This window comes from Saccostrea echinata, unplaced genomic scaffold (assembly GCF_033153115.1).
Source record: "Saccostrea echinata isolate AGI-Se365-2 ecotype Australia unplaced genomic scaffold, CSIRO_AGI_Sech_v1 ptg000001l, whole genome shotgun sequence".
In the NCBI taxonomy this organism is placed as follows: Eukaryota; Metazoa; Mollusca; class Bivalvia; order Ostreida; family Ostreidae; genus Saccostrea; species Saccostrea echinata.
Genome location: NW_026889750.1, coordinates 27,394,136 through 27,466,224, shown reverse-complemented (window position 1 = coordinate 27,466,224; position 72,089 = coordinate 27,394,136). Strand labels below are relative to the sequence as shown.

Here is a 72,089-nt window from a genome sequence, read left to right as displayed (position 1 = left end):
CATAATTCACCGAGTAGTTTCACGGACAAGGATTGTCCTGTTGTTTTCCTATGGAATATTGATTTGGTCCAATCTTAACAATTTACAATAGCTGTAAAAACTATTCCAGCTCGAAGATAATCTCATGTCAGTCTGGAAATTCTAGAAACTGTAGCAGAACATTTCATTAATGAGAGGTCCTTGAATTTTTTTTACAATGGGAAAAAACAGATACTGTAATTGAAGAGACGCTAAAACTTTTCTCAAGAAAAAAAAATGATCATGTCGTTTTATAACAGTTGTATAATATGAGTAATGATGTTAGAATGACGTCTAATTTTAGAATCTTTCGATGAAAAATTACAGCATTAAACTATTAGACAGTGCAAAGTTAACTCCTCGGTCTTTACAAATCCTATAGGTAAAACTTGGTGCAAAAGACATTTTTACAATTACGAAATGCATATTTACTTAAGTAATGCGTGACAACTGACTTTATTTAAATTGGTAAGACAAAAACAAATTTTCATTCTGCTTTTATTATGATCTACATGTATTACCTTACCTTGTCGAGATCAAAATTTAACTTCTTTCTTCTTCAGGCTACAAACAGAAAGTTGTATCACAAATTACCACCTGGCCAAAGACTGCATGGTAATTTATCTTTTTTATTTTAAAAAGCAATACGTGAATATGTTCTTCGAGAATCACATTTCATTTCCTGTTTGTCTTTCAAAGCATTTAGTTTATGGCACTTTTTGTATGGCAATGGTATAATATTGAAGGTTTTATTTAAAAAAAAAAATGGGTCGACGGAAGGAATAAATATAAAATCGTTGCTGTAGCATAGCGTATGTTGATTGTTCAAAAAAGGCAGAAAAGATTCCATATATTCAAAGAGTATATCTGCTGAAAAACTTTATAAGGCAAAACCTTCTAATTGAAAATTTTGCCGAAAAGCTGCCATTTATTGAATAACAAAAGAAGAGAAAAACCTTAATTTTTTGTAATAAAATTTGAAGATAAAGAACAGTAATCCAGCTCAGAAGTACATTGAAACAATACAAATTAATACTAAAAACATCAGAGGTTGGATCAGATGACATGAAGGAGTAAGCATCCCCTGTGATCGGTAACACCCGCCGTGTGCTCCTTGTCATGATCTGGCAAATGAAAAAAAAAATCCGTAGACAATTTAGTGTGAAAATAATGGCCGAACAATTTGTATGAAAAACGTCAGTCAACATTCGATTTAACAACAGATTGTATTTGCTGACAAGGTCATTGTATCGATCAAAGAATTTGCATAATGTTGACTTTCAACGAGACATTTAATATCCTTGTACCATCAACTTATTTGTCAATAGCTTGTCTCGATTAAGAAACTGTTTGTACGTAGAGTATATTCTTGCGTATCAATTCAACTTGGAGACATAAACTCCATGTACCGGTGATAATGGTATATAGCTACATAAATAAGGGACGTTGAAGTCATCACGTTTATCATCAAGTTTTGTTGTTAGATTACAATTAACGTCTTTTTCCAGTAAAATATCCAAATATGAAACAGATATGTTAGAACTTGTGTTACAAGTTCGATTCAAGAGAAACATTTTTTTTTTATTTTGTTACATTTCATTTTAAGGTCAGACGATACGTTCCTCAAATATCTGTTTTGTATATCTTCGTATTGTGTAGAAAATATCCAAAATTTTAATTACCTTCTGATTTCTAAATGGGTTTATAATTGTCTTTCAAAAATTGAAACACTAAAAAATGTGTTACAGGCTAATTAAGTTTTTTCCAAACGGCTTATATAGGAAACATCATCCTCTGGTAATTTCCACAAATGCCTGGTAAGGTACCTCAATTTTTTGGTGAGTAAACATGTTAAAGTAGCAATACTTCAAAGACAAAATCTTAGAAAAAACTATATATTATTGAGGAACGTATCGTCTGCCCTTAAATCATGACGAGATACATGTATATTTGAACATTTACATTTTGAACAAAAGTCCAATGTAATACATGTAATCATTAAAAAATCATGGCATTTTTAAATGGTTATTATGTTAGACTTTTGTCACTATGCATGTTTTCAAATTTTTATAGCTTTTTAAATAAAAAATTGGAATGTAAGTTTTAAAATCGCCTATAGTTGCATGTCCCAAAACTATGCGTCGAGGTTGTATTTAATGAACTACTAAAGTATATTATTTCAGTTTGGAATTTTTTCCTCCATACTGACAAATAATAATTTGCTCTAGTATGGGAGATCCCTGGTATGCATTTTTGTCTTCCTATTCGCGTTTTTTAATCTCCACCGCGACTTTTGAATGGCAAAAGATGTCGAGACCTTATATTTGTTCAGTGCTAAGAATGGCTTCATACATCGCAGCATGTTTAGGTCAACAGAAGAGGTCAAAAGTAAAATAGGAATTATCACTTCAGGTTTTGCGTTACATTTACACTATATCCTATTTTCTCTTTATCAAGTTCTGTGCATCTTCCTCCTTTCCAGCTACATTAATGTTTTAGATATAACGATTCGGATAATCATAAACTGTTGATTGTTCTCCCTCAGCGTCCGACTGTGCAGTTTGTTTATCACCAAAAGAACCAACATCTTCGTCCCTAGTGCAACTCAGCTGTAAACATGGTAATTTAGAAATATTAAACTTATACAAATGCATATCATGATTTTTTTTCTGGAAATAAGGTAATTTTACAAGCAAACATGACAACACTTACTCTGTCGTCTTGTTTTATTGATATCTTTTAATTTATGCCCAAAAAATGAACAAGATTTCTTCTACACCGCCATTTCAGATTATCATGAGAAGTGCATCGAGGAATGTTTTAAGAAAACAGGAGATAGTCGCTGTCCTAAATGTAGAAGTATCCTCCAGGATGTTTCCTCCCTGAGGTCAAACAGATCTAGATACCTAGCTGTTCTCCCACTACTCTTGGAAATTCGTGACAAAAGGGGTATATTTAATGCCGTCCTCCATATAATGATAGACCTATTATCATGTTGTAAATGTTATCAGGTTGTAAATTTTGTATTTACCTCCCCCTAGTAAATTCAAAATTGACAACATGATACTATAACAAAAGGTTGTGTGATTGTCTGCGCGTGTATCAGGTATAGACATGAAAACTAAATTCAAAACTTTGGATTCTATTATGGCAGTGTAATGTCTCTTTCTACTAAATATAATAGTATAATATAAAGATGCTTCTTTAGTGATAAATATTGATGCTAAATACATGTGGACAAAATATACTAAAGGGTGGTGGGTTTCTCAATTTTCAATTTTTCGCATTTTTATTTTATTTTATTTTTTATTCATTTAAAAGTTCTTTTTTTCCTTTGGAAATTCAAAGAGAATATTTTTTGCACTGATTCTCATTCTTCTTGATGTGGAAAAAATCAGATCTGCAAGCTTGCACTTTGCATTTTCTGAAGCAAAGAGTATCTAAAATTTGATTAAAATTCAGTAAAAATGAGTAATTTGGGGGGAAAAAATTCAAACCATGCATACATGTGTATATCTTTTGATTTTTTTAAATATATGTTTTATCGAAAATAATATCAGTTTCGATGTGAGCATCTTAAAAGATCGTTCATAAGTATAAACCTTTTTGATTCTTTTTAAAATTTAGCTTGGATTTCACACAATTTAAAGGTGCAAAAGAAAAACTTAAATATGTGCTTTATATCGAATTTGAAAGAATTTTTCATATATATATATATATATATATATATATATATATATATATATATATATATATATATATATATATATATATATATATATATATATATATATATATTTATTTATTTATATATATATATATATATATATATATATATATATATATATATATATATATATATATATATATCATAACAGGATTTTGGCCATCATATGTGAAATATAAAATATAATTCTGTGATAAATAAAAACAAAATCCTGGTTCCTGTGATGAAGAAGAGTGGAAAAGGTTACTTCTACAAGTTTTTTTTTTAATTTAATTTGAAGTTTTATTTGGTTGGTTTAGTCATGTTTACACATGTATACTAGTAATGATAAAAAAGCATTTTTTAAAATCTTTTTTTTTAACATTTTATCTCTTTTAAATTTTATTTTTCAGATATGTCTTGGAAAGAATCATTTGTATAGCATAGAGACTAGCTGTTTTTAAATAAAATAATCACACCATTAGAGAAACGACGAGATAGCTGGCTACAGCTTGAATATAGCCAAGTGCCAAGCCTAGATTTGAGTGGTTGTAATGTATACTTGGCTTTGGTTGTGTTGTCTTCACAAACTCTGTAGACTATATGTACATGTATCTTGGACGAAGTGTGGCAGCTTTATTTTGTCATGTTATACAGATGCTCGTAACAACGTGGGACAGAGTGTTACAATGTATTAACTTTCATATATTATTTGCATAGTTGCAGTAATGCGCTTTATTTATTTATTATTTTGTTTTTAATTTAATTTTTTTTTTTGCCCCAAAAGAGGCGTGACTTTTGGTTGTGTTTATGTTATCAGCTGGAAAAAAAACTTTTTTTCTTTTTTAAAAATATTCCTAGTTTTTGCTATAAGTGAATGAAGACAGACCTTTTGTTCTTTAATTTTGTATATCGCTAGGCAATTAATCTGAAGTAAATAACAGTTTTCCATATTTTGACAGAATTTTTCCCATATTTCGATGAGAGAAATATCCCTGATGAATCAGATTCAAACTAACATCAATTTAAAAAAAAAGGCCAGTACTTAAATTTTTGAATTGACAGTGAAGTTATATAATTGCAGTGAACAAGCAATTCCATGGATATGAAGTAAGCTTAGCACACTTGACATTCAATGAATCAATTGTTGCTGCATTAAATACTTACAAGATTGTAAGATAAGCGAATAAGGAAAGGGTTTCTTCATCTCTAAACAAGATAGCTGACAATCAGGATGTGGAATTCAGCAACATTTGATTTAGTAGCCGTAACCTTTACTATAGTCTTACTTTCATCCTTGTGTGTGTGTGTGAGGGTGTGTGTGTGTGTGTCAATTTTCTTCTGAATAAAAATAAATATTAACTGAAAACCAATTTATTGCAATAGTGATCTTTGATCCATGACTCTGAAAATGAATATCAATCTAATTCATCCGTTTAAACATAAAATGTTTGGAATTTATCTTCTCAGTATTTATACAATTTCATTCCGCCCTATGAGCAAGTACTTGTACCTTTTCAACGTAGAAGATTTTGAATGTTTACAATGTCAGTTCAGAAAACTCTAAATTAATGGCTAGAAAGTTTGGGTTTTTTTTTTCCTCAGTCATAATACAGGCATCCCTTAAATACCCATTTGTAACTCACGCCAAAATCAAAAAATAAAAAAAAAAACGATACTGCATGTACGATACCACGTCTATTGAGAATGTAATTCGACGCAGAAAGTTCATAAAGGAAAAAAAACATAATTTTCACATACTGCTACCCTAAAACATTTGGAACCGTACGTAGTTCACTTGGCTTTGCCAAGTCAATTAACTAATTGTGTGCGAATAGTGGAAATTGATACATACAATATGCCTCCACTATTTAAAGTTTCAGATTCATTTCTACATTGCTATGAGCCATATATTACAGGACATATCATAATTTTGAAATTGAAGAACTTGATTTGTGAAACGTACAAAATTGTTTACGAAGCATGTATTTTTGCAATTTTTACTATGTGATTAAAGTTAAAAATAAAATTAATGTTTGTTAAAAAATGACAATCCCAAGAATTTTTTCATTAATTTTGACAGGTACATCGAGATTTCTTACACGAGCATGTTTTTTGTAAACAAATATATTTCGAGAGGTTCAAATTCGTGGGATACCGAATTTTTACTGGTTCGTGGGAACATACATTGCCGGATCAAGAAAATTCTCTACGAGGCCCCTAACTTTACTCCTTATAAAAATATTAACTAATGTAAAGAATTTTTTTAGATGTTATGTGCTACAGCATATTCTAAAAGTAGTGTAAATCAGATGTGGATTCTCAAAAAACTCCAAAGAACTTTCAGAAAATTTAACATCACCATTTTTTTTTTTTCAAAAATTAATAACGACAAAACGTACGACTTTTCTTCACTTTATACAACCATTCCTCACGATGAATTAAAAACTGGGCTTTTGATATCAACTGCTTCTTTAATAAAAAAAGGAACTTGGAAATTTTCATATCTTAAGACTGTCATCAACAAAAAAATCACCCTCATTCTATACACAGGTACTCTGAGGTTGATATAATAAGGATGCTCGATCCTCAATGACAACATTTATGTAGTTTTCGGAAACCGGGTCTTCCATCGATGAGTATTAATTGTGCTCCTTTATTGACCGACCTGTTTTTATATTCATATGAAGCAGAATTTATTCAAAAACTTCTACATTCAGATATATCGACGACGTATTATCGATTAACAATAGCTACTTCCTTTCATATATCGGTATGCCAGTGAACTTGAAATAAAAGACACCACAGAGTCTGCCATATCTGTTTCATATATTTGGATGTTTTACTACCATAGACTATAACTAATAACTAAATTGTGACTTTTGCTTTACCATCGTCAACTTTCCTTATCTATGTAGTAATACTAGTATTCCGCTATATCACCTGCATGTGTGGTGTTTACGACTTGTATTCGATACTCAAGAGCATGCACAGATCGAGTACAATCAATTTTTTTTTGTTTAACGTCCCTCTCGAGAATTTTTCACTCATATGGAGACGCCACCACTTGTTGGTGGAGAGCTGCAAATTTTGACCTATACTCGGCACTTAAGGCCATTGAGCAGTAAGGGATCTTTTTTGTGCCAGCATCTACTGCGACACTGAACCTCGGTTTATACGGTCTTATCCGAAGGACCGGTCTCCACGTCCCACAGTAGGATTCAATCAATTTCTAAACTGCGGCAGGCCACTGACAGATAAGTAGATGTTACATGGATTTCAACCAAAGTTAGCATTTAGTAAATTCTATAGTCATTATAATGATCTTGTTAGTAAATATAACCTATCATTGGGTCGTATTTTGGCTGACATGTTTCTTATTGTTAGGCCTTTGTTTTTATACTTTTGACTACGAAATTTGATCACGGCGGGTGAGACTGCGGTCAGCATGGGATGCTTACTCCTCCTATACACCTGATACTACCTCTGGAATTTCCGGGGATCTTTTTTTATGCCCTGTTCACAGATTTGCATTGTTTCTAGGTTTTTTTTTGTTCGATCACTGTTTGTTATAATTAGCTTCACCTTTTTCATACGGAAGTTTTCAATGAACCGATACGCTGACAAAGACCGTTCTTGGGGATGTAAATTTGTGGGTAAGATTGATCCATGAACATTTGTCCCCCACGAACAACGATGATTCCACAGTATCTATTGTCGAATTTCTAAAACGAGGTAAGTTATTGAAAAACAAGTTAATGAAACAAGAATATCAACAGTCTCGTTTAAAGTCATCATTTCGTTAGTTCTATGATCGATACAATGACCTTGTCAGCAAATACAATCTATCATTAAGTCATATGCTGACTGACGTTTTTCATACTAATTGTTAGCCCATTATTTACACACTGAATTGACGACGGATTTTCCCGTAATTTCCGGTCATGACAAGGAGCGCACGGGGGTGTGACCGGTTGGCAGGGGATGCTCACTCCTCCATGGCACCTGATCCCACCTCTGATGTTTTTGGAGGTCCGTGTTTTCTAGATCTCTGCTCCCGATTTGTATTGTTTTAATGGATTTTGAGCTTGAATACTATTCGTTATCTCCATATTTTATTTTCATACATTGTTTGATGATATATTCCTGACTACAAATAGATGAAAGTTGCTGAGGGAAAACTGTTTACAATTCTATTTATATTACCCAATTTATATCTGTAGACGTCGCCCGCGTGGTTAGAGCGTTCGATCTAGAGTCGCGGTGTAAGGAGTTCATCCTTACGTCGCGGATTCGAATCCCACTATGGGACATCGAGACCATTCTTCGGATGAGACCGTATAAATCGAGGTCCCGTGTCGCAGTAAGTACTGGCACGAAAAAGATCCCTCAATGCTCAATGGCCCTGAGTGCCGAGGATAGATCTAAATTTGCAGCCCTCCACCTGCAAATGGTGACGTCTCGATATGAGTGAAAAATTCTCGAAAAGGACAAACAAACAAAATCTGTAGATCGTGTTCTGTTCTCAACATAAAGTCTCGATTTGAAGATGGTGTATTTTGTGTCTAGTACATTGAATAAAATACCAATCGAAAATCGCTGAAGATAGCATTTTTTTTAAATGTTGTTTTTCTGAGTACATAAAAATGTATAACTAGTATATATATATATATACTGAAACGCAAAAGAAACGCAACAAGCAGTGATCTACAAATATTTGAACCTTTTAACTAATGATTTTCAAAACTGATTACAGTTAAGTTAAACTCGATTTAAAAGCATCAAAGATTTGATAACAATGTTAAATGATTACCTTTTAACTTTAGAAAGTAACACATGACTGTTAAAACACCCCCCTTCTCAGCCATTCAATTATAGCGTGGAAGACTGCCATGCACAACAATTGCAGCTTGATTTCCACGATGCAATAAGTTCACCAGTCTCGGGATCTGAGCGAAAAAAATATTCTTTGCCATTTTTAAATGTCCGTTTTTCAGACAATGAAGTCGAATTTTCTCTAACCTAGCGCAGTGTAGTAACACTTGGACTTCCGGTCCACGGACTATCATCCATGCTAATGATACGTATGAGCCTGTTGAGGCGTGTTGTCGTGCATTTTTGCATCTGCAATTCTCCATCACCTTTATTTTCAGATTTTCCAGCTAGAGCACTTGAAATGCGTACTTAAGTCATTTTCAGGAAGCCCTGGCATCTCTTCCGGAAACGAAAGGAGAATTTATTTTGCGAAATATTGCTGCATTACTTATGATAAACAGATACAAACCCTTAAAACTCCATATTTTTGTCAAATGTTTTGTTAAACATGCAATTTTTGATTTCTGTTCAGCGGGCTCAAACTTAACTTCCGGTTATGGCATGAAAGTCATTCAACCGTTAAATTATCGATACTTACAATGTTGAAGATATCCGTACTTTTAGATACAACATTATGTCCTTTATATGATTTTCCCCTCTAAAATAGGATGTTGCGTTTCTTTTGCGTTTCAGTATATATATATATATATATATATATATATATATATATATATATATATATATATATATATATATATATATATATATATATATATATTGCTGAGGTCGCCATATATATATATATCCTTAATTCAGCGATTGTCGATTTTTTATTTTAATCAAAAAGACATATTGTTGATTTTCATTTAATCAATTTTAAATAGACAGACATGGAAAATCGAAGAATATACAAAATACACCATCCTAATTATAAACCGATCCCCTATGGTTTTCATAGCGTATGGACTTCGTATGTTGCTAGTGTTGCTGAGGTCGCCAAACTACATTTTAATTTTTTCAGGGTAGATTTGATGTGTTAAGATACAAGTACTATAGAAACCTGGCCCAAAGAATGTTCTTTTATCGCCTAAATCTTCGTCTGTTTACTTTCACATTTAAACTACTTCTGTATCATTGCGCAAACTTCAACCAAACTTGCCACAACGCATCCTTGAGTGATGAGGTTTCAGGTTATTTTTCAAATGAAGGGTCACGTCCCTTTTCAAGTGTAGATAATTAAAAAATTGTGAAAATTGGGTCATATGAAAATCTTATTTATATATACCACTGTGCCAGGAAAGATAAGATTCCCCACTGGGTGTAGCTTCAGCTTTGTCAAATCATAGCCCCGGGACATGAGTGGTTCTAAAATGGGGGGGGGGGGGAGTCAAAAGTTCACATAAATAGACCTTAATTTTCAGAATCTCAAGGATTTCAAGGCCATAAGTGCTGAACTTATATGAAAGTAGTTCAAGTAGTGAAGATTTCACTTTTGTTTCAAATTTTGGTCTTTAGAGCTAGGACGAGGACATAATGGGGGATCAACTTTTTTGTAGTGAAGAAGAACAAGAACAGCAGATTCAGAGTTAGTTATACGTTAAAATATAAATGCATGCATTTCCATATAGTGTAGATTCTGTTCTGTTCAAATGTTGTACCTGGGGCTAGGGTGAGGCCATGCACAGTGCTTGCTTGCTTGCTTATGCCTTTTACTCCAGTGAGGAGCATATGCAACTGATATCACCTTTCTACCTCTTCCTGTCTTCCTTTTTCAGCTGTTACTACTTGTAACCTCCCCTCTCCATCTCTGACACAACACACCTTCTCGATGTGTTCTTTGGCCTCCCCCTGGTTTTCCCTGTGGGTTCCACTGAAGTTTCTGCCGAGTAATGGAAATCCTCGGCTTTCTTAATGTGCGGTCAATCCATCGCCATCTCCTTTTTTGTATTTCTATTTCTAATGGGAATTGGTTTGTTCTATCAGGCCTACCGATGTTCAAAATTTGCCTAAGGAAGCTGTTGTTGAAGACACATAGTTGTTTCATGCGCTCTTTGGTTGTACTCGAGGTTTCTGATCCATAGAGCAATAGGTCTATAGTTTTATTGTTTGAATTACAGTCCTCAGACTAACGCTCTTTGCTTTCCATATATCACTCATCATATAAAGTGCTGTTCTGGCTTTTCCTATTCTGATTTTGATGTAGAAACCTACTGTGCTGTTTACTTCACTGCCTAAATATCGGAATGATGTTACTTTCTCCGTGTCTTGATGCTTAATTTTCTGGCTATGTTGTACAATGATTTTTGCTTTAAATACTTTGATCTTCCTTTTGCTGATCCTATAAGCCGTTTCTGACGTCCGACTATGAAACATTTTACACACATATATAGAGAAACCGATCTTTGAAGAATACAGAATGAATCGGTATCACAATACATATGGATTTAAAGCTTCAGTATTTAAAGGTTTCATTTCTGTGACTCGGGTGAGGATTAAGGATCATGGGCCTTTTAATGAATGGAAAACATATCACAAAATCTATAGAAATCTTCTACAGAACAGAAGGTCCATAAAGAGCTGAATTTATATATACAGGCTTTTCTATGTAATTAAGTTCATTCAAATCGAATAGGGTGAGCTAAAAGAGGGAAATATTTTTTTTTATAAGAACAATACTTAAATACATCTTTTCATGAAATGCAGGGCCACAATTATATTTAAAATTATGCAATTATTCACTCATATTTGATTTAATCATGACTCTATAGCAATAGGGTGAGGCCATGATAGATGAGTGATATAGAAATATATTGGGGAGATCTTTTGTCCTCCCCTTCACTGACAAAACAGCAGGGCAACAATGTCCTTCACATCAATATGAAAGCATCAATTCAAATTTTTCGAACGTTTGATTTTCACACCGGTTTACTATAGTAAATGTTCCAGGGGCCAAGCGGAAAACAGACTCCACATCAAAGATTACGCTGTTTGAAATTCTGAAATTAAAACCGTTATGCAGTTCCACTTAATTTAAAAAAAAAAAAAAAAAAAAAAGACTTTCGGTAATAGTTTTGGTACGAGTGGTCCAAACTGGATCGCATTACCTGTATATATTTTAAAATATTTTCCAAAGAAGTTTCAAAAAATACATTTTTTTAGGCACAGAGCTATGATTTATCAAACTAATATACATCAAATTTCTTCAAATCAGGACCTTCAGAACCACCAGAGGGGTTGGGGGGGGGGGGGGCAAAATCTGGTGAAATTTCTGAAACGCCCGATATTTCACCGTCTTTGTATTGTGTGGTACAATGAATTCTTGGATATTTGCTGAGTAAGAACAATAATAAATGTAGAAAAAAGGGTTTCATTCCTAACCCTACCAGCTCTTTCCCTCTGCTGAATTCCTTTCCGTTTTTCAATATTTTGTCCCACATGAATCAGTTGTAGACAGTGGAATACTCAGTGTTTCAGAAGTATCGCTAGTTTTGCAAATTCTTTCATAATAAACGTTTAAAATAGGGTTGTTGTTTTTTTTAAAGAACTCCATTTGAACATAAGCAATTTACCGGAAGTACATGTATACGAAGAAAACGAAAACTGCATAAAGTAGTAAAAATAAATGTCATTTGATAAAAAAAAAAAAAAATGATCTGGAACTATAAATATTTTATTTTTAAAATATTTTGAAGAAACATATCACGGAAAAATTCCAACCTTTGGGAACACTATACCACATATGGGAGCATGCTAATAAATGTTTGACATTCGAAATCTACTGGTAGATGTGACTCAACAAACAAAAGAGTGGGCCAGGAACGAGTTCACGCAACAGTTACATTTTTCACCTCCCTTAGTGATAAAGTCAAGTTTGTGTGGCTTTTTCCACTACAGGATAGTGTGTGGCTTCGCAGGCCAAAAATCATGATTTCTACATCCGTGACCTTGCATGTATACTACTACATGTATAACTGCATGTTATTTTATTTTCAGATAAAAAGATTCTAAAAAAGATTCTAAGACTGTGACGATTTTCTCTGTTTTTATTTTGTTTTCATGAAGAAGCCATCATACATACCAATGAAGTAGTTTGATCTTAAGCTAAAAATCCAATCACTTTGGTACACCAGAAATAACAGTACTAGAACTGAAAACTAAATGGAAAATAACTAAAGAAAATGCAACAGATTTAATTCTCTTGGAATAAAAAAATTCCTGCATAATTGATCAAGTATTACATTTGTCACATAAACAATAGATTTTCTGGTAAAGAAAATTGACAAAATGTGTTGAAATACCACATTCTTAGAATTTCAAAATTTTGTAGATGTCTTTCATGATTTAACAAGATCAAGAAGGACAACTCTTCTGTAACATGATTATTTATAAAGGCAGTGATGAATAAAACATAGCCCTAAAAAAATCTTCTAAAAAATAGAGAATAGGTATTTGGGAAATTCTTTCGAAACACGTATTTGATTTTTATAAATCTGCACTGAAAAATGGGACAATTTTTATGGAATGTAAATTATCTAATTCATGACAGGCTTACATGATTGATAGTGATCATTGCAATATTTTGTTGAATGATTGGTCATAAAAACGTTTATTATAGCACTATGAGGCCAACTTGTTCATTTAATTCTTCAATAAAAAAGAATCTGTACACGATTATAATACAAAAATCTGTGTGCTACAAAATAACTCATATATATACACAACAGGAGTAACAAAGAAGAAGTGGTTGTTATGAATGACACGTCCATTAATGAGATTTTTTTTTGAAACTTTTTCCTTTGAGTAAACCCCAATACAGCAAAAATTTGTTATCCTGTCAAAAAGATAACCCTGTCCTTAAGAAAAGAAAAATAAACAGATCTTGCACAATTAATAAAATATTCAACCAAACAATTTGTATCAATATATACACACAACCAACAAATATTAAGTATGGGTACATAATAGTTCCAATTGTTTATCCAACTCTAAGGCAAGATGGGTTAAATTCTGTGACTTTTTAAATGAACTGGTGAACCTTAATTGTTTCATACAATCAAATAGAAATCTTAAAAAAAGAAAACACACTTTGACAATGCGTAACGAAGGTGTCTTCCTTTATAGCACTACTGAACTTGAATTATCCATCAAAAGTGATTCAAACATATATCACACTTTAACTCTGGACAATATCAAAGGACAAAAGAAACAAGAAAATGTAACAATCTATCATCTACATGTATATCTAACAGTTTAATCTTCGTGATCATTTTCTGATTAATTAACTTTTATCACCTACGACCAAGTCGAACTAAATTTTTTTCCCCCAATTTATCACTATTTGCTACAGTCCACTCCGGATCATTTGGATCTTCACTGGTGTGTGATCCAGCTGAGCTATTTGGAGATTCTGGTACACTGACCTGTGTCTCCACTGCATCAAATGTTGTTCCTTCACTAACACTGGTCTCCTCATCGAGTCCAACAATTGAGTTGCTTGAGATTTTATTCCGGGTAAAGTAGGTACATGTTTCTACTTCAGGTTGGGAGACACTGGTCTTCATTTCTTCATACTCTTCCTCCGAAAGTGGAAAAGACCTGATAGGCCAGGGTTCTACCAACTCTCCATCATCAATGTCCATACTTATATCATCCGTGCCTACACTCACACTGGACCTCCTTAAAGATGCAGAACTACTCCTCCGTCTGAACACTTCCTCCCTCAGTGATGCAGCTAAGTTTGTGTGGCTTCCTCCACTTGAGGACAGTGTTTGGCTTCTACGACGAGTATCATCATCAATTCTTTGGGCACTGTCATTGCCTTCATTGAGGACACACACATCAGTAGATGCAGTGTCTGGAGTCAATGGTCCTGAATCATTTCTTGATCCTCGACTGCGACGACTGGGATACTTTATGAAAGACTGGAAACGCTTCCTTTCTTGGATTTCACATTTATCATGCATTGCAGCAAAGAATTCATCTGATGTGTTCTCAGTCTACAAAACAAAAAAATATAAATGAGTTTTCCTTGCTAAGAGATCACTTCATATTGCAATATAAAAAAGAAAGCATCTACTTTATCCAAGTCTTTAGCAGCAGCAGCAGAAGTGTTTCTGAAGTTTTTACGTAGAACCAAGAATGACAGTTTTTGATCTTTTTAACTTCTATCCATGATTGGCTTAATATAAAGCCTTCACCATGATTAAATATGACATCTCAACCTTGTGCAATTTAAGAAGTTCTGGTACAGTTGTGAAAAAAGAAAGAAAGAGTAATAGGCAGATCAAAAATAAAATATCACCAATCTTTGATATCTTGAGTATGAAAATTTAACAGGTCTACCTCATCTGTTAACTCCTTGTTTGTATCTTCTGGTGTATTGTCTGTTTCTTCAGAATTCTCTGTAATATCTCTCCACCTGAAAAAATCTCTTTATTTAGTATGATAGACTACCTGTCTTAATGCACAGGATCCTAACCTTAAACACCGTTCACAGTAGCTCAGTCGGTAGAGCGCTCGCTCCATGATCGGGAGGTCGTGAGTTCGAATCTCGGCCGCGACAGACCTAAGTCGATTAAAAATAGGTAGCAACTGTTCCTTCGCCATGCGCTCGGCACTTTGAAGTGAAAGTTGCGGGTCCTTCGGATGAGACCTTAAAAACCGAGGCCCCGTGTCACGGCAGGCGTTGGCACGATAAAGTTCCCTCACTGCTCAATGGCCCTGAGTGCCGAGTAAAGGTCAAAATTTGAAGCCCTTCACCGGTATATGGTGATGTCTCTATATGAGTGAAAAATTCTCAAATGGGATGTAAAACAACACACAATCAATCAATCCTAATCTTACATCAGTAATACGCTAACTGCAAATTTTAAAATCCGACAGTTGGACAATGTACATCAGATAGAACATAAGCTAAATTTATCAATAAAAACAGTGCTACTGATAGAATATAAGCTAAATTTATCTTGTAACAAAAACAAGTAATTGCAATGTCACTATCTCCTTTCCATATTTCAAACAATTTAAATGCCAGTATTACCTAGTAAGGAATTAGCAATTAGGCAGAAAACAACATACTTGGGTGTAACAATTTCCTTGTATTCTAATTTGACCACTCGTGTTGCTGAGGCAATGCTATAAGGTATTACAATGTTGTCAATATCATATGCACTCTCCAAGCGTCTTTTCCGCATGGTAGCATCCTTCAGTTCCCTGAAGCCAGTTGAAGCCCCGCTAGAGGACAGGAGAGTATCACGACCACAGTTTGCATATTCATCCTCATCATCATAATCAGAAGGCCCAGACAATTGTCCATCATCCATACTGTCTTGTTTAAGAGCTGTGTATAAATAATAAATATGGTATATCATTGTGTAGTAGCTCAAGATTTCCTATAAAACTCTTCTTGCAAAACTCTGTTGGGCTTAAAAACACTGTTTCAGTATTCAATACTTGGACGTTTTGATGAGTATTTAAGGTACAGGTTACTCGTTGACATCCCTAGTTAAGAATCAACATTGTAAACTGAACTAGACAGAACATATCCACAAGATTCTACACTGTTAACTGAACTAGACAGAGCATATTCATAAGTTCAACACTGTATGTTGAACTTGACAGAGCATACTCACAAGATTCCACACTGTTAACTGAACTAGATAGAGCATATTCACAAGATTCCACACTGTAAACTGAACTAGACAGAGCATATTCACAAGATTCCACACTGTTAACTGAACTAGATAGAGCATATTCACAAGATTCCACAATGTTAACTGAACTAGACAGAGCATATCCACAAGATTCCACACTGTTAACTGAACTAGGTACAGCATTTTCACAAGATTCCACACTGTTAACTGAACTAGACAGAGCATATCCACAAGATACTGTTAGCTGAGCATGACAGAACTTATCCACTTGATTTAACACTGTTAAATGAATTAACTAAACTAGACAGAGCATATTTATACAAAGGATCTAATACTGTACACTAAACAAGAGGTCCATGTTTCACACTGCTCACCTGAGCACTTTGGTTAGAGAAAAGCAGAAATCAGTTCAGTATTGAAAAGTTTAAGTATGTGTGGTCCCATCCTACCTCAGGAGGGACAGGGGAGAGGGTCATGATTTGAACAAACTTGAATCTACAGTAACTGAAGATGCTTCTATATTAATTTTATATGATTAATCATGGCTTTAAAAGATTTTTACAGATTTTTACCTATAAATTCCTATGTAAAGTGTGTCCCGGCCCTACCCCAGGAGTCAAGACATGAAGTAATTTGAATCTACACTTCCTGAGGATGTTTCCATATAAATATGATTAATCATGGCTTTGCTGTTCTTGATAAGAAGATTTTTAAAGATTTTCTTTAATATTCCTTTGTAAAGCTTACATCACCAATTGTGGCCATGCCCAAATCCTGGGGTTCATGATTTGAACAAATTTATAGCTACACTATATAATAGAGCTTTCACATTAGTTTCATCTTTTCTGGCCCAGTGGTTATTGAGAAGAAGATTTTGAAAAGATGCCATAAAATTTTCACTAATTCTTAATTATCTCCCCTTGAAAGAGGGCAAGGCCCTTCATTTGAATAAACTTTAATACCTTTCACCCAAGGATACTTTGTGGCAAGTTTGGTTGAAATTGGCCCCATGGTTCAAGAGAAGTAGAAAATGTGATGAAAAGTTTACAGACGACACATCGCGGACAAATGAAGCATAATGAACGCTCTTTGATCAGAAAAGCTCACTTGAGCCTTCAGCTCAGATGAGTTAACTAGACAGAACATATTGACTTGATTTAAAACTGTTAACTGACCTACACAAAAGTATTGACCAATCTTTAAAATTAGTCTATTACCGATTGAAAGACTCTCAGTCATTCTTCTCTTTCTGAGATCCGAGACTTTCCTGGTTGACTTCAGACTTGGTCTGCCTTTGGTGGGAGTCCTCCTCTCATACTTATTCCGCAGCTCTGAAAATAAATTTTCTCAGATTAAGTTCATACAAATAAAGACTTCTTTTCCTTCAAATTTTCTCCAATCAAACTCAAACAAATGATGATCAGACATCAACTGGAAATAATGATTGACCTTCAGTTGGAACATCACTGATTATGATACTGATTATCAGTACTGATAATTTTATTGCCCAATTTTCTATATTTTTGGGATTTAAGCATAATAAATTACTATAATTAAAAGGCTGTAATATTTACAACAGCAGACTTTCCAAATCGCATTGGACCAACGGACCTGACCAAATGTATAGTGCATCAGGTCCAATTCACCATTTTTTACACCAGACCGGAATGTCCGATGTCTCAGTGTCTGGTTTTGAGTTTTACCATTTTGACAAGGAGTCATAAAAATGTTTGTTTTAAGCTACAAATAAATCAATTTTTCCATTTGTAAAATAATTGCATATAAGCCCCGAACTCTCAACTCCAACTCTTATTTCTATTAGGGCTTATTTGAAATATCCTTAAAATCTATTTTCTAATCTTGTGTATGCCTAATGTCTATCATTATAACCATTTAAGGACATACACAACGTACCTTACCTACTGATAATTTTCCAAGATATTTTTAATTTTAAGATTATAGCGCCATCAGACGTTCATAGACAAAAAATCAGCATGCATTACCAGGAGTTTTGAAAAGATATCAATTGATGAAAATTCTTGTATAATTCAAAGAAAAATATACAAAAATTACTAAACATATTTCTAAATGTTTTGTTTATCCAAACTTCTTTTAAAAGAAGTGTAGAACAGCATATATAGACATTAAAGGTGCTTAGACACAGATTTGAAGTTAATATTTTCTCAAATTTTCTGTATGATATCACGACTTATATATTGAAATAGCATTTCACACGAAAATATAATTAAGAACTTATTTTATCTGGAAATTATTGGAACTACGAATTCCTGGACGCATTTGATTGACACATCCTTGCACTTGCACAAATTTTATCTTTATCCTTAACATTTAAGAAAAGAAGCGATTTTGTTGTGTATTAATGAAAAACATTACATCTATAATCCAGAAAATTCAGAGTAGAAATGTGCGAAAGCAAACCCCCTCACTAATATCGTCAGCCCGTGCTCAGTGTTGTGTACAGAGTTTAACAAATTGAATACACCTGTGAAACGTAAACTGTTTTTGTAAACAGGGCACGAGCTCTGTTATTATTAATGTTTACGATTCACCAGGTGTGTTCAATTGTTAAAGTCTGCACACACCACTGAGCACGGACTGACAATACTGTAAGTGGGTTTTGCTTTTGAACATTTCTACTCTGAATTTTCTGGATTATAGTTTTAATATTTTTCATTAATACACAACAAAATTGCCACTTTTCTTAAGTATTAAAAATAAAATTAAAATTTGTGAAAGTGCAAGGATGTGTCAATCAAACGCGTTCAGAAATTTGAAGTTTCAATAACTATGAGATGAAATAAGATTTTTATTATATTTTAGTATGAATTGCTATAGCAACATATAAGTCATGAAATTATACAGAAAATTTGAGAAAATATTAACTTCAAATCTGTGTCCAAGCACCTTTAAAATGTAGCATACACTTCCTTTAAGCATCCGAACCAGTGATTTTTTTTGTTTTTTAAACCACCACCCCCTCCTTTTGAATTGGGAAAAATTAGCGACATTTTCCTCAAATTGGGAAAAATTATTGATAGTAAATTAGAATGCTAAAAAATACATAAAATAATCGAACTAAGTAACAACAACATATTTTGTTTGATTTTAACTTTGATTTTGATTTAAATTCATAAAATAATCATTTTAAAAAAATTAACATCAATATTTTATTGAATGTGAACATGGCTTATATTAGTCTCCTCTTGTAGCTTCTATTTTCTTGGAATTGCTTTGTCAAATTTCATTAAAAAAAAATAAACAAGCATTTAGACTGATAATCTAGTAAACTGTCTTATATTGATAATCAAGTTTACAGTCTTTACTGTTTGTTTTTTCCCGGTTTTAGTGAAACCCTGTGTGTTGTCCATTTCCTGTTATTAGCCTGACCCTCTATGTAATAACGGCAGTCAAAACAAAATCATTATGTCAACATGACTTGTGTCTGGGAACTAGTTACCAATTCATTGAGAATATTATGAGCTACTTATCTGCTTATATGGATATCTGCATTGTTTTACACATTCATTAAAAAAATCCGCTGCATATACATGGATTTGAAGAATAAAAACGTATTTACTCTGTCAGTAAATTTAGTGACTTTTGTTCAAAATTAAAACATAATTTTCGTATGTTTGAAATTGGGAAAAATATACTAATAATTGGGAAAAAATGGCTTATTTTTGTGAGGGGAAACAGCCGAATATCGGTGGCCTTTTGACCCAAAAAAAAATCACTGCGAACTCTTCAACTCCATGGAAAAAGTCAATAAAGTTCAAACTATGTTGCGTATGTCCTTAAAAAGACACTTACTTGCTGAAGCCAGTAATGCTGTAGCTGCACCCTTTGCATATTTTGTTTGTTTTCTAACTTTTCCTCGTACAGAAGGTACCAACAGCTTTTGTCGTCTACAAGTAAAGTCAACACATAGCAACATTATCAACCAATACATACACACACAATGACGTCATTATTCAGACTTTTTCCATTGCCTTCCTCTTCATGATCTCACTCCAATCTAGCTACAAGTATTTACTGAATATCCTTATTATTAAGCTAGCCAACCACTTACTTTCTGTCAGTAGACAGGAGTTTTGTAGCTTTCGGTGGTGGTTTGTTTTGCCAGTCTCCACTCTTCAGCAGAGCCTCAAAGTGAATTGTCAGTGGAATTTCTGATAGAATAAAACAAGTTAAAGATTATTACATTAAGTTCAGTCTATTTAATTATTTCACTCTAATTCACAAGGCAACAAAAAACACTGTGAAAAAGCATTATAAGAATATTGCTTAAATCTATACTTTATGTCTTGCTAATCTATATGTCTCTCTACATTTTCTCTTTCAAGATATTAAATTCTAAATTAATTCAGATCTTAAGATGTCACAATTATAGTTCTTGTACTGACTTGCAAAGAGGTTATTAATAACAGTTGTCTTGAATTCATAAGGAATACAGGTTCATATTGATCTTAAACAAAAATTAATTAAGGTTGAGTCGATAGCTCAGTAAATGTGACAGACATTGTCTAAAGCAACACAATGAAGACATTTACAAAAATAACTTAGTTTGAAAAGAAACATTTGTCTGCTCAAGCTTACTCTGCTTAAGCAAGACTGAAATCCAGTTGTAATGTTACCTTCATTGAAAGACAAAACTGGGTGATAGGATGGATCAAGGAGGGACACTCTTTCATTAACAGGCATGGTATCGGCATCCACAGTCTGTGAATTATTGTACCGTCCCCCACACATGGGACATGAAGAGAAAGGCGGCGAACAGTGACACTTCACTGTTGATAGACGTGCGGCCTTACGAGAGACCTGATGCAGGCCAGAAGTCCTTAACAATTTCCTCTTCCTATAACTACGTACAGGCCGACATCTTGCAGCCTGACAGGTAGCATCTAGAAGGGCTGAGGGTGGGGACTGCTCAACAGACGAAGCATCACCTGAAGGACCTGGCAACACTGAAGACAAGTTTTCTTCTGTTGTAGAGGATGGATGTGTGGAATTGACAACACCATTTAAACTGTTACATTGTCCATCTTTTAATTTGTTCTCTGTCAGTAAATTAGACTGAATAGGTGTTAAACAGTTTCCTAATGATTGTGTTAATTTTGTTGCTTGACGATTAACATTGGTCATAACAGCAGCTATATTGCAGGGGGATCCTGATACATTCTTTGCATCAAAATCAGCAATTTTGGTTTCTATAGGAGATAATAGTTTTCCATTTGCCCGAGCCTGCCTGAGGCGTGCACCTAGCTCTTCCAATGAGGGAGGTTCACCCAAAACAACGCTGCCTTTATTATGCCTAATTTGTTTGTGAATATCACTTTGCTGACGTATTCGGTATTCCAAATCCGAGACTTGAGCTTGTAACCATGTCCATCGACACGCCACTGCTGCCCTGTCTGATGCCCACTTCCATTCCGCCCGGCGATGCCTGCAAAAATTAAATGTTTTAATATTGATTTCATTCTTAATTTTAACTAGTAATCTATTCCCTGTGAATAGAAAATCAGGGAAGGTAATGTCTCTCAATATTTATTCAATTCATACAAAAAGATTGGTAGCCCTTCTGACAAAAGAAATCTTGCAAATATTAAAGAATCTGACAACTTTGCATTTTCTTTGTTTAAAAAGACATTATTTATATTCATAATATATTTATAATGAGAACTGAATTTTTTTTGTCTCTTTTTTTTTGTAATTTGTGAAAAAGTCCAGACCTCAGCTTTTGTCATCAAGGTATAGACTACTCAACAAATATATGTCATTTCTTGTTAACCTTTTCTAACAATACAACCTCTAAATAATTCATATTCATTATGTTCAGGTTCTAAAGTTTTCTTTTTAAAAGTCCTTCAAAAAAATGCTGAGGAACAATTAAATCACACCTCTTTGTCCCAAAAACGGAAGGAAGTAAATGAGGCAAAAGAAAAAAAAACAAGTGACACTTTATATTTTACCTGATGACTAAAGGTATCAATTACTTTCCTTGATAAGTCCTGAAGGTAGACTGGCAACTCACACACAGATCAATAATGACGTATATAAATATATAGATACATAAGGTTGACTCCTAATGTGCTGATCAATAATTATTGATTTCTGGCAGCAAATAAAGAATCCACCACCTTCCAACCCTCCTTATTTATACTGATAGATACATAGAAATGACTTACTGTCAGACTTGCTTGCTAGATGAACTGTCTTTCATACATATTTTTCCCCTCGGCAAGTACACCTATTACTTCTTATATTTCAACTGTTCTACCCATCACTTACACAATGCAATAATCATTTTCTTCATCATATCTATGCTTTGCATGGCTACAACTTTCCTCCCAGACTTATGTGGTTCAATCTTTTTTTTCATGTGTTCAATAAATATAGTATATAAACATAGACTACTAAAAGCTTATTGCTATATATAATAGATTAATATACTTTTGATAAATGAGTATTAATATACTTATTTGCAGTATGTCTCTTATCATTCACAAATACTTAATTCAAAAACAAAATGGATTTTGTTTTCCTAAAGAATGCTTTTGGATGCAGGATGGATTTTCACTTCTTTTAAAGAACAATGTATAATCATACATCATACAATCTTCTCAGTTGTAATTTATACCTAACACCCTAAATCTCTTTTTCTTTTCTTTTTTTAAGCTAAGGATCCCACCATTGACTTTAATTCAATATAGTAATGAACAAACTGAAGACATATTGTATATGTACACACACTGGTTTAATGCTGGCATGGTTAACCTCAGAAATGAAAACATTATTATTGATTAATTTTAAAAAATCCCACTTGTACTACATACATAATTCTTTTCCTGAGAAAATTACTGAAGAAATTAAAAAAAAAAAGAGTCTATTTGCTGTGTTCTCATTATATTTCATTCCAATTTCATTAGATTTTTGTTGAGACAAAACCTTGTTAAGGCTTTCTAAGTATAAATACAACTATAATCAATCTATATTAAATTCATTCATGAAGGCATGCACACATAGCATACCTATTTTGTGTTTCATATTAATATCACCAATCATATGTAAAAGCACAACTGACAAAAAAATTCCACCCCAAATGAAAATGTAACATTTTTTGAACTTTGATATTGTCCATGGGATTTCCCAAATTTCTATAAATAGCTTAAAGCATAAATTTCTTTAGCAATGTGGCTTAAATTTGTCCTAAGCATCCGAAAACAATTTTTTCCAGAAGATACTATTTCAGCTACCTGACCAGTGTTAATTTCAGCAAGAGAACTAAGAGCACTGCATTGAATAAAATCCTGTGGGCACTAATAAAGTGGATGTCTCAAAACCTAACTTTCATACTATACTGTACAAACCCATTTTTTAAGGGATCTTAATTTCATGCTGTTTTTTTTGCAACAAATTTCTATCCTAGGCCATTTTATGTTTAAAAACCAAAAAATTTCATCAATGGATTTGTTGCTTGATATAAATATTTCTGAACCTGAAAATCAAAAACTACTCAGTCATGAGTGGGCAAATTTACAGGAAAAGATACCAGCATACCATGAATAATATTTAGTATCATGTTCACGACTGTGAAATTACAAAGTTGAACAACACACAGACACACACACACAAAATTACAGATAACACTCTAGTGATGTAGATATAACACTCTAATATTTGTACACTTACAATGGTGGTGGAGGGATTTTTCTTTCCCTTTCATATTCATCATCTTCATCACAGCTTTCTCCTCCTGAGCTGCTCTCTGTGGCGTCAGAGTCCAAGGTGTCGAGCATATGATTCAGGTTGGTTTGGAGTTGTCCAGACACACGGTTGGCTTCTTTGCAGATCTGACCGTCTATCACCAATACACTTTGAGATGGCTTTTCCTCCTTTGCTTTCTTCTGCGTGGCAATGCGCTTGTTGAGTGCAGCCTGATTTTGTGTGGACTGAATTTTTCTCACCAAATTTACAAGGGCTGCAGTGGACAAACTCTTCACATCTTCACTTTTCAAAAGTTCTGCTTTCAGCTCTGAATTTGGACCTGATATTCCCATTGATCTGTGAGCCACAGACTGGAGATTGCGATGAAGGAAGCTAACATAACTTCCAGTTTGATTTCTAATGTGAGTTTCTAACTGACGTCCTTGTAATCGCCGTAATCTTTTCAGAAGTCTGTCTGCTCTTCTCTCCAAAACATGCTGTTTTTCACTAACCTCCTCACTTAGTTCTTTTTCAGACTTAATAGGATCAGTCTCCTCATTTTCAATGTCAACAAATTCAGTGTCAATATCTGCACCATCACACACATCATCTCTAGCTACCTCCGTTCCAGAATTAACAGATGTCACCATGTCTGGTACAGAATTCACTGTATACGCTTGTTCCTGGTCTCCATTTTGCAAAGTGTGGTTTACGGTATCATGATCACCATTCAGATTTGTTAGTGTGTTCAACTCAATGGACTTTTTCAATTCATTTGCTGTTTTTAAACCATTCTCCTTCGGCATTCCATTCACAGATTCCAAGGGCTGGTTCATTTTCTGGTCACCAGAATGTTCGTTATTGTGCACCACCCCCAACTGCCCAGTGTCTTTCCTATTTGCACCTTTCTGAATGATTTTGATTTGCTTTATCTTTGAATTAAGGCCAACTGTTTTAAGAATACTGTTCTCAATTTGTTTCAAATTTAACACTGAATTAAGAGTAACTTTACAGTTTGGTTCCCCCTTATGAATGGAAATGCTGTCTTTGTGCACAACCTCCACAGGATTTCCTATTGGCAGGCTCAAGGATGGGTCCAAGACTTTTATTTTCAATTTCGTCTGGGTCGCCACTGGATCAGTGAGTGCAGGCGCCATTGCAACAAGACAGCATACTCTTAGGGAAAGTGGAGCAGACATGCACTGTTAAAATTTAGGAAATATCAGAATTCTTTCAATAGAGGTGAAATATTTTTGCCTGATGCAATGGCATGTGGTTAGGATTATCTCACAATGGCTATTCTCCAACCGTACATCCAGCATATCCTTTACAGTTACCTTTAGTGAATACCTACAAAAGTAAAACAATAACGTAGCATTGCCATATTCCTATAAATATACATTACACATGAAATTAGCGTCCAGGAAATGGACTTTTTTCATTGACCTAATTTCATCCAATGCCAAACAAACGTAAAACAAGCATCGATTTCTGCTTATCATTACCTAGAAATATTAGTACATTTTAAGCAATGATTTATTTCACGATTCCACTGCATGTCAATCAATGGCAGCTTCTAAATTAACCATAAAAAGTGTTGATAAACACAGACTAAACAATAATCACAAACCACGTGATCTGGGCCACGTCCCTGGAAAACGCATGTAATGTCGTCGTCTATCTCAATTTCGCATGTAATTCCCGACATAAAAATGCAATATGTGTACACAAAAATATAACTCAATAATACCATTAATCCTCTTCTTTTCTTAAGAGCATAAATCATGGTGGATCATATCTATTTTCAAGAGTTTCGCAATGTGCTTTTTGGTCCGCCCTTACAAACAAAATCCACCATAATGGCGTACAGCGGGTTTACAGCCAAGCCATCATATTACAAAAATGCGGGATTCATTATTCCAATCGCAATACCAATAGTCATATCCCCCTCTAGGTGCTATTTAACTATTGGTCAATTCGTGAAGTTTTCCCATAATCTATCTACTTAACACACTCCCTCGTGATGTATTCAATGTTATTTGATAATAAACATAAATCATTTACAATTTAGATTGGACTTTTCATTATTCAATCTGTAAAATAAGAAAAATCTTAATTAAATTTCATTTTCAAGTCCATAAATTCTTATTTGAAAAAGACTATGCGATGGGGTAACTACTGGGGACGAAAACGCAATAGCCGTATAATAAATAAGATGACGCGCTAAAACTAGGCACCTTGTCAAAATATTTACTCGCAGGGCAATTAAACTTCAATCTTCCTTTTTGGAAAAAAAAAGATATGATTTTTTTTTTAAATTTTACTCTTGACTGAAGAATGAGGACCAGTAATAAATTTTCATTTCAGGACCCGACTCACGAAAATAAATTTAAAATTAGGTCGCGGCGGGGGGGGGGGGGGGGGTTCTTTTGGTTTTCAAAATTTTAAAGCAACTAATAGCATGACAACTTATATTTTGAGTGTGTGTGGTGTTTGTTAAGAAGAAAACGGGGGGGGGGGGGGGATGAGAGTGGACAGCCCTGAGTGGGAGCATTATGCGTTAGGGGAATCGGAATCTAAAAGGATTTCGAATAAATATATATAAAAGTCATTCCAAAGTAATTATTTTTATCAGACATGACATCCTCCCCTTCTCGCACTTTAGTTTAGTGTTCATTATAATTTTTTATGCATGTTTATTAAATCTCTAGTATATTTATATAACATCATGTCATCTTATAAATATTGTGGTGGATGACGGTGTTTTGAAAAATAAAATAAACAAGACATGCACTCGCACTTTAATTTAGTGTTAATTATAAATTTTTATGCATGTTTTAAAATCTCTAATATATTTATATAACTTCATGTAATCTTATTGTGGTGGATGACGGTGTTTTGAAAAATAAAATAAATAAGACATGCAAACCCCCAAAAATGAGAGGAAAAAAAATCAACAACTATAAGCAGTATAAATTCAATTTTCCAAACTAGTTGACTTAATTCCCCCAAAGAAGCATATACTAATAAGCTACAGAAATGCATGTATATGATGTGGCCCCTTTCAATTTATATAAAATACAACTATATTAAAATAACTATAGGTACCCCAACCCTTGGAGAGAGGGGAAAATCCATTCTAAAAGGGAAAACAAATCCATTTTATGGTTAGGATTTTTGTGGAAGCTGATCAGGATATATAATTTCCTAGATCTCAAAATGGAAAAAAAAATGAATTATTCATTCTCCATGCAGTCTGTTAACACGTTTTGGGGGAATTCCCGCTGAGTTTGACCTGTAATTTATTACTCCTACCAACCAAATTAAACACGCTTAATTAAATATACTACTTGCAAGAAAAGGTATCTTGTGTCATTGATTCAAGGTCATATCTAAAGGTGAAGGCTATTGTAGCAGTTTAGCTACAAATTTGTCTGTCCCATATCTCGGACAACAGAAAATAACTATATACTCAAACACAAAGAAACGAACTTATATTTGGTTAGATTATGTATCGTGATATACCATGTTAAATATGTGAAAGTCCAGGATTGTGAAAATAATAGTGGATTAAGATAGCACAAACACGACAAAATAAAATATCAAATTGTTGTTTTTGTTTTTTCTGAAATCAATATTGTCTATACCACAACAAACTTAAGCTGCGTGAAATGGCGATCATGCACTTACATGCAATGCAGTTAAAAAAAGTCCAAAACCATGAATAATTAAAAATTTTCAAATTCTAAGGCCATATTTTTTGCAAAAAATGGGTCAATCAATGCACACTCATATTTGATCTTTAATTCATCAATTAAAAAAGAGACAAACCCAAAGATCATTATCTACATGTACAGCCCCCCCCCCCCCCCAAAAAAAAAACCCTGTGAATTAGACATTTTCTAAGGGCAATAACTTTCGTTAAAAAAAGCGAAACTGAACTAGATCTGTACGTCATCATTATCAAGACATACCATAAATCAGCTCATTTAATCAACAAGCACATGTTATACAACGCAAAATATAATAAACTTGGATTAATAAATTTTGCGTTATTACATTTTGCTTCGAGATCAATGCAGAACGTAATAACGTAAAATGTATTTTTAAAAAAAAAAATCAAAGTTTAAGGGCCACTACTTTCGCAAATATAAGTCTTGGTACTTGGCATCCAGTTTTTGTTGTTTTTTTTTTTTCTTCAACTGATCAGCATACTGTAGCAGTTTCTCATCTTCTGTTGTCGCAAACTATAAGCAAAAAAGTCGAACTTGATCTGTAAGTCATCATAATAAATTAAAAGACATATCAAAGAAATCAGCTCATTATTTCCAACCATAGCGAAAAGAGTCTGAAAACAGTGATATTATTTGAAACTTTCGAAATTTAAGGGATACATCCATTATAAAATTGGGTCAATCAACACAAAACTCGAACTTAATCTGCAAGTCATCATATCAAGACTTACCAAAATTAGCTCATAATCTATAAGCACTGCAAAAAAAACAAAACAAAACAAACAGACAAAAAAAGGTAGCCTAAATGTTTAGAAGTTTTAAGTCTAAGGGCCAAAAGTTTCGTAAAATTGGGTTAATTAACACGAAACACAAACTTGATCTGCAAGTCATCAATATTAATTGAGAGACATACCAAAAATTAGCTCATCATCTATCAGCACAGCAAAAAAAAAAAAGTCAGGAAAACTATGACGGATGAAAATTAAGGGGTAACACTACATGCCTGACCATTTCATGGCGGGGGCATAATACCTTTATACTTCACCCATCGGTTGTATTTGTACAGATGGTGTGTGACAAAGAAGTCAAAATTTCAAAACGAACATTTCGTCTGTCCATGAGGTTGCAAATAAAATTGATTGAATACTAGTACATCACACAAACACTGTCACTGCCTAGAGAGTGTTTTTACAATTTTTATTGGGGGGGGGGGGCAATTATGTCAGGTCAATGAATTAGCCTTTGATGGAAAATATAAATATCTCGCCCATTTTCATTATTTCTAAATTATCCCCACTTGAAAGAGGAAATCGTCTTTCATTTGAACAAATCTTAAATAATGGAGTAATCCACATCCACCTCACCCCTTTCCTCAAGCTTATTAACCAAATGCGTATTTTGGACGCCACAATAAAAAAAGAATTATCTGATAATTCATCCAGTTGTTCTTTTTTCAGGATAATGTGTCAATGATTTAATTCAAGGTCAAAACTCTAAAGCTAATCACACTTAAAGTTGATATCTATATACTTTCTTTAAATTTTGAAAAAATTAGCATGTCATGATGTCTTTCAAATTAAATGTACTGTATATTACATCTTTGCATATTTTAAATTTGGCTATCTGAAAATTTTTAAAGATATTCCCAATATATATTCCTGTTTAATTTGGACACTATTGCAGGCCAATGTATACCCAATGGCAGTGACTTAAACAATTTCTATTTCACAGTGCCTGGGGATGGTTTCCATCATTTGAACTTCTAACAGAACATTTCCTACAAAGAATGTGGGTGGATAAGCCAAGCATTCCCTACATCTTATTCTTCCCATGTTTTTTTGTCGTTTAAAGATCAGATGTTCTCTAGATTTTTAAATAAACATCTCATTTTTAACATTTCCTATCAATTATCCCTCTCTAGAATGAACATGGTCTTTCATTTAAAGAAACTTGCCTTCCAATAACTAAAAAGGTTTTGTTCCAGCTTTGGTTGAAATTGACTGGTTGGTTCTTTAGAAAAAGTTAGAAAAGTAAAGAACATGAAAAGTTAACAATCAGTCAACAGACTGAAGATGAACAAATTTAGATAAGAAAATTTCACTTGGGACTTTTGCTCAGGTGAGAAACATAAGCTCTGTCTTAAACATTCGACAAAAATGACTAAGTTTTATATAAGTAAAGGCATAGTTTATTGTTTTCTAATATTTCTTACAAAATAGGTGGCGAATATATGTATATTCAACAATTATGCAAAAATCACAATATCTGAATAAAGAAAACATATGCAGTTTGATATTACACCAATTAGATATCCTTTACATATGTACTTGTTACTTTACCTACAATGGCTATAAATAATGAAGCACAACTTTCAAACTACTTTCAACATTATCTTTGATAATGTGTATATATCACAAAATATTTCATTATGCATGACACAAGAAACATCAAAGCAGTTAAATCAAGGTAAAGGTATGTTGTGTGACAACTACTTGAAAATTACCCATATATCACAGTCAATATAAAGTTTTTTTCTTCAAATGTTTCACTTTTCATAATCTCTAAATTAATGTTACAAACACATTATGCACTGATGAATAACTTACATTTGATTTAAAAAAAAAAAATGATTCTGATGCATCAAAAATGAATAATTCATTTGATTCCCCTTCCTTTCTTCACAAAACAGGATTTTTTAAAATCATTATTTCCCTATAGAAAAAAAAGACAAATTACATTTCAGCAACTTACATCAATGTGTCAAAATTGAAAGTTAATGAAAACATTGTCTGGAATTTTTTTTGCACTAGAAAAGCCAAATTTAATTAATGTTAGAATTGAAGTTAATAAAATGATGATGCTGCATTCACTTTTCGATTCAGTGTAGCAAGTTCTGTAACTCCCAAGCCTATTTGTCAGACACAATTTGTCGGGCAATGAGCTCCTTCATGATTTCATTACTTCCACCATAGATGGGCTGCACTCGGGCATCAACAAAAGCTTTGGCGATTGGGTATTCCCACATATAGCCCCAGCCTCCATGTAACTGTAGACACCGGGTGGCAACAGAGTTCTGTAGGTCTGAGGCCCTGTTTACCAAAGATAATTAAGACACATATATGGCTATGTTAGAACTTCCAAGTTGTAAATATTTTAAGATGATTAAATTTTGCAAATTAATGGAGAGAAAATATTTGTAAATTTAATGTAAAATTGGTTTGAAAATATTTAACTTTTAGTATGTTTTATAAACTACATGTATCTGAAGGTTCTGGGTTGTCTCTAAGAATTGAAATAGCAGGGGACATTAAAAAAGTAGAAGGGGATTTGGGGCTCATCCCCTAACAGGGGGTTGAGGAGGAACACCAGAATGACAGGGGAATTACATCATTATAGGTGGGAAAATTCCCCAGCCCCCATGTCTTAGGGACAACTCTGAGGTTGATATGTGAATAATATATCACGATTGGAAATTTCAAATCAAACTAAAAAGTTACATGTATTTGCCATTCCAATTGCTGTTGACATGACAAAATGTAAACAATATTGCTCATAGTACTTTGGCTTCTCTGCAGTGCTTGAAGATTTTCCAAAGCAACAGGTTTCACAGCAGTATAGTATATGGAATGTCACTTTTGATATGATACATTTTCATAAAGGCTAATTTTGTTGATAGCACCATTGTTCTAAATAGGTAAGCATTTTTATCATAATCATTACAGGTGCATACTATATGCTAGATAGCAATGTTAAAATAACAAACTTTCAAATTCTAATGGAAAAATATTTTTCAGTCCCAAGTGATATCATCTAAGCAAGCCAAGAATTAATGTTACAAGACACTTCTTATCTCTGTTACAAGATACCTCTTTTTGCACTTAAATGCATAAAATTTTAAAGAAATCTGAAGAGACCTTTTCATTTAAATTGAAATGTGATGTGAAAATGAAAAGTACCGGTACCAGTAGCCCAATCTGATTAAAATATATTTTTGTTATGCTCCGAAATTCTGATAGTCACTGTACAAAGCGAATTTCGTAGGGTAACAAAGATCTGATTTTAAACAGATCGACCAGTTGCCAGTCAAGTTTTGAGGAAATACCCAAATCAGGCTAAAATTCAGTTTAAAATATCCTGGGATGTACATGTATCTCTTGACTTGGTATTCATAGAACTAGTTACCAATATTTTGCCATTGACGCTGATGATGAGTCAAGCCCTCTCTCATTGTGAATTTTCAAGCACTGATCCAGGAAAGCCCGTCCCACACATATCTCTGTTTTTAGCTCTGCCAGTTTGTGTTGAACAGTCTGTAACATTCAATATGTATCAGAATTACAGGTACAATGTACTAGAGAGATGTGATCTGTAAATAGCTAATAGTTACACATCCTTGAAAATTGAATGAGTAAGGTGCGCTTGCAACATTATTTCTTAGAATCACTAAAATTTAAGGAGAAGCGAGATGTTACAATAGAGTTGGTAAATAGTACAGTAGATTCCTTTTCATATTCGAAGAATATCCTCGTAAAATGGTAAGGAATACCTGGAGAGAAATCCCAGATCTTGCTCTTATTTCTATCAAAATTTAAGTTTAGATTATAGATCAATGAACAGGTATAGATTTTCCTTAAACTCAGTTTTATCAGTTATCTTCCATTTAACAATTTATTTCCTTGAGGATTTTGTTTTAGTACTGTATATACATAATTTATTGAATGAAAAGAAAGAGATAATATCATGCAGAATTTTAACCATATTATTAGTTCACATGAACAATAATAAATTTAAACTATTATACTTGTACTTAACATAAATAAATGTATAATTGGTTTATTTACCAATTAAGGGCCCTCAAGGGCAACAAAACAGTACAGTGTATATACTAATAAAGAAATTCATATACATATACATGTAATACAATATACATACATACTAGAAAGAAAGAGTTGCACAGTTGAAAGGAAGACAAATGATATACATGTATGTATATGAAGTACTGTCACTGGAATAAATGATTCTTGGTAAAAAATTTGTTTGATGTATTAAGACATATTTTTTTTGTGTGTGAAAGATATAAAGATAACCTGAAATCAGTCAATCTTATTTATTACGAATAAAATCATGCTACAAGTATTTCTGCTAAAATGAACTGACAGGCACTGTAGTTAAATTCTTATTCAACACTTCATTGACCGTTTCCCATAAAGGCTGAGATGTAACAGGCAACAATTTTTTTCTATGGGGAGAGAAAACTATTTTTTAGGTTACAAATGGTCATCTTGTAATGCTTATCGAAATGTTCATCAAAAAAGAAAGTGTCCCATGAAGTTTGCATGTCCATTTGAGTAGCTAATCGTTGTGATGTGAATTCTTAGAAATTTGTATGATGATTTTCTTTCACTCAAGTGTTTGTACTGCTCTATTTCTATATTTATGATTTTAAAACCAAAACAGTGAAAATCTGGAAATCTCGAGATATGGCATTCAAATCACAGAGCATAATTAGGGGGTAAAAAATCTTAAAAATAGAGAGGTTTAACAAACCAACATGTACGCGTACGTGTATGTGTAACAGGGAATTCCCCCCGGAAATATGTGCACTACGTCATTAGTTTTGCTATTGACGAATTTCTACACGTATCCACTTACCTGTAGATTGTCAAGTACATTTAAGTCAAAACTTGTAGCTTATATTTCTTTAACTGCTGTTTATTTTTTTAAAGAGTTTGCATTTTAATGCAAATACTGATATAAAGAACTAAAAGTTTGTAAGGGAAAAAAATAATTTTACAGAGTGTTAAATACACTACATCTAAACTTTCAAAACAGGCTATGACGGATTAAAATTATAAGAGCTCTTCTCAATTTTTTTCTTATAAATATATGCATATATTCAATAAAAAAGTGACAAACATATTAAATTTAATGTGTTTTTTATTTTTTTCTTAATGTTAATCACTTTTACATCTAAAACACTTACAAGTACACACACAGGTTATACTTTGCTAAACAAGAAAAATAACGTAAACATGTACATGTAATTCTAACTTGTAGTTTACACGTAGATGTACACATACAAGTGCACTTGCTAAACCTCTCTAATTACAGGTAAATTGGGAGAGTAGGCAGGTCTGCAATAAGCTTCCACATCACTGGTAACAAATCTAATTCTGAGAGAGTGTGGTGTTTGCAATTACATATTCTAAAGAATTCATACAAGCCAGCAATCACAAACTTCTAGTTATTGTAAAGTTAGGGGGATACCTTATTTTTAAATAATCATGACACTGCATTCTAGTGCAAATGTTAATTAAATAATCCAAACCTGAAGATTAGAAATAGTTTTTCCAAATGCCTTTCTTTGCCTGACATAGTTCCTAGTTTCCTCAAACATCCACTCACAGGATCCAATAGCCATGTCTGCAATGATAAGTCTCTCCTGTGGCAGTTCCTGCATTAGATAATAGAATCCCTTGTTTTCCTCACCGAGAAGGGATTCCTTTGGAAGACGGACATCTTCAAAGAACAGTTCTGCAGTGTCCTGTAAAATAATTTGATTTTAAAAATATATACGAATCAAAAGTTAACATAATTTGAGAGTGAAAATTTTTGACAAGGATTGTCCTCTGTAATATATCAAAATCATCAAATTCATTATTCAATATTAGTATCTCTTTTTTCCAAACTTACCTTTACACCACAGATTTGAAGCTCATATTTTATAAAATTTTCTAAGTATCATGACTTTCTTATTTCTAAAGCATTTCACACCGAAATATATTAGAATTTGTTATGAAAATTCTTTTATCTGGGAATTATCAAAACTACAATTTTCAGGATGCGTATGATTGACACATATCCTTGCACTTTCACAAAGTAAACTTTTTCCATAATACTTAGGAAAAGTAAAAATTTTGTTGTGTTGATGAAAAATATGAAAACTATAATCCAGAAAGTTCCGAGTAGAAATGCAAGAAAGCAAATCCAACTACTGTATAGGGGGAAAATAACTCGCGGTGTTAATATTCGCTATATTCACGGTGTTAATAAATCCGTGAATTCAAGAAACAGTCAATAAGTTTTTAATAACCTTCATGTTATATTTGGAAATTTAAGAATAGACTACGATAGGTATATTTACGTGTAGTACATGGTCTTTTCAGTAATTACGAGTCGCACTTGTCATTCAATTATTTTAATTATCACGCTTTACTTTAATTTAGATCAGCAGATAATAACCTGTATTTGTTAAAAAGCTGTTTTAATAGCTAACGCTACATGTTTCATCAATCAAAACACGTGGGTCATGGGTTTTGATTACCCGTGCATAACTATGTTTCCACGTGTATTTGTTACCTGCACTATCATACGTATTAGTTTTTATCGACATTTAAGTTTTAAAAAATCATTCAAATAATATCGAACTTGCTGAAGATGTGGAAGGATATTAACATTAACACATTTCTTACCGTCCAGCAGATGTCCAGTGGTTTTTCGCCGCGATGTATTATCCCTTCGGAAAGAAGATCATGGGGTGTCGTAATAGCATATAGGAAAGTGACTCGACGTTTATAGTCAAGGACTTTTAAAAACTAATTAATTATTAAATCTAACTATTTTATATAAACATTACCCTGTGAAGTGAATACATAACGCTGATTAAAGTCGTTCTAGCTATGCTATGGATTAAACGGATATAGACAAGGGAGGTAACTTTATTATATACATGTATCGATTCCGCGAATTCAACAAACCGCGATCGTGTCAGAGGAGAGAAAAACGTGAAAATTACAACCCGTGAAATTAATCCCCTATACAGTAACCAGTATTGTCAGTCCATGCTCAGTGATGTGTGCAGACTGAACAAATTGAACACACCCGGTAAAATGTAGGGTAAACACTAACAATAACAGAGCTCGTGCCATGTTTACAAACACAGGTGTTTGACGTGATGTTATAATGTTGTCATTGAATTCTTAGAATAATCATATTCAACTTACTTTTCAAGTTTTAATTCATTTGAATGCAGTAAAAATTGGACAGATTTTGTGACAGTTGCTCTGTGATACATGTATATCATAATGTGCTGCAAGCACAAACAGAGGCCTGATGATTCTTTATAACTAAATGTTGTCTAGATACTAAAGTCCATTTTGTAGAAATAGCATATAATACTGTATACAGGGAAGTTTTTGCCCCCATTTTTATTTTCGCTCCTTTTTCCTCTCATTGCAGTTGGGTGAATTTAAAATGGGGTAAATTCAAAGAAAGCAAAATCTCTTTAACAAGACTATGTCTGGGCAAATTTAAAAAAGGGGCAAAATTGCTTGCAAGTGTGAAAGGGCAAAAATAATATGGAGTACGAAAATAACCCTGTATACAGTACTTTTTCTCTAGATCTGTTTAATATATCTAATAATCTATGTTTCAGACATAAAGTGCATACCTGTGCCTTGAATCCAATTTTCTCTAATTTTCTGCCTTTGACAAAACCTTTCATACCATCCTCCACAAGGAAGAGACTAATACCATGGGCCTTTGATTTGGCTTCTGGGTTAGTTATTGCCACAACAATGACCAAGTCTGCCATCCAGCCATTTGTGATGAACACCTTTGACCCATTCAAAATGTAGTCAGAACCATCTTTTTTGGCATTTGTTCTAATTCCTTGCAAGTCACTAAAAAGATAATTCAAAGTGGGAATTTCTGTCAAGTTTAAAGGACTTTGAAATTTAGACTAAATAAAGCATGGGAAATGCTTCCAGCTTAATTGTATAGGAATTTGATAAATTTTTTAAAGAGTTAAATGCAATATTCTTGTCATAAATAAGGAATAAAATTGTTCAAAAACAATATTTTTTGAAAGAAAAATTTTGTTCTCTGGACGTCATAACTGCTGTAATCATGGGGAGCTAAGCATAACATTCTTAAACTTCCGATGAGTTGTAAGCATCTCCTGGTTGCAGGCAGTACATTTCTATGTACAGACTGTAGCTAATTTACTCTTATTTATTAGTTTTACCTGCCTGCTCCAGGTTCTGTCATTCCTATGGCTCCAATGCAGGTCCCAGCAGTCATTCTCGGGATGAACTTCTCAATCTGCTCTTTTGTTCCATAATGTGAGATGTATGGCATAATAATGTCAGAGTGCAGACCAAAACCTGGTCCTGAGCAGTTCACATACATCCTGTAATTTGTGTTTCAGTATTTCAGAAAAAAAATGTACAGAAGCATATACAGTGCATATACATCTACCATAAAAATAGTTGCCACAAATTTTAATCTATTGTAAATACATGTACATGTACTTCATTGAATATATATAATACAACTTTTCTATTAAGGAATAGGATATCCGCTCCACAGCCAGGAACAATAACTCTTAAAATATTTAATTTCAAAAGTCTCAAAATGAAGCTTGAAATTTCATGCATCTCAATATGATTCAAGGTTCTTTGAAGTTCATTTAAAATAAAAACAAAGTTACAAATCTTAAAATGCATTCTATACAGTTGACAGCTTTTACTTCATTGCAGGTTTTTTTTTTCTTTCAAATTTTGAAGACATTATCTGCATTGGCTCTTCACACTTCTTTGATTTTATGCCAAGTCCAATGGCTTGTTTCCTATGAGATGTGCTGCGCTGGGTTAGAGTGCGATGGTCTGGCATGCCAAAGTCCGATGGTGTGGAGAAGCAATCATGGTTTATGACTTAACAATATTCTGCAGCCATTCTTTGACGCCATTGTCCAGGATTCAAAAGCCAACAGTGTAGTATTAGTCCTCACATACAATTGACTGGTTTTGCTTACTGCTTGCAACCACCTGAGATATTAGAGTTAATCCTCACACACAACTCAACAGATAAGTGTTTGTGCTTGCACACCTTGGAGTGATTATTGGATAGCTTTGCACCCACCCGAGAGATTGAGAGTTAGCACTCGCACACTATTCGTCTACATAGGGTTAGCTTACACCCACAAAAGAGATTTAGGATAATCAAGTCCTTGCACACTATTGACTGATTAGGGTTAATCTCTCTCCCACTCGAGATGTTACACACTTTTCAACCAATTAGGCATAATCTCTCACCCCTCTGAGAGATTTAGGTTATCCTCACACCTACTTGCAAAATTAGGGGTAGTACTACGATTATATTTTGGCATTTTCTAGTGAACCTTTTCACTTCTGCAATCAAATATTTAATATTCTTTTGTATTTACAGGGTTTTTTAAGGGTCTGAAATAAAGCCCTATTCCTTATGCTAAAAAGAAGGTATTTTTCCAAATTTTTGCTTAAAAATTCCAAAACAATGAGAAAAAAAAAAAAACAAAAGCAGGGTAGCCTTAATGTTATAAATCTCAAAAATTTCCCACACATTCCAAATTTTACCCCAAAATTATTTAGTAAACCTCATTTTATTGGCCTTGGCTTATTTCAATGAGGGAAGCCTTGACTAAATTGAAAGAAGAAGGAGTCACACTCCAATTTATCTTAATGCACTGGTTTTGGTTTTTCCCTACTTTTCTTGAATGAAATGTATTTCCCAATTTCAAGCAAATGTCGCTATTTTTTCCCAGGCCCTTGATATCAAGACCTAAAAAACTCTGATTTATGGTATTTAAAACCATTGGACCTTAGCATGGAGCAGCATCGGAATTTCACACAATAGTACTCTGATGTAATAAATGTTGATCTTCCCACACCGTCAAACTTTGGCATGTCAAACCATCAAGGTTTGGCACAGACCATCGGACTTTAGCGTGACCATTGGACTTGGTGTGATCATTGGATTTTGGATTCCTACATATATACTCCTGTTATTTGCATCAATTCATAAAAATTTGAATCTACATTATATGCATAAGGAGGTATTCTTCAAAGCAGGGATTTATCAGCCTATTTTGGGAAATGCCATTTTTAGGGAATTGGGGTAAAATTATCGGCTTTTTGATGAAATTGGGAAAAATAAAAATCTTGCTAATATCATGTATTCAGGTGTAATTCATTTAACATTTTAGCACGAACTCTAATTTGGGCAACCAGACAGACAATTAAATATGATCCAACTTCATCATACATGATCAATTATGATAATGAATAATAGACTTGATTTCAATGGGTATAAAGTATTTATACAACTTAGGGTAGTACATGTGTGTATGAGATTCCACCTTAGGTGATAAGAATCTTTTTTCTGGAGATTATAAACTTCCTGCAAAAAAATTATACTAAGTACCGTAATTTTGGGGGTATAGGTCGATGGGGTATATAGGTCGAAAGGCTCATTTTCAGACGTAATTTTTAAAAAATCCTTAGATAGGACGAATCCGGAAGGTAGGACGAGGCTTTGTTTATCGATTTTCTAGAGATTCTTACGTATATACTACGTATCAGAACATGTAAACCTCTTTAACTTAACCCGTAATATTAACGTATTGAGAAAATAAACTGGTATTTTTTATGAGTACAGCATTTTAATAGTGTTTTATACAAGCATAGTTAAAATTTCCTTGAATTGTGATATATTTATAACGTATTTTCTTCAACTTGCCTCTTCAATGCCGTCGTAGTTTGACTCTGTCCTTAAACACATAAATACGGTAGTATACAACAGCTATTATTAGGGAAATACCCGAAATCAAACAATAATCATTTCCATTTTAGAACATTGTGGACACATTCTTTTATTCCGACATTATTTACCGGGGTACAATATTAACTTCGATGACCGCCATTTTTATATTTCTTGTCCAGGGATTTGCTAAAACACGCAAATGACTATTACCAGTACATGTAACAGTGAGCAATTGAAATTAGTTATATTAACATGCTATAATTTTGCTTGAGATATTGCTGAAAAAATAAATTTAATTGAGAGTACATTCGCAATTTAACAGTCATTATGAATTTCACAGTTTTGTTTGTTCAATGATGTATAGCACTAATACCCCTGTAACGGCACGTGGATCTGTTAATCATGCCCCGCAGGTGTTTTAACCAACACAGGTGTTAACACCTTTGTGTACACAGTGTATATCCCTTTTCTGTCAGACAATTAAAATTCTATTAGAAGCCAATCTTCGTATAATTCAGTGTACCCCTTGGGATATAAAACAAAATAGTTATGACTAGCGGTATATTTGGTAAATAATTTTAGGAATTTACTGGCAACAATTTATTTCACGTATTTTACATTTAAATAAATATCACAAGACAATGAAAAAATATTTAGGTATACTATTTCAATTAATTGTTACAAATAAATGGAAAAAAAAGATTACATCTGCGATTGTGAAAACGCTTCCGTATTTTAAACTTTGATACGGTTGCGGTTTTATTTTTAGTAAGCGATTGCGACTTCCAACTTCACAAGATGGACACAGCATGTTGTAAATATACGTTGAGACATTATTTACTCGATGATATAATGTTTTTTTTGTACATCGACGGATATTTAATGGAACTTATTTTGTAAGAAATCAATGGGAGATATTTAATTCTTTATTGTTTAGTACTTTTTTCTCGGTAAAATAATTTAAAAAGTTACGAAAATGGCACAGATTTGTTTTGAAATTGACGTAAATTTCACTAATTTGGGGGCATTTTTCATAAACTTGAGCCTTAGAAAGGTCGATTCGTTAAATTGGGCGACCCCAACGGTTCTGAGAAAAAAAGTATCGACCTATACCCCCAAAACTTACGGTACACATTTTCTCAAAGTTCCCTTTTGATATGTAAAAACATTGAAAATACATTTTTCCATCTGAAATATATGCCTACAGTTCTTACCATTCACTCGTAGATCAATTGAATAGGTGGAAATAATTTTAATTAATCTATATTATTAAACAATATCATCATTTTCAGAAAAACGGAGGAAATTCGGATTAAAAGTCGGCGATGTTTACTAACAGTGTTTTTCAACATCTTATGACTGTAACTTTGCGAAATGAGATAAACAGAGGAAAATTACAGACAATCTGACAATTTTACTGAGTTTTTTCCAAGATAATTAAATATCAAAGCATTGTTCACCAATTGGGAAAAAATACTGCCAAACTGGGAAAAATTGAACTCATTTTTAATTGGAAATGGGGCCGAATTTCGGCCCCTGAGAAGGTACTGATAAATCCCTGCAAAGTATTGACTTTTTCTGACCCTGTGGTTCTTGAGATTTTTAAAAGATGCGCTTAAATTTTCATGATTTCTTAATTATCTCCCCTTTGAAAAGAGTGTAGTCCTTCCTTTGAAAAAAATTTGAATCCCCTTTGCCCAAGGATGCTTTGTGCAAAAATTGGTTGAAATTGGTCCTGTGATTCTGGAGAAGAAGTCAAAAAAGGTTGTGTAAAGTTTATAGATGGACAGTCAGATCAATGCCAGACACTGGGTGATCAGAAAAGCTCTCTTAAGCTGATAGCTCAGGTGAGCTAAATAGATACACACTGTTCTTCCCAGGTAATGGCTGTGGACAGAACATCCCCTCCTACTCCTCCATGCTCCTCTTTTGTGTTGACACCCAACAAACCATTCTGACCTGCTTTCTCCCAAACCTAACAATCAAATGAATACTAATAAAGCTCTACACTACAAAAGCACTTATGTGCAATTATGCATAGGAACACTTCTTTAATCTGCTCAACAGGAAGCATAAATGTAAATTAAAAAAAAATTAAAAAGTGCATATTAAACAGACTGTGATACATCCACTGAACTAAAATAGTGATGTTAGAAATATTACAATGCCTCATTTTGAATTCTGATTGACAGCTCTTACCTCTCTGCTGACCTGTCCATCTTTTTCCCACCTACAAATACAAAGTACAGGCCTTACAATTCTGCTGCAAAGGTTACAGGTGTGACAGTCCCATGGCCACAATGCCTAGCTGATTAAGATTAATCTGGCTTACAAATGAAATGAAGTTGAAACATTTCAGTGAGTGCACAATCTGAACAAAATGGAATATATTGTGAAAATACAATTACTTTATACCTGTACATGTATATAGAAACACCTTTGACCCATGGTCATCTGCTAAACATATTTCAACCTACAGTGTACAAGTTATCACTGATTTTGTTGTCATTTCTGGCCCAGTTTTGTGCAAGAAGATTTTTTAACAATTCAACATAATGCCACTTTTTCTTACTATATGAATAATCCTTTCTTGAAAGGAGAGGAACAAGACTCTTCAGTTAAACATAATTTATAAATTCCCCTTACCCAAGGTTGTTTTGGGGCAGATTTTGATTGAATCGGATTTTGCATTAATTTTGGAGAAGTAGAATCTAACATATGAAAAGTTTACTCCAGTCATAAATACAGTCTTACCTTTGCCAGACAGCTCAACATAGTTATTGAGCTGGAAAGATCTACAGCATATAAGTGATGTAAAATTCCCTTATTTTTATTTAAACTCCAATGCTTTTTGTCCCTAAATACACTTACTTGCTGTGATGGGGAAGTACTTCTTCTTGGAAGAATCTTCGAACATTCTGTCTGAACATATCATGCTCAGCAGAGAAAATTTCACGTGTTCCTATATCCATCATGGTGGATGCTTGGCCAATTTCTGGGCGTACCTCTCCATTTCTTTGAAATTTAAAAGAGAATTGTTAAATTCTAAAGAAATAAAAGGCAAACCAAACTCTTTTTAAAAAATTTTGATGCTTTAATCTATTTTAATAAATCAAACATCAAGAGAGACATAAAATAAAATCTGGGCTTGAAAAATAAAATAAATTACGAGCACCTCCCATCAGCAGTAAATAAAGCAAAATAAGGCAAAATTAAAAGTGAATTATTTTAAAATTATCTAATTTTGTTTTATTTAGTGCTATTACAGTATGAAAATTTTTGAAGTTTTTAATTTTTTCCCCCACTTATTATATTATTATTCAGGGCAAAAAAATTGCCTGTAGTGTCAAACTGCTACTTTCTTTTGCTATTTAAAATTTGTTAAAAATCTTGAAAGATTAAATATTTGTCTTTGTTCCTTCAAATTATTTTTGGCATTGGTCTCTTAATAAAATTAATCAACAACAAGATATACTAATACTCTAAACAGTCAAAGACCTTAAACAGTGATATCAAGCTTGGTTATTGACCGTGGACTTTGGACCCATCTCGGAAGGCTCCGACAGTAAACATACATTTGCAAAAACGTAATAAAGCAGCACTTATCATGTATGGTTTGTATAAATACAATACCTACGAACACCCCACCTCCCCTTTTATTTACTCTAACTAACTCATACTGCACAGTAGTTGAGCACCTTGGCCTTTTGATGGAAGTTGAGAACCTGCAGATGTTGTTGAAGTGTTTGTTACATAAACGCACACATCCTGGGGAAATAAAACAAACAAAATTGTATACAAAAATGTATTGAATTCCTTTTGTTAAAACTTTTGAAATCAAAAATCACCAAACTTTGTGCCTTGACACCTGTAGAAACACTTTACGGTCGAGGTCTTACTTGTTAAACTGGAAGCCGCCATTTTTTTCGTCTGCTAGAGAAAATTGATAACTCGTACCAATATTTCTCTAATTAAGTTGACAATATTTAGAAGGGCTTTATGGTAAATTTGATCTCGTACCAACCCGTATTTATAGCCCGATAGATGTTTTAAAATGATACCTTATTACTTATATTTACATTTGTGACTTCATCATATTATATATTAGCCTGATTATAACTTTAACGCGTGAAATGTTTTATTTTTTCAAACTCAACGGCACGAGTTTGATCTATTGATTGCGCGTCGATCCTTTATGACGTCACTGAGAAATTACGTCGAACGTTTATGACGCGAGGAACCTGTGTTTATACGGATATAGATACGCGTTGCTTTTAATAGTGTTATATAAAAGAAAACATTTGCAAATATAAATATTGATTTTTGAGTGCTTCGTTTTAATTCGTAGTCCTCCATATTTGGTAATTGTGACGTTACCAACCGTTCCATTAACGTCGCCCTTTCCAGATGACGTCGCCGGGAAGGCAACGTTAATGGAAAGCGCCCTTAGTTGACAATATTGATTTTGCTCGTAAATGAAATAAGTGACCACACAAATACAGATGAGATAATATGAATATATATTTATTAGTACAGACACATTTGTTTCATATTAGTTTTAGCCGAAAAAGCACAAGCCCGAAAAAACCAGCATTAAAAATTCAAAAAAAGAGAAGGGCACAAGGGGAATACAACAACAAAAGGGAATTAAAAAAAAAGATAAATATACTAATGAAAACTTCTCTGACAAGCAAAATATGTAAAAGAAAAAAAAATGGGCAAATGGTTTCAATCTTTTCTATGAAGGCAATATAATGTTCATGAGAAGTTGGGGGTGCTGTTGGGGTTTCTTTTAGAATACGACCATTTCAGTGATAGTGATTCGGGGGGGGGGGGGGGGGGGGGCTGGCAGATTTTGGAAATGAATAATCTGTCCTTGAAAATGTTGTTCTTAACTGATACAACTACCCACCCACACCCACTAAACAGAGCTTTAATTTGGAGTTGAGCTGTTTTATTCTATTTTTTTCTAGTGAAGTCTAAGGACTTGAAATAACTGAACTGCATGTAGTGTCCTTCAAAATCTTGAAAATGAATAGTTTGTCTTTGACAAAGGCACTTGTTTCTGTAATAAGTCTATATTTTAATCCATGATATTATACAACGGAAAAATTATTACAGAAACAAACATGTGCCTGTGGTCCTTGACTGACATATGAAGATAAAAATAATCTGCCATAAACAAACAGGTCTGTCTGTGATCCTTGACTGGCATGAAAATAAATAAATTTGCCAGCCCTCCTCCCCGTTTCAGAATCAAATGTCCAAAAGCCAGTACACCAACCTTAAAAGAGTCAGCTCTCAGGGAGAGAGAGAGGGGGGGGGGTGATCTACGTTATGGAAGGCATCTTTTCAGGTCCATGCAGTGATTCTTGGAAAGATTTTAGAATCCTATTTATTCCAATGTAAAAACTTTGATTCCCTATTGTGACTCCACCCTACCTCAAGGGAGCCAGAATCTACATTATATCAGGGAGCTTACACACAAGTTTCATCTTTTATAGTCCAGTTTTAAAATTTGCTCCAATATACATGTACAAATGTACATGTATTCCAATGTAAAACTTTGATCCCCTATTTTAGCCCCTCCTTCCCCTTGGGACCATGATATTAGATCAAGTTCTTTTTCTGGTCCAGTTGCTCTTAAGGAGAACATTTTCAAATATTTTTTTGGTACCCCTCTTCCACTAAAAGTGGAGGGGGGGGCACTAATTTGGGTCTGTCCGTTCGTCCATCTGTCTGTCATCAGCCTGTGTGTAATACTTACGTTTCCGGACGATACTCAGTATCTAAAAAACCCTATGAAGAGCTTATTGATTTTTAGGTCAAAAGATCTAGGTTAGTTCATATAATTATTGCAAAAATGGTTTCAAGGTGGGTCAAAAAGTCAAAAATTCATATCTTGCATACGTAAAATGTTTTCTTTTTGACAACTCTAGTTCTCTTTTAGGTTATGCAATGAAATTTTATACCTTTAGTCAATATGACCTTTAAAAAAAAAACTCCTATTGATTTTGAGGTCAAATGATCAAAGACTAGAGTCAGAAATTTTGTATACCAAGTTTTCAGGTGAAAACGCTAGTTCTCTGCAAGGTTTTACAATGAAACATTTCGTCATTAATTTCTTTTCCTATTGAAGACCCATATTGACTTTTTGGACCAAAAGCTGAAAGGTCAAGGTTGGCCCTTTTCCCTTCAGCATCCGCTTGTTCTTTTTCAGTTCTTCCACTGTTTCTTTTTTATTTAAGCAGGGAACACAAATCAAATTACCTGAATAAGCTCGTTTCCTATATATTCCAATGAACAACTTTGATTCCCTATTGTGCCCCCCCCCCCCGGTCATTTACGGTAGAATCTACACTACCTTAACATTTTTTTTCCTTTCCTGGTCCAGTTTTAATAACCCCATCCCATTTTTGCCTTTCATAGTGATCTCCCCTTGGAAGGGGTACTTGACCCTTCATTTGAAAAAATCAGAACCCCCTATACTCAATGCTGTTTTGTTCCAACTTTAGTTCAAATTGCCCCAGTGGTTTTAAAGTCAAAAAAATGTTAAAAGTTTACATACGGATGGACAGACAGAAAGACAGAAAAGCTCACTTGTAGGGATACTAACCTCTCTACTGACCTATTCTACCTTAAAAATACTTTTATAACCCAACATTAGTATCTTTCTAAGAGATAATTGAAGTCCAGTTATTCATTTGTCAAATCACAAACAAGATATAAATACGTTACGATTTGTGCAGTGTTGTGGTTAACACATCTCAAAGAAAGAAACTCGTACTCAAGATTTACGACTTGGATTCAATTCCAAAGTAATCATCAATTTATTTATTTATTTAATTTACCATAGAACAATTTGCTGAGACAATTTTATGCAAAGTTTTGCAATAATTTAATTTTGGTTGCAACGCTTCATTTGATCGGTTAAAAAAATAAGTTTAAATCGTAGAACCTGTGTTGCCTACGTCACAATGACTTACATCAAAAACTGATCTACATTTAACATATGTACAATTTGAAGGCAATTTTGAAGGCGAAATTGTCTTAATTTCTTCACATAAATTTTTATTTTTAGTACCCATGGCAACACCATTCATTGAAATCAAACAAACCAATAATCAGATTTATGTGTCTTAGTCAGCTAGTGTAGTCTACTTGTGTGCCAAATTATACTGATATCTGACCAAAACTGTGGGAGGAGTAGCAATTTGAATTTCACAGAAATTTTTTACTTTTAGTAACCATGGCAACACCGTTCATCAAAATTAAAAAGACAAAACTGTGTACCTATTAACGTGAAGTCTACTTGTGTACCAATTTACACTCAAATCAGACAAAACTGTAGGCCTAGGAGGTATAGCATTCTAAAAGAACTTCACAGAACATTCTATTTTTAGTGACCATGGCAACACATAAACTGATATAAAGAATTATGTATCTTAGTGTAGTCTTCTTGTGTGCCAAGCTGTATTTAAATCAGAACAAAACTGTAGGACTAGCGTTTTCAAAGAATTTCACAGAAATTTCTATTTTTAGTAACCATAGCATCGTTCATTGAAATCAAAAACCGATCGATAAAATTATATATCTTAGTGTACTCTACTTGTGTGCCAAGTTACATTGAAATCAGAGGAAAACTGTAGGAGGAGTAGCATTCTGAACACCTAACTATCACATAAGCTTTTCTAGACTCTGACTTGTAGAGCTAAAAATTGATGCACACTGCATTTGTGGCCTTGTCATCAGCTCTTTGAGCCTTCAGCTCAGGTGAGCTAAAAATACATTAAAATATCAATACTTGATATTCTTTATTAAAACTTTGTAAAAAATATTTGACAAAGGAATTCTACAAAACAAATGCCAAAATTCAATTCTTGTATTACGCAAAGTTGACCACAGTCTGAAATGAGAATAAAAATTGTACCTACAAAATTTTTTTTTTTTTTTTTAAACAAGAAACCATTTAATTGTGGAGAATTTAATGCTACCAACTTGCTAGTTATTAACTGCTTTTTGTAATTTTTTTTTTTAACAAACAGCTTAAAGAATAATAATGATCATACACATACAATGAAAATCCTATTCATTGCAATCTTCTACAACAGCAAGTTTCTAGAAATATTTTTCAACATATAAATGTGCTCTCATTATATATATAACGTAATTTATTTCAATGAAGGATTAACTTCTGAAACTTGATTTTTCTTCTGCTATGTTTCATAGCTTACAATAAATGTACAATGAATACTACTATTATAAAATGCAAAGCTATTATCAAAGTGAGCAAAATTGAAAACCAGTCTATTCTGGCAAGTTACTTCTCACAATAATAAACGAGTTATTGTTGTCAAATCCTGATATACCATGTGAAAAATAACTGCAGCATCCAAAAAGACAAAAAAAAAAAAAAATAAAATAAAAAAAAAAATAAAATAAAAAAAAAAAAAAAATAATCACACAAACCATCAACTTTTCAGTCAAAAAAAAAATGCGATTGGAAATATTTCTCTACTTAAAAATGCTGTTTAAAGCATCTGATTTAAATGATAAAAAGGGAGATAGCTGAATGATATATAGAGATGACAGATTACAGTCTTTCACAACAATAAACATTACTACAAGTAAGGAGATTGCAACAACTTGTTTTCCTAGTTCACAGAAAACTTTTGGTAACCACTTTTGTGACGAATTGATGAGATGAGCACCATGAATATGAACATGAATGTTATGAAATGATTAGTCTGCCAGCTGGTGAAAAAATGACATTCTGTAAACAACAAAGGGGCCAAAACTGCTGCAATACCAACCAACAGCAAAACGTCTCCACAGGAGGAACAAGAATTACTTTTTGATCTGAAATTTACATGCAAAATGAAAGTGTTTATTTGCATCAGATAAAGAGGTCATCCCAAACACAATATGGGACACAGGTACGAGATCCAACTTTGTCATTGGTCAATTTAAAACTGCCCCTTTATATACATGTCTCTTGTTTTATAAGTCCTCCTTGCTTTCATCTTCCTCATTGTCATTATGGGTGTGCCATGTGAGTCGTTCCTCGTAAAATGCTATCACTATTTGTGGACACTTCACGTTGGCTTGTCTGGCTGGAACCAAGTCTGCTTCATCGCTGTCTTTCCTGAAAACACATGTTTTGGCTACAGTTTACAGACAGCATTCTTAACTTCATTTCTTCAAAAATGCCAAATACAATTACCCTCTAAAATATACAATTTACAAGCTATACCTGCATTAATGTGTAGAAAAAAAAATGAACATATTTTTTTTTAAGGGGGGGGGGGGGGTTATTAATGTCCCAAAGAATAATCAGTTTTGGAAATTTGAGGAAGTCAATCAGTCTGCAGTTTTCTATTCTATTTTCAAGCTTCAATATATATATACAAAATTAAAACATTCACTCCAACAGCAATTTAATTCTCCTGATGAATTTACCATTTCATTAAAAACATGAGTTCTCCTGAACTGTCTGTGGCACCAATAATCCTTTCAGGTAATAGCCCTCTGTCAAAACCTCTAGGTTTGTTATCTTCTTCCTGTAGCATGAGATTGAAGGTGTTAAAAAGATAGTTATTACTGTAAAAAAAATTATATTTTTTTCATGCATATGTTAATATATCACTGAATAAACCTTTTACAATGTAGGTCAACTGAGTTACCAGCTAAAACTTAATGCAGGTCACTCACTTCACCATTTACATACAAAATGAACATCCTAATTTTTAGGAAGGAAAAAGAGGGGTGTTACCATATTTGAATATGTACACCATAATTTCTGCTATGAAAATATACCTATTTGACTTTTTGAAACCTTGAAGAGAAAAAGAGCTGTGGGAATCTTAGCAAAAGGGATTAGTGTAATCATTGCTTTAAGTCCCATCTTTAACGTCAATCTTTTTTCTCTATCGTAATACATGTACATTTGCCAATTCCAATGAATTTTTCTATCAATTTACTTTACAATGGACTCTCCAAGTAAATTTTGAACACTTGAATGAAAGTTTTCTTTAAAATGATGTCTCAAACAAGGGTCCCTCAAACAAGATGGTAATTTTGAAGTAGAACTCTATTCAGCATACACATATATATTTATTTTTAAACACCCCCTCGCAAATGAAATCCTTTTTTTTTTTTTAGGAGTGACTGTGTGGCATTAAAATGTATTCCCTCTCCTACTATTTTTAAGAATAGTTCCTGTATTCTAGAGACTTAACAATTTAATACTTACTGTTGTTTTGACTTCTGAGACTTTCTTCTTCTTTTTAGCTGCACCATCTTCTGTTCCATTTTGTGTTTTTCTTTTCTTCTCTTGTTCTTTCTTTTTCTTTTTGTCCTCAAACTCGGCTATTAGGTCAGGACAATCTAAATTTGCTTCAGGCTCCCAAGTATTTTCTGAACTAAATTTAAAGGAAGAATTCATAAAATATCACAGAATGAAGAGAAAATCATGTTTCTGATTTTTTTCCATGGAAAAATACCAGCTTGGTTTTGAGGAAAGTAATATGCCTTCTTGGAAAAGACTTCTATCACCAAACATTAAAGTTCATACCCAAAAAATGTATATAGGACAGAGTATATAAATTACCTCTAGGAAACTATAATTTTGTTAATAATCAAATGCACTAAATATAAATCTGTGATGATCAGATTTATGTTCACAGTGTGATCATCTTTAACTTACTCTGGATAGCCCTTCCATTTTAAGAGGTACTCTTTACGGCCTCCCTTCATCCGAGAGTCGACAACCTTTTCTACAGTGTATTCCTCCTCCTCTTCTTCCTCCTCCTCAACAGTACCTGCCTCCTCAACAATTTCTTCATCCTTTTTGGCTTTTGGACGGGTTGATGACATAGTGGCCTGAAATTTTTGAACAATTTTAATTTTCTTGCAATTCTAATAATTGTGTAAAAGCTAACTTTAAGACATTCTTGCTATCGATCTTTCACAACTAAAGGATTACTTATGTCTGTAACTAGTATTTAGACATGTTATGTAGGTAATTGCATATAAAACAAGTTTATAAACTTTGGTAGTAAGACACTTTGGAACTGCACTTCAACTGTTCTATTGATATCCTAATACATGTAATGCCACTCTGGTACCCTTCTTTTATCTTTTCTTTGCCATTAAAACAGCTTATTAAATGTATAAGCCAAATATGGTCCTAGATATTTGATAATTAATACAGATAATATGGTGAACTTTATTTTTCAAATTTATGCTTCATATTAAACACTACAAAAATATTTTTAGAACTTTATTTGGTATTTCTCCCTCCATAAAAAAGAACAAAATTGGCGTGAATGTGGTTATTGTAAATAGTAAATAACTTTTGTTAGACTTGCCTTTTCGTCCATTGTGTAGACTAACTGGGAACACAGCTACATAGAGAAAACAGAGTGAGGAATTGACATGATGTATATAGTGCAAGTCAAACTACATGGACCTGTCACAGTTTTTGGGAGGAGGGTTTAGAATTACTCATGCCAAAGATACATCTTTATCTAGTAAACATTTCAGTAAATGTATATATTTAAGATGATTCATTTGTTGTCTTTCTTACTTTTGCCAACAGTTATGGCCAAGAAAAACTTAAGAGTCTTTTGACTGAAATGCACATCAAATTTCACTTTTAACTTTCCAACAGTAGCATTTTTTTCAAATCTATTTCTTACTTTTGGTTTGCCATTGCATAGCTGCATCACTTGACCATACAAAGAAATGCAGATTTTAATTGAAGTGTTTTAGAAAGCATTCTTACATAGGTTTTAAATGTAGCTCTAAGCCTATCAAAAATTGTTGTTATAGACTTCGGGTCTTACCCAGGTTCGGTACAATCATAAAGCTTGAATTAGCTATATAGCTTGATTAAGTGATTCAAAATATCTTTCTCAAATGTGCATTTTTTTCAGCATTTGAAAAAGGTAGCACTTAAGTGCAATGAAAGTTTTCAACTCTGCAAGCCAAAACAATGCATGATACAATCACTCTTCCACTGTACCTCCCTGAGAAACTTTTTACTCAATGTTCTAAAAGTTTTGGGGCTATAAAGGAAATGATTTGTGACCAAACAGTTACTTCTTGAATAAAATTATAAGAGGGTCAATTGTGGTCAACAAGATTGTAGATTGGCAATTATTCAACACAATGTGAAGAAATAGCAAATTCAAGCTATATAATTAAACCAAGTGATTGTGCTGGATGGCGCTTGGTTAAATTATACTGTGTGACAAGTCCATGTGGGCAAACTTTTAAAAGAACAATTGCAAGTGTATAAATGCACTGACTAGTGACTAAAGCTTCAAAGTCTTTCCAGATGGATGAAAACCACAAGTCATCTTAATTCTATGAAGAGTTTACTTTTTTCTCAGTGGTTGTAATATCAAGTGTGAAAAGTCATCGAAGATAGGCCTACAATGTCACTTTTTAAATATATTTCTTTGTGCAATATTATAATCAATATCGCCATTTGGTTTGCAAAGTTAGAAATGTGAAGAAAGGGGCGATACTTCAACTATTTGAACATGATAATACATGCTGAGGAGAAAATGGAGTTTAAATGGCTGCTGAACACCTGAATCTGCATCTTCCATTCATAGTAAATACAGGCGCCATTTTGAAAAGCAAGCATGAGAGTTTGACAATATATAATTCACACCAATTAGGTGTGTTAAAGATGCAGTATTAATACTTCACCAGATCATGCTTTCTTCACATAAGATAAAAAATCTGTAAGCAATGTGCAAAACGACCATAATTTACCTCAATAAAATGTATTCACAATAACCTCAGATATGCCGGGAACACAACGTCACGCTGATGCGCATGTATTACATTAACTTCCGGTGGCAGGAAAACGCGGGAACAAACTTTCAATATTTCTCCTCTAAAAGTAATTATGCATTTTATAGAATTTACAATATCAAACTTTATATAATGGAATTGTGATTCAAAAGCAATGAAAATAAAAAAAAAATTGGAAAATAATAAAGCTAATCACAAAAATATTTAAACTTTTTTCGGATAAAAACGGATCAAAAAATCTTGAGGAAGGGAATGGAGGTCGGGGTGGGTATCCATCTATAGACATGGAAAGGGAAACATTATGGGTCTAAATGCCTAGGTGATGACAAAAATTACGCTCAGCCCCCCCCCCCCCCAAAAAAAAGAACGAAAAATCGATATGATAAAATTTTAGAATTATTTTTCAAAGGATCTCGTTATAATAAAGAATATATACCTACATACAGATATCGTATTGCGTTGGGCTTGATTTCAGTTGTTTCTACATTCAAAATTTTTAGTTAAACCTAGAAAAATTAATAGCTTCCCACTAAAGGAAAGAAGTACAGAAAGTTTAGTTAATTAACTAGAGTTAGCAAAACAAAACAAAACAAAAAAAAAATACTTAGACGTTACGCACGGTGTTGGTGACGCTTTGAATTGATTTTCCTTCTATAGAGAATATCGGCATGCATTACTCTATAATTGTGTAAATAAATAATACCTCTTAAGTACTTTGCTTCAAAATAAATTAGAAAATCTTTTGAAACTCGGAAATATGTTCATTATTTTTTATTTTATCTACATTAAGATATTAATACCTTTGATATTTATGCATAGATACACATGTAGACTGGTAACGTTTGAGGCATATACTCAAAATTGTGATACATATATGAGCGATTTATAAAATTGTAATATTGATAGTTTTTATATCAGTCGGCGGGAAAAAGCATCGTCTTTATGACATCATAAGTAATTTGACGTAAAAATCGTTAGATCTGAGTGAATACGCCCTTTAACGCATGAAGATAGAAGGTAGACTTCGAAAAAAAAAAAGAGGGGATAAATTCAAAGTTTGATCAGGTAAGGGTGTTTATGGAGATGTGTTATATATTTTTAAAGTACTGGAAATTTGATTTACACAAATATCTATCAAAAACAGATGCTTACAAGAGTTCTTGAAAAATTTTAGGTTCATTTTTAAATCCTTTTCAAACATTTTAGCATTTATTTGAAACTCATACCATATAAAACCCCTATGTCACGTTATATTTTTTTTAAACATTGTGATTCCATATAACCCTTACTGTTTGATTTTTTTAGTCCGTCGTATAAATTTCAGAAAAAAATATGCAATTTAATTCTGAAAGGAGTGTATCAAGGATCTGCTTAAATATTATTTTATGAATTTCAATGCATGAAAATAGCTCATGTGGAATTTCGCATGTTTTTACTTGTCCGTCACAGGAAATCTTTGACGGTTTCATGGCGTCTCATAATATAAACTAGCCCTATTTAGTCCAAGTTTATAAGACTTATTCATATTTCAATTCCAATTATTTTACTCATGGTCTATAATCTCCTACTATGCTTTTTATTATTTAGTTCCAAAACGTTTTTTGTCTCAAAATATGATACCAAATTCTAACTGAATCTCTGTCTACTCAAATGTCCTCGACAGTGTTTCTAATGTTTTTCTTTGATTTTAAATGCTATGGTACCGAACTCGTACTCTTTGAAAACAATTATTTCAAACACTTGATAAGTTTTCAAAAAAACTCTTTATTCTCTAAAAATTATACCCATATTAGACTTTCCTGTTTCTTTGTTTTGCAACAGAAATGATATTCAATGAATTAATGAAGAAGTTTAATTGTTCTACTAATTTGTCTCATCTACAGGATTTTGACGTGATCTGCACTTATGACGTCTCGCGACAAAAAAACGCAGATGTTCACGGTTTAGATTCACCTTAATTAAGACACATCAACACATTCATTGTTAAACCCAGAAAATTGTAAATGGAGGGGATGCACAAAATGAAAGGGGGAGGGGGGGGGGGGTAGAGGGAATTCACAACCTGACTGCTTAGACAGTTTTTACAGTCTACATCCCATTTACATTTCCTTTTCCTCTTTGGGAGACATCGCAAAGTTTTAAGACTTACTATTCATCAGTACCTACTAATTTTTATGAAGGCTTTTGTTCATTTCTCAAGTGTAGTTTTGTCTGCAAAAAGATGGTGGTGGTGGTGGGGGGTGGGTGGGGGATTCTGACCACCTCCTCTGGATCCGCCCTTGGAATGACGCACATGTTACAGTATGATTATAAACAGATAACGATATGGGACAAACTTTAAATTTTAAAAAATCGGAACAATACGTGGTATGCTTATTTTTTTTTATATTGCCAATTACCGTCGGCAAATTGAATTCAAATACCGAAAATTTCTGCTATCTAAATCAAATATGAATTTGATTACATTAGATATAAAAGTATATTTTTGCTGAATTGTGGCAAATGAACAGTTTATAAGGGGTTATTGTATACAGTTGAAGGGAGCGAATCAAAGAAATACATGTATAGCTTTCATGAAAAGGTAATCAATTTAAAACAACAATATATTATGCATACCAGCGCAATTTTTCATGTCGACAAAACTAAGGCCTATATACTAATTCTTCAGTGTGTTTCAAGAAAAAGAAATGGTGTTATCAATGTTGAATTGCTAGCAACGCTCCCGTCCCGTTCGATTCAGTACGATATACAGAGATGCTCTCTCTCTTTTATTCAGTCTTTTACATTAAAATATTTCGGGGTGAAGTCTCCTCAGAGACCCCATTTTAATCCGCGCCAGGTGTGCCTACGGCTCTTTGGATTGGATAGCATAGATATTATACATTAAAATTAAGGATTACATGATTATTTTTTGAAGAATTAAAAAAAAAAGAATAAAAAACCCTTATTTTTTATCTAAACATATTTGGTAAATTTAATTTTCTTGGCTCTAAACAAAATTGATCTAAAAGTATTCCTTATTTTTCCTCTTGTTGGGGGGTGGGGTAATCTTAAATGATATTGTTTCACATGTACCTAAAAGAGGACCCCCCAGGCATTATGTTGTCTATGAAACATTCAATAATAAATTCAAATTCCATTCCTTATTGGATGACATATGTATAGATATATTGTTTGATAACTATTTTTATCGTTCCTTAATATATTAGTTTACATATAAATTATAAAATTTGTATCATATATTGGTACAGGTATGTCAAATTGCTCAACGATCAAAGAAAAGAGAGAGGAAATACGCAGAGAACAAAAGAGAAAATGGAAACAAAAACAAAAATTATTGAGACCAGCAAAGGAGTTGTCTCAATCTATAGCTGCTGTAAAGAAGAGGCAGCAGAGAGAGAGGCTTGCTCGGAAAAAAGAGGAAGAACGTGAAAAAAGACAACAAGCTACAGAAAGAAAGCGGAAAAGTAGGGCAGCCCTTAAGAGTAAACAGATTCAAGAGAAATTAAAGAAGGAAGAAAAACGCAAGAAAAACACAGAGAAACAAGACGATGGCGAGAAAAGAAAAAAAATACTCACGCAACACAATCTTCCGCTCACACAAGAGGAACAACAAATATTTCAAAATAAAATGAGTAAATCCCGTGCAATAAGAAAGTTAAAGGAAGTACTTCCTAGGACACCTGTAAAACGTATTGCAACTGTAAAGGCGTACTTGTCCTCAAAGACATCACCCACGGTTAAGGAACTACAGCGTAGAAAGGTTGTACCATCACCGGAAGAACGCAAAGAATTGAAAATGAATGAATCGGTTATACAGGATGTGAAATCTTTCTTGAATTCGGTGAAATTTAGGAGGAGTGATAAGTCGCGGGAAGTCGTCGACATTCTAGCTGCATCTGTATCAGGACCATTAGTTCAAAAATCTAGGGCCAAAGTTGACCTTGCGAGAAAACTCGGAATGCCAGTTAGAAGGATCTCAAAGGGTGTTCGAATCCGACAACGAGTTTTGCATTCAGAACAATCATCCTTTGAGTTTACAAAAAGGAAAACAAGGTCAGATAAACTAACTGAAGAAGTTCAAAAACAGTATATGATTTTTGGTGTCTACCCGAAAATTCGCGGCACACTGGAAATAAAACTGATGTCAAGCGTGTCCGAATAGGTCCAAAAACTTACTGTAGCCATGCTATTCAAATTCTAGAAAAAACACAGAGTGAACTGTTCATGTCTTTTAACCAACATTATCCTGAAATTAAGATTTCACAGAGAACATTTGAAAAATGTAAGCCATATTTTGTCCGATCTGCAAGGAAAAAGGATAGAACAACATGCTACTGCAGGTATCATCTAGAGAGCAAGTTTTTGTTCAACGCTTTCAAGGCACGTAGAAATCAGTTGGCAAACGATGGGTTGCTGGACGAAAACACATTTAAGGTTTACAGAACAATTTCGGAATTATGTGAAGATACGATGTGCCATACGGAGGATGGAAATTTACATTTGAAAGACTGTTTAGAAAGAAGCTGTGAAAAATGCGGTGTTCATTTGCTGAAATTTTGTGACGCTGAATTAGATATGTCTGACGATTCGCCAGATGTAAATTGGAAAAAATTCGAGTATGTTGACATCAAAACAAAAAATGGTACCAAGAAGAAACTGACATTGGTAGACAAAATAACAAAGTCCGGTGAGATGATAAAGTATTTTAAGAAGGTGTTGGGGTTTTTCCCAGGTCATCATTTCAGGGCCAAATGGCAAACGGATCAGCTGAAAAATCTTGCCGAAAACTTACCGGAAAACGAATGTTTAACAGTTCATGATTTCTCAGAAAACTACCGATGTAGTGAGCAGGTTGAAATCCAGTCAAACTATTTTCAACGAACTGAGGTTTCCATTCACATTTCCCTGATTTATAGACATGCTATTTTAGAAGTTGACGGTGTATCGAGCACCCCCGATGACCCTTATATTATTTGTGAACTGTTTATATGCCAAAATGTATCTATACAAAACGAAATTCACCTAACCGAAGAGGAAAATGAAGATATCCTGGAATGCGTCGATTTGTGCGTGTTAACACACTAAATTGATATTAAATGACATCTAAATATTTTTTAGAATTGATTTTAAACCTGCATTTTTAACAAATTTAAAGAAAGTTAATTAATACGGTAAAGAACACTTTTGCCTGTTTTTGACATGAACGTTTTTCACGCTACATAATAAACATATTCACTCATTAAACTTCCAGTTTCTTTTCATTTTATTTTATTTTTTTACTTTTAACAAAGAAATGGATTTAAGGGAATTCTAAATTCTAATGAAAACGGTTTTTTTTACTTTGAGATCTTTTATATAAACGTGTAGATACTTCAATTTCAACAAGGGTACTAGTACCTAGCTACAACATTCACCAAGAAAAAATATATAAAGATGTTTAAAGAAAATGAAGTATTCGCTCATGTTTACGTACATGCAAATAATGTATTCAGGTTTTTTTGGTCAATATTTACTGAAGATTTCCATTAATTCCAACTTACATAAAAGGGGCAGATCACTTTAACTTCATAAAACATATGGAGTTAGAACTCCTCAGTATGCAGTTAAACCTTTATGAAAGTTTTATTAAGTCGCTGATTGATCTGAGTAATTTTTACGTCCCGTTTACGTGACGTTAAACGTCATTTATAACGTTACCAAAATGTGACACCAACACCGTGCGTAACGTTTTAGTATTACATAGTCTTCTTGCTTTATCCTCCTCATTCTTTTTTTTTATTTTCAAGTTGAAATTAATATTATGATGATAAATATTTAATGCATGGACGGTAATATGATGCATAAAATCAAAAATGGTTCAGACGCTGCATATAGCTGCAAATGAGGTAGATTGAATTATGAGTTAACCGTTAACACTTTTGAAATGGATCCCTTCTTTTATTAAAAGACATTGTATTAATTAGAGGCTGCATCGGGAGATGCTTGGGGCAATTCATGTTTCAGATGCAGGAAGTGACCAATACAATTTACAAATGAAATATCCGGCTAAAGATTATTTTCATCATTCTATTTTGCAAGTGCTTACCATTCAAGTAACACACGACACACAATCTTTATTTGTACATAAAGCACAGCGAAATTCTCTTTTTCTAACAAGAGTAATCACTCCCACCTCAGCCCGGGGCTGAACTCTCGACCTGCGGAATCGGTCTCCTATAAAGCACTGCAGGAACAGCGTGCTAGACCACTATCTAAGCAAGTTTGCTTTTAGAAATGCGGTGTCGCCATACACTAGTGTATTTTTGAGAATGAAAATTAAGGTACAGCTATTTGGAGATTATTTACAAAAGGATCGTTACTGATACACATCTACGAAAGCCTATTAGGATCAAACTACGGTAAAAAAAAAATTAAAAGGCGTTATAAAGTTATAACGCGAAAAAAGGCGTAATAACGCCTTTTGAAAAGGCGTTATAACGCGGAAAAAGGCGTAATAACGCAAATAAAGGCGTAATTACGCCTTTCCAAAAGGCTTTATAACGCCTTTCCAAAAAGGCGTTATTACGCCTTTCCAAAAGGCGTTATTACGCCTTTCCAAAGGCGTTATTACGCCTTTCTAAAAGGCGTTAATTATTACGCCTTTCCAAAAGGCGTTATTACGCCTTTTAAAAAGGCGTTATTACACCTTTTAAAAAGGCGTTATTACGCCTATTTTTTTAATACATGACTTACTTAGACCACCCTTGGGGATGATTATAATTAGATTTTCAGGAAAAAAGATTTTTAAATGTGTAAAATATTTTCAGTGTTAAACCAACTTAGTCCTTCTCTGATGCCAGACGCCTCTACCAAGGTGCATGGATTTCAGAAATTTGGTTGAAGGCTAATTGCTCATTATACCTATGCAAATACTTTGCCTGTTTTTTACCAATAGGAGAGAAAAATATTTCAAATTTGACATGAGTGGGGGGGGGGGGGTTCCCACACCCCACTTTTTGAGAGAATAGTCTTGCTATAGTTTAAATATAAAAAATCATTTATTGATTGCTTGGTCCCTTAACATTTTGTTGCAGTATGGTTAAACTCGGGCAAGTCATTGCATTTAAAAACAGTTTTACGAAAAAATAGAATGTTTCCCCTCAAGTTTAGGCAGTTTATTTTTTTCGGGGGGGGGGGTGTTTCTTGTTTTTTTGTTTGCTTGTCAATTTTATGGGACCCCCCCCCCCCACTTTAAAAGCACGGGCCTGTCAAAGACATAATAATGGCCCTTCAAAAGGCATAATAACGCCTTTTTGAAAGGCGTATTAATGCCTTTTAGAAACGCTTAATAACGCCTTTTGGAAAGGCGTAATAATGCCTATTGGAAAGGCGTAATAACGCCTTTTTCCGCGTTATAACGCCTTTTGGAAAGGCGTAATTACGCCTTTATTTGCGTTATTACGCCTTTTTCCGCGTTATAACGCCTTTTAATTTTTTTTAACTGTAGTTTGATCCTAAGAGGCTTTCGTACACATCAATTGCAATGAAATTAGCATTATTTTTAAAGCAATTTACAGACTGGTTTTCAGTCAACTCAGAAGTCAGACAGGGATGCACAGTGCACACCCACCCATCCACCCATATATATAATATATATATATATATATATATATATATATATATATATATATATATATATATATATATATATATATATATATATATATATATATATATATATTTCCGATCTTTTATTGGCCATGGTTGGTTGATGTGAAAAAGGAACTTGTAAGTTATTCCTGATAGTAAACAATAATATTTTTGGTGACATGATTGGTGGGGTCCTCTTCTGATGTGCAATAAGGTTTCAGAACTGGCACCTACCCCCCCCCCCCCAACACACACACTCCCCTTTTCCCACAAAATTCTAAAACTTCTTTTAAGCAGAATTTATGCGTTACTAAATTCTTTAATTTCAAACTGATGATGAATTTATTTTATAGAATACTAACATAAGAGAACCATGGGCCACATGCTCTACCCGAGCATTTTATGTTCAATTTGATGCATGTGTACATGTATATTAATGTAAATAACAGAATGACCATTGTGGCTAATTCTTTGCTAGATACCAAGGTTTATAAAGGAGAGTACATTTAGGGGCAAACACTTAAGTGCAGGTATCATCATCCTATGACAGCATCTAATCTTAAAAAGGTAATGATTTTGAGTAGTTAAATTTAAATCATGTTTCAAATTAGCAACAATTCTAGATATAATGAATCTATAATTTGATCGTAAAAATTGCACTTCATTCTTAACTTGCACTTATCTGTACTCCTCGAAGCCTAACTGTCAAAATTTATAATTTTTATGCCCAACATGATTTTCTACATAAAGTTCGGGTATATAGTTATTATCCTGGCCCACTTGTTCGTCCATCTGTTACAATATCTTCTTCCTCCAATTCCTCGTAATCCATTTTAAATCATCTCTTGGAAAAATAAATGATGATGTCCTGATGTGCAATAAGGTTTCTGGTTTTTCATTTCACCCTGAGGGCCAATTGGGAATCGAAAAACGACATGTTTTCTCTCCAAAACCTGGTTTACGAAATTCCACTTAAATTTTACACAGGAGCAAATTATCTGTTAGGATACTTAAATACATCGTGGTGTATAGATGCGTCGTGGTCCCGTCATCAGGTAGATCCTCTTTCGCATGTTGTTTCGGCACTGTCCACTACCAACCTACTGGGGTGATCAAGTCCCAGCCTGTGCGTATAAATTCTGTGCTGCATCACACCGTTTATGGTAAGTTCACACACAACATGTTACTAATGTTGCATTTTTCACTGTTCTTCGTGTTTCTTCCATACTCACACGGATGCCATTTCTGCTTCCCTGTCCAGAAGTTTTTGACGAGTTTCTCTTTGCCTATGACTCTGATGACCCACAAGGCCCTCCACATGGATTGCACCTCCACTGGAAGGCACCACACTCACCAGCCTATATGCTGACAGTATGCAACCAAATCCTGGTATTTGTTCAGCTTTCGCTCGTTGGCTTGTTTTCTCCTGCCAAGGCACTGACAGTTCCAGCAAAAAAGCATGCTTATAGAAGATGGAGACCAAATAATAATCTGGTCTTTGATTGGTAGCTTCTATCTCCTGTAGCAACTGGTTATGACCTTGAAGATCTGATATGCAACTGCCAGTCACTAGCGGTACCCAACAGTCCACCTTCTTCAACTCCACCCCCAGCATTCTGCTCTCCAGCCGTTACAAAGTTGACAAACTTCAGACTTCCTTTGTCCTTCTTTGATTTCTTCTTTCCCATTTTTTCCCAATGCATTTGCAAGAACAGATAGAACTTTGTCGGGTTTCCTTGTGTATCTTTTATTTGCCAAAGCTACTGAAAATGAAGACAGGATGTCTTACAAGTTGGCTGGTCTACCACAAAGTTTTCATTCTGTGTCGTACCTCATGCCCCATGTTGCCAAAATGGTTAGAGTAGGCAACATGTCGTAAATAAACTTAAGCTGGAATTGCAATATCTAGGGCTCTGTGGTCCAAATTTCATTCCATAATAATTTCTTCTGTCGAGCTCCTTAATCACCTGTGTCACCTTCCCTGCTTCTTCATGCTGACTGCCTTCACCATTTTGTATGCTCCTCTATTTTCATCTTAGGTAACTAAGTGCTTCTGATCCTGTACACCCCCCCACAAACCCTTGGCCTATTCAGATGTCGAACGATCTTTATCATTTAGGGTGCAAGACTGCAAGTCTATATTTGCAATATAGTTTCCAGATTTCATAATGTGCACATCACCTTAAAGTTTGATGATACCATAGCTATTTTAAGAATGGCAGGTTATCATTGTTTACGTGCGTTTTTCATTCCCAAGGCCATAGAGTCAAGATAATCTCGAATGGCGATATCGTAATTTACTATAGCACTTGCTGACTGACCGAACGGTATCAATGAACTCTAATCAAACCCCGAAAAAAATCCCAACTTTTGATAGCACGACAGACCAAGGGTTCTTGAGGAGATTAGCGGATCATAAACACTTGGCTAGCGAAGAAGCTCCATTTCAATAAACTCTCTTATAATTACCTAACCTACCAAATACTTGTACCTCTTTTCCACATTTGATGCTATAGCTCATCTCACTTTCGATGTTTCGCCCGGTCCTTGCCTGTCTATAGCTACATTACCCAAGATACCATGTCTAGGGCGTGACTATACAGTTTGGATTGTCTTCTTGGCTGACCACTTTTTACCCAGCTTTAATATTCACTCTTGTTTCTCGTGTATTGACATCTTTGCTGTTTCTCAGTATCAGGAACTGTATGATTTTTGTGATCTTAATTTTCTCCATGATTGATGTCAATGGTAGTTGTATATATTGGCTCCCATTCTGTATAAACCAAAACTACTGAAGTTCCTAAGAAATGCAAGCCATCTCCTCAGGTAACCACTTCCAGCCGCTCCATTCATTGTCTTCTCTGTTGTCAATGGTCGTTTACAAGAAGAGATCATAGAACTCATGATGGATCGCCATACCGGTACTATAGTATTTCCATGGCAAAGCACTTTTGTCTGTGGTGTTCAACAAGTTCTTTAATTGTTTGCTGGTTTCACTCACATTTATCTGGTAACACAGAGAGTCATCAAAGATTTTTTAAATTTTTGTGCTGATTGTCATATCGTCCACAAAAAGTCTGACAGGGCCTATCTTCATCCATGGACCTGCCCCTATTGTTGACTGACACATAGACGCTGTAGTCACAGTCGGTAGATTCTTGGACCACCTCCTCATAGCACGTCTCAGCAGGTTGCCTTGTGCGTCGTAGCCATCGCTGAATAGGTACACACCCCATTTTTCCCATGTGTATCTTTAGTCCCCGCTTATTCTTTAAGGCCTTTCCACAACTTCGGCTGTTCAAACTATCAGTCCTTGGTGTAGGTCGCTCATCATCCTCCACTCTCGCGCCCTTCTGGATTTGTCTATAACATCGGATTTATAGGTTCCTCCTCACAGAATATGTGCCTTGACCTGCTAAATCCCCACAATCTAGACTGCCTTTCTCTCCCGATTGTCTCCTGGCCATCCAGGATAATTATCCTGTAGATGTGCAAAAGGGTTTCGGAATTTTCATTTTATCGCTTGCCCTTGGTTCTAACTGGGGTTCAAAGAAGTTTCTCTACTTAATTCTGGTTCCCCGAAATCATGTATGTTACATTTTACACAGTTACCAGATTATCTTTTTGAATGTGATGTCCTGTAGACATGCAATAAGGTTTCGTAATTTACATCTCCACACTAGGGAACCACTTTGGGGTTGAAAAACTTTTTTTCTACGAAACATGGTTTCTAGAACTCCTAATATATTTTACGCGGTAGACAAATCATCTTTTGGAATATGATTTTCGGTGTCTCGTGAACGTTCAATAAGGTTTTGGAATTTACATTTTCACCCGTGGGGCTATTTGGGGTCAAAAACGTTTTTCTACAAAAGGTGTGTGATTGAAAGGCCACTTATGTAGTTGAAAAGCCAATGTCATTCTTATTGTGCCCATAACTATGTAAAAACCTATTTTTCCTTTGAACTTTTGACCAAAAGTGATAGGCGTCGACAATTTCCTCCTATTAGCTCTGAAGAAAGTCCTGAGACTGAAACATTCTAAAATCAGATCCTTGATCCGTACGTATGTGAGCGGATCAAAGGATCTAATTTTAATTAGGATGGAGACTTGAAAGTCAAATGATACCCATTCGATCAAAATCACAACATATATTTACATGGAATGGTGTCACCGAGACATTTTAATATGTCTCCTCTCCCAGTTAAACTGATTCAAAGATTTGGACATCCATAATGATGAAATTGAAGATATTATTAAGCCCGGTTCACACGTTCTGCACCGGTCACGATAGCCTAGTGGTAGGGTGCTCGCTTCGTGATCGGGAGGCCCGGTCTCTATTCTCGTTCGCCGCGCCTCGTCAAACCTAAGAGATAAACATAGGTATTGACTGTTCCTTCGCCAAGCGCCATGTCCTAGAAGTGAAAGTTACGGGTCTATCGGAGGAGACCTTAAATACCGAGGTCCCGTGACACAATAGGCGTTGGCAGGCGTTTCACATGTATATTCCTTGTGACAAGACCTTCCATTGGTTATCAACAATTTTGACCTTGACCTTGGAGTTTGACCTACTTTTGAAAAACTTCGCCTTAACTTTTGAACAGTTGGTGCTACGATTTTTATATTTTGTATGTGTATTTCTTTTCACAAGGTTTTCCCCTGCGTACCATTAATTTTGACCCTTTGACCTTGGAGTTTGACCCACTTTTAGAAAATATTAACCTTGACCATAACTTTTGAATGGTTGGTGCTTGGGCTTTCATATTTACCAAGTGTATCAATTGACACAAGTCCCTTCTTTGGGTAACAAAATTTTTTATCTCTTGACCTTAACCTTGGAGTTTGACTTGCATTTGAGAAACTTTAACCTTCGCCATAAGCTGCCATACGGGGGCATCAGTGTTTCACAAACACATCTTGTTAAGTATTAAGCATAAAGTTTACTTTGTGAAAGTGCAAGGAAGTGTCAATCAAACGTGTCCCGAAATTCGTAGTTTCAATAATTTCCAGATAAAATACGTTTTTTATTATATTTCCTTGTGAAATGCTATAGCACACACATATAAGTCATCATATAATAAAGAAAATTTGAGAAAATATTAACTTCAGATCTGTGTCTATGCCCCTTTAACCTTTCCCATAACTTTTGAATGGTTGGTGCTAGGGATTTCATATTTCACGTATGTATTTCTTGTGACAAGAACTTTCTTTGGGTACAAACATTTTTTTTACTTTTTGATCTTGGCCTTGGAGTTTGACCTACATTTGAAAAACTTTAACTTTTGATTGGTTGGTGCTAGAATTTTCATATTTCACAGGTGTATTCCTTGTGACAAGTCCTTTTCCTATAAGTAGTAATATTTTTTGACTTTTTGATCTTATAGTTCAACCTACTTTTCAAAAAACTTTAATCTTGACCATAATTTCTGAATGGTTGCTTTAAGGGCTTTCATATTTCACAAGTGCATTCCTTGTGAAAAGACCTTTCTTTGGGAACCAACATTTTGATCTCTTGACTTTGACCTTGGAGTTTGACTTGCATTTGAGAAACTTTGACCTGCACGATAAGGCTGCCATACGGGGACATCAGTGTTTCAAAAACATCTTGTTATAAATAAAACAGTATTTTGTCAGGCGGTCATTCCTGCTTAATATTTCATTACTTTCTTTATGCCCCTGTAACCGAAGTTTTGCGGAGAATATAGTTTTTAGCTCATCTGAGCTGAAAGCTCAAGTGAGATTTTCTGATCACATTTTGCCTGTTATCCGTCTGTCTGTAAACTTTTCACATTTTCGACTTCTTCTCCAGAACCACTGGGCCAATTTCAACTAAACTTGTTACAAACATCTTTGGGTGAAGGGGATTCGAGTTTGTTCAAATAAAGGGCCACGCGCTCATTCAAGGGAAGATAATTCAGAAATAGTGAAAATTTGGTGGCATGTTTTAAAAATCTTCTTCTCAAGAAGCACTGGGCCAAAAAAGTTGAAACTTATAGGAAACCTTCTTTACATAGTGTAGATTCAAGTTTGTTCAAATGAACAGCAAAGCCATGATTAGTCATATTGATATGAAGCATTCTCAGGTAGTGTAGATTCAAGTTTGTTCAAATGATGATACCCGAGGTAGGATGGGACCACAATGGGGGATCAAAATTTAACATAGGAATATAGGAAAAAATCATTAAAAATCTTGTTCTCAAGAACAGCAAAGCCATGATTAGTCAAATTGATATGGAAGCATCCTCAGGTAGTGTAGATTCAAGTTTGTCCAAATCATGATCACCGGGGGTAGTATGGGGCCACAATGGGGGATTTTACATAGGAATATATAGGAAAAACATTAAAAATCTTCTTCTCAAGAACAGCAAAGCCTTGTTAGGTCATATCGATAAGGAAGCATTCTCAGATATAGTTTAGATTCAAGTTTGTTCAAATGATGATGCCCGGGGGTAAGGTGGGGCCACAATGGGAGATCAAAGTTTTACATACGAATATAGAGGGGAAAAAATCTTTTAAAAATTTTCTTCTCAAGAAATGCAAAGCCATGATTAGTCATATTGATATGGAAGCATCATCGGGTAGTGTAGATTCAAGTTTGTTCAAATGATGACCCCCGGAGGTATGGTGGGGCCACAATGGGGGATCAAAGTTTTACATAGGAATATATGGGGAAAATCTTCTGAAGAACAGAAAAGCCATGTTTAGTCATATCGATATGGAAGCATCCTCAGGTAGTAAAGATGCAAGTTTGTTCAAATGATGACCCCCGGGAGTAGCATGGGGCCACAGTGGGGGATCAAAGTTTTTCATAGGAATATATAGGAAAAAATTCTTCTCAACAACAGAAAAGCCATGAATATTGTTTAGTCATATTGATATGTACTAAGATCCTCAGGTAGTGTAGATTCAAGTTTGTTCAAATGATGACCTAGTGGGTAGGGAGGGGCCACCATAGGGGATCAAATTTGTACAAAGGAATATTTAGGGAAAAAATCTTTAAAAATATTCTAGTCAAGAAGAGCAAAGCAATTTGTTAAATTGATATGGAAGCATCCTCAGGTAGTTTAAAATTTAAGTCCCCCCAACATGTAAACTTTTCAATACTGAACTAGTTTGTTCCTTTTCTAAGCCAATGTGCTCAAGTGAGCGATGTGGCCCATGGGCCTCTTATTGGTCTGTCCGTCCGTCTGTTAATCTGTCTGTTTGTTTGCAAAAACTTTAACCTTGCCCTTAATTTTTGAGTGGTTGGTGCTAGGGATTTCATATTTCAGGTGCGTATTTCTTGTGACAAGTCCTTTCTTTGGGTTCAAACAATGTTGACCTTGACCTTGGAGTTTGACCTACATTTGAAGAACTTTAATCTTGGTCTTAACTTTTGATTGGTTGGTGCTAGGGCTTTATTTATCACAGGTGTATTTTTTGTGACAATACCTTTCTTTCGGCATCAATATTTTTACCTCCTGACCTTGATTTTGAGTTTGACCTATATTTATAAATGATTTAATCTTTAACTATTAAACAGTTGGTGCTAGGGTTTTCATATTTTATTAATGCATTCCTTGTGACAGACCATTCCTTTGCCTGACAACATTTTGACCTCCTGACTTTGACCTCTGTTGTTGACCTACATTTGTTAAACTTTAAATTTGTCTTTGACTTTTGAACGGTTGGTGTTAGGGCTTTTATATTTCACGAATATATTCCTTGTGACAAGCTTCTTCCTTTGGTACTTATTTTGACCTCATGATATTGATCATGGAGTAAGACTTACTTGTTAAAAAACTTTAAACGGTGTATTCTTTTTGCCAAGGCCTTTCTTTGGGTACCAACATTTTTTGAACTCTTGACCTTGACCTTGGAGTTTGAACTACATTTGAAAAGCTCGCATACATTTGAAAAGCTCTAACCGTGGTCTTGAGCTGTCATAAGGGGGGGGGGGGGTGTCAGTGTTTCACAAACATATATCTTGTTTTATCAATGCTATCAGCGAGCATATAAATAAATCTTAAAAAGTGCGAGAAAACTTCATAAAATGTTAATGTAAAAGGTGAAGATAACGAACAGTGATCAATATCATAAATCCAGTAAACAAAAACGGATCGTGAACAGGGCAAAAACACGGACCTCTGGAAACACTAGAGGTTGGATCAGGTTCTTAGGAGGAGTAAGCATCCCCTGTCGACTGGTCGCACCCGCCTTCAGTCCTATGTATTGACCAGGAATACGGAGTACTCCATAGTCAAATTTAGTATAAAAGGCAATGACCTAATAAATGGTATGAAATATGTCAGACAGAATACGACCCAACAATAGGTTTTATTTAAAAACAAGATCATTATAATGACCGTAGAATTTGCGAAAAGCTGACTTTAAACGGAGTTATTGAAATCCTTGTAACATCAACTTATTTGTCAGTACATGTAGCTTAAAAATTAATCGTATTCATGGTATGTTCTTGCGTATCGATTCATCTGAGAGACATGAACATCATATGCATGTGATATTGGATTGCTACATAAATAAGGGAAGTTGACGATGGAAAAAACTGATGTCATCCCGTTTGTCATACAGTTTAGCTATTGGTTGGCCATTATCGTCCATAGTTGGTAAAACATCCAAATATGAAACAGATGAGTCATTCTGATACCCCCTCCCTTTATTAATTAAAAAATGTAAGAGCTTATAATTTCTGAAAAATATAAAATTTCCCCGTTAATTACATCCATATGTTGTTCTATGCAAGCAGATTGTACTTTTTCTAAGAGAATGGCCTTGTACGGTATAATAAAAAAACACAAGGTAAGATACAATTTTTTTAACCAACGGGGGGTTCCCTGCTTCGAGACATCTTTCCAAGGTAATAACAGTGTTGCCTATCATAATTTTCCATACATTCTGTCAGGGAGATGATCTTCTACTAGTTTCTTTAACCTAAACCCCATCATTAGTGTTTTACATGCCGTAATCGGACGATTTATTAATCGGATACATAAAATTTACTCCATTGACTGCTTTGAAGGAGGTTTTGGAATTCGCAGATCTGTTTCGCTTTATCTGATTGATCAAAGACTTAAACTGTATATCATTGTTAACCAATTAGATAAAGCAAACAGATCTGAGGTCTCTGAAGTGTCTTTTATTTCGAGTTCACTGTGATATATCGAGTTGACATGTGAATGAAAGATAACTACTGTCAATTTATAAAACGCCGTCGATATATATAAATGTTGAATTGAAGACCACAGCAAGAGTTTTCTTCTCATGAAGAAGTTTTTGAATATTTTTTGCTTCATAGGAATATAAGAACAGGTCAGCTTATGAAGGAGCACAATTAGTTCCCATCGAAATTCCAACAGATTGTTGGAAGACCACTGGTCTCCAAAGACTACATAGATATAGTCAATGAGGAACCCCAGCATGAAAATTTAAGAGTTACATTTTTATTGAGGAAGCAGATGTCTACGATGTCAACATGTCTGCTCTTTAATTTATCGCGAGGAATAGTTGTATAGAAAAGTCACATGTTCTGATGCTATTGATGTACTAGATTTAGCCAAGGCTTGTTGGTCAAGTCGTTCAATAGAATTTTTGTGATAACTTGATCTTGGAAACTTCATACTATCTTAACTTTCAATTGGAGAGCATGAGGAGGAAAGGAAACATGCTAAACACCCAAACAAGCCAGAGTGGACCTATTTATTATCACATTATACATTACGTACAGGTTATATAACATTTGGCCATTCTCGAATGCATATCATTCATGGTCAGCAAAACAGCAGGAATGAAGCTGATCAGGTCAACACTTGTCGATTATCTTTATCAGATTAACTAATGGATGTTTATTTTCAATGCATACTAAGTCTCTCTACCGAATTTTTATAAATCTACACATATTCATAACTTGCAGATGTTTGATTTCCGCCCCTCGTGAATTAAAAATTGTGAGAGTATTTTAATTACCAATAACCAATTAATATCTATAATGTAACTGTAACATAGCTTAAAAACTATCAAAGTGAAGGATAGATGTTGAATATTCTTTTGCTTAAATGCAAAGATGTCAGCTACGTTTTCTTTTTTCTTTTTAAATAAGTCATTTCTTAACTATCAAAACTGTTCACCAATTGATGTTAAGATTTTTATGTGTTGCAACTTTTTCCTTCAAAAAGACTGGTTATTTTTGTATCCATGAACAGGCCCGTTGGAAGAAATTTCAGAAATTTGCAGTTAAGGGTGGACACTATCGAGGAAAATTCCTTACAGAGCATACAAAAGTTATCAGAAGTTACTATTTACATGATTTAGGTGACACAATCATAAAATAGCTATGTATATAAATAGGCAAAATTATTGGGGGAGGGGCACGCCATCCCCACCCCCACCCCCGGTTCCTACATCTAAGAAAAAAGAAATTACAAGTAATATAATATGTATACAGAATAAATTCATGTCAAGTTTTATTTTATGTTGATGCCACTGAATTGAACTTTTCTTGTTTCTTAGAAAAAGAATTCATTTCATGACTCAGACTCATGTTGATTACACTGTATTTAACATTTCTTGATTTTTCACGTAAAAATAAATTTGCTCAAGTCAGACAAGCTTTTTAGGAAAGCTAATACTTGTGACAGTGATAGAATTAAGTGACCATACATGATATTCCTACGAATAGGGGAAACTTGCTGAAAGATGATGTTTTTACGTTACTTAAATTGAAACCTGTTTTTAATTTTATTGATAACCAGAATTAATTTCTGTAAATTGTTCTGATTGTGGTGAAAATACAAAACCAAAAGAAAAAAAAGTTGTGAAACTACTTTTTTATTCTCCCCGCCCCATGAAAAATATTTTCAATAGTTCAACTAAGGACCAGGACCCCCCCCCCCCAAAAAAAAAAAAAAAATAAAAAAATAAACAAACAAACAAACAAACAAACAAACAAACAAAATTAAGTTACTTATACATTTAGAAAACATTAATATTTATGGTTTCATGAAATGTGAATTATACAATTATTTCCGATTTACAGAGTTTTTCTCTGTCACGTGGACACCTCGTCACGTGATTAGATAAATCTTCCTCTCTTAGCTTGGCGTGGACAGACAAAGAAGACACAGAAAATGCCCGGCGTGAGTATCTTATATCTACTTAACTAACAAGAATCACAAAACCTGCAAATAGGCTGCTTATTACTGAAGATGCATTAAGTTGTTTTGTATATAAATGTTAGAAAAACTATTGAAGTTAAGGGCATTTTGCGGTAGTAAAGAGGTAGATTACTTGCGACGCCATTTTGTTAAAAGCGTACTGTTAGCCATCTTGAATACTAATTGTGGCATGCTCTGATAGTGTAGTAAACAGCATATAGGTATACTTAACTTTTTAACAAGAAATGAGGAAAGAAAATTGCCAATCCAGTGTTTTCAATAAGAGCCGGCAACTGGCAAAATTAGCCGCCTGTACGAGAAATTTTGCCGGCTATGAGATATCCGTCTTTGGAATTTTTTCGGGGTTGGTACGTGAAATCCGTAGATTTTATCGCCTGAGGCGGCCCCCAGACCCCTCGCCGAGATTGGTTTCCTGCTGTTCCATATATATTTCCTCCTATTGAAAATCTTATTGAAAACACTGCAATCCTGTTATTTGTATTGTTTACTCACGTTTTTGAGGTGTATCAAGTGCTTTAAAACAAATGCATTGAGCAGTATGATTTACATGTTCTTGGGTTACAAGGATTTATCTACGTATTTTATTTGTCTACCCTTTTCACGTAAATGGGTAAATATGAGAGCAATTGCTTGACATTATCGCTGGAAATCTGAATATACTAGGGAGTCTTGGGGCATCCCCCCCCCCCCCCCTTTGAAAATTTTACAAAAATCTGCATTCTGAGAGCTAATCTGGTGGTCATTTCTAGAAGTATCAGAAACAAATATATTTTAAATATTGTATGTATGATAAATCAGAAAGTTTTTTATTAAAAAAGGGGAATTAGGGCATTTTTTCCAAAGGGGAAAGGTACCCATTACTGTTAGTTAATAGCATTGATAAATCCCTGGGTTTTAATCTATACGAATTGCATATTCAGTGATTTATCAATGCTGTTTTAACTACTGGTATAGGATACATTTCCCTTTTAGAGTAAATTTCAAAATTCCCCCTTTTTTACAGAAAATTTTTCCAATAAACATACATTTAACATTTAAAATCTATTTATTTATATTATAATAATTCTAGAAATCCTCCCAAATTAGCTCTCAGAATGGATTTTTGTAAAATTTATCTGAAAATTTCCAAGGGTGCATGCCCCCAGACTTATCATATATTCACAACTCGAGTGCTAATGTCGAGCAATCGTTTTCATCCCCCCCCTTCTTGTGTGAAAAGGGTAGTCAA

General features: G+C 34.0%; 6 protein-coding genes across 9 annotated transcripts in view; 3 read left to right on the top strand and 3 right to left on the bottom strand.

Moving 5' to 3' along the window:
• The window catches only part of LOC133188591 (uncharacterized), a 151,345-nt gene extending 145,610 nt beyond the window's left edge, over positions 1–5,735 (top strand). Inside the window, exons 4-7 of the mRNA XM_061324077.1 lie at positions 582–633; positions 2,564–2,638; positions 2,809–2,967; positions 4,138–5,735. Of these exons, the coding sequence (XP_061180061.1) occupies positions 582–633; positions 2,564–2,638; positions 2,809–2,967; positions 4,138–4,166 (315 nt within the window). The 3' untranslated portion in view covers positions 4,167–5,735. The remainder of the gene's footprint in view (positions 1–581; positions 634–2,563; positions 2,639–2,808; positions 2,968–4,137) is intronic.
• A 6,831-nt stretch (positions 5,736–12,566) lies between these two features.
• LOC133188474 (KAT8 regulatory NSL complex subunit 1-like) lies at positions 12,567–25,828 on the bottom strand. Its single transcript, XM_061323925.1, has 9 exons — positions 25,667–25,828; positions 23,902–25,266; positions 20,847–21,655; positions 20,282–20,381; positions 20,023–20,117; positions 17,409–17,522; positions 15,617–15,878; positions 14,882–14,957; positions 12,567–14,535 (listed from the first exon to the last, which is right to left on the bottom strand). Exons 2-9 carry the CDS (start codon positions 25,113–25,115, stop codon positions 13,828–13,830), a joined length of 3,378 nt encoding a protein of 1,125 aa, XP_061179909.1. The 5' UTR covers positions 25,116–25,266; positions 25,667–25,828; the 3' UTR covers positions 12,567–13,827.
• Positions 25,829–29,837: 4,009 nt separating this feature from the next.
• LOC133188466 (long-chain specific acyl-CoA dehydrogenase, mitochondrial-like) lies at positions 29,838–43,166 on the bottom strand. Its single transcript, XM_061323911.1, has 10 exons — positions 43,130–43,166; positions 42,929–42,998; positions 42,102–42,245; positions 41,430–41,460; positions 41,099–41,205; positions 36,676–36,840; positions 36,100–36,331; positions 33,979–34,194; positions 31,833–31,960; positions 29,838–30,739 (listed from the first exon to the last, which is right to left on the bottom strand). The coding sequence occupies exons 1-10, from the start codon at positions 43,149–43,151 to the stop codon at positions 30,559–30,561; spliced, it is 1,296 nt and encodes a 431-aa protein (XP_061179895.1). The 5' UTR covers positions 43,152–43,166; the 3' UTR covers positions 29,838–30,558.
• A 5,059-nt stretch (positions 43,167–48,225) lies between these two features.
• LOC133188458 (chromobox protein homolog 1-like) lies at positions 48,226–52,131 on the bottom strand. The gene is made up of 5 exons (XM_061323899.1): positions 52,017–52,131; positions 49,936–50,111; positions 49,483–49,651; positions 48,690–48,790; positions 48,226–48,375 (listed from the first exon to the last, which is right to left on the bottom strand). Exons 2-5 carry the CDS (start codon positions 50,103–50,105, stop codon positions 48,231–48,233), a joined length of 585 nt encoding a protein of 194 aa, XP_061179883.1. The 5' UTR covers positions 50,106–50,111; positions 52,017–52,131; the 3' UTR covers positions 48,226–48,230.
• A 3,180-nt stretch (positions 52,132–55,311) lies between these two features.
• Positions 55,312–56,223, top strand: LOC133196381 (reticulocyte-binding protein homolog 2a-like). The gene has a single exon (XM_061332295.1). It carries the CDS (start codon positions 55,312–55,314, stop codon positions 56,221–56,223), a length of 912 nt encoding a protein of 303 aa, XP_061188279.1.
• Positions 56,224–70,746: 14,523 nt separating this feature from the next.
• LOC133188432 (heterogeneous nuclear ribonucleoproteins A2/B1-like) overlaps positions 70,747–72,089 on the top strand; it is an 8,424-nt gene continuing 7,081 nt past the window's right edge. For all 4 annotated transcript variants that reach the window (XM_061323879.1, XM_061323887.1, XM_061323871.1 and 1 more), the window contains exon 1: positions 70,747–70,822. In XM_061323879.1, the coding sequence (XP_061179863.1) occupies positions 70,814–70,822 (9 nt within the window). In that variant the 5' untranslated portion in view covers positions 70,747–70,813. The remainder of the gene's footprint in view (positions 70,823–72,089) is intronic.

Excerpts from the sequence above, each read along its gene's own strand:
- LOC133188474 (XM_061323925.1), bottom strand. The coding sequence starts at position 25,115 with ATGTCTGCTCCACTTTCCCTAAGAGTATGCTGTCTTGTTGCAATGGCG. Across the intron at positions 20,118-20,281 it reads CTCCTGTCTACTGACAGAAA|ACGACAAAAGCTGTTGGTAC; the intron begins GTAAGTGGTTGG and ends CTTTACTTGTAG. Across the intron at positions 15,879-17,408 it reads GACTGAGAGTCTTTCAATCG|CTCTTAAACAAGACAGTATG; the intron begins GTAATAGACTAA and ends ATTTATACACAG.
- LOC133188466 (XM_061323911.1), bottom strand. The coding sequence starts at position 43,151 with ATGGCGGCTTCCAGTTTAACAA. Across the intron at positions 42,246-42,928 it reads ACTTCCATCAAAAGGCCAAG|AAATGGAGAGGTACGCCCAG; the intron begins GTGCTCAACTAC and ends TAAATTTCAAAG. Across the intron at positions 31,961-33,978 it reads AAACTATTTCTAATCTTCAG|ACTGTTCAACACAAACTGGC; the intron begins GTTTGGATTATT and ends TGAATGTTACAG.
- LOC133188458 (XM_061323899.1), bottom strand. The coding sequence starts at position 50,105 with ATGTCATCAACCCGTCCAAAAGCCAAAAAGGATGAAGAAATTGTTGAG. Across the intron at positions 49,652-49,935 it reads AAATGGAAGGGCTATCCAGA|TTCAGAAAATACTTGGGAGC; the intron begins GTAAGTTAAAGA and ends CTTTAAATTTAG. Across the intron at positions 48,791-49,482 it reads TCTCAGAAGTCAAAACAACA|GAAGAAGATAACAAACCTAG; the intron begins GTAAGTATTAAA and ends CTCATGCTACAG.
- LOC133196381 (XM_061332295.1), top strand. The coding sequence starts at position 55,312 with ATGTCAAATTGCTCAACGATCAAAGAAAAGAGAGAGGAAATACGCAGA.